Source organism: Ruditapes philippinarum, unplaced genomic scaffold (assembly GCF_026571515.1).
Source record: "Ruditapes philippinarum isolate M1 unplaced genomic scaffold, ASM2657151v2 ctg2250_1_1_1_1, whole genome shotgun sequence".
Lineage (NCBI taxonomy): Eukaryota > Metazoa > Mollusca > Bivalvia > Venerida > Veneridae > Ruditapes > Ruditapes philippinarum.
Window position 1 is genome coordinate 5,655 of NW_026857349.1, and position 72,089 is coordinate 77,743.

At 32.6% G+C, this 72,089-nt stretch overlaps 3 protein-coding genes across 10 annotated transcripts in view; 2 read left to right on the forward strand and 1 right to left on the reverse strand.

The window, feature by feature from the left end:
* Positions 1 to 857: 857 nt before the first annotated feature.
* On the reverse strand, positions 858 to 1,819 carry LOC132749446 (uncharacterized). The gene is made up of 2 exons (XM_060739192.1): positions 1,759 to 1,819; positions 858 to 1,531 (listed from the first exon to the last, which is right to left on the reverse strand). Exons 1-2 carry the CDS (start codon positions 1,817 to 1,819, stop codon positions 858 to 860), a joined length of 735 nt encoding a protein of 244 aa, XP_060595175.1.
* An 11,194-nt stretch (positions 1,820 to 13,013) lies between these two features.
* LOC132749444 (zinc finger protein 665-like) lies at positions 13,014 to 45,125 on the forward strand. Of its 6 annotated transcripts, none has more exons than XM_060739181.1 (4): positions 13,641 to 13,756; positions 29,650 to 29,702; positions 30,533 to 30,698; positions 30,865 to 36,884. In XM_060739181.1, exon 4 carries the CDS (start codon positions 31,137 to 31,139, stop codon positions 32,727 to 32,729), a length of 1,593 nt encoding a protein of 530 aa, XP_060595164.1. In that variant the 5' UTR covers positions 13,641 to 13,756; positions 29,650 to 29,702; positions 30,533 to 30,698; positions 30,865 to 31,136; the 3' UTR covers positions 32,730 to 36,884. The 6 variants fall into 6 exon arrangements, with proteins under 6 accessions (XP_060595170.1, XP_060595169.1, XP_060595164.1 ...); XM_060739182.1 differs by having other exon boundaries at positions 30,883 to 36,884; XM_060739185.1 differs by having other exon boundaries at positions 13,645 to 13,785.
* Positions 45,126 to 62,275: 17,150 nt separating this feature from the next.
* The window catches only part of LOC132749445 (zinc finger protein 271-like), a 35,490-nt gene continuing 25,676 nt past the window's right edge, over positions 62,276 to 72,089 (forward strand). The window contains exons 1-3 of one of the 3 annotated variants that reach the window (XM_060739188.1): positions 62,276 to 62,467; positions 64,524 to 64,673; positions 71,078 to 71,207. The gene's annotated coding sequence lies outside the window, so the exon portion shown is untranslated. Of the gene's footprint in view, positions 62,468 to 62,580; positions 63,190 to 64,523; positions 64,674 to 71,077; positions 71,208 to 72,089 lie in introns of those variants that run through there. The other 2 variants (XM_060739189.1, XM_060739190.1) reach the window with 2 other exon arrangements.

Below are 72,089 nucleotides of genomic sequence, written 5' to 3' on the forward strand. Positions count from 1 at the left end.
ATTTAAAAATAATCTCTGAAAAACTATCAGGTTTATTTACATTATTATTACAAAGTAAAGAAAAACGCAAAGGTGCATGGTCACTCCATTCATTTATAGAATCTATAGTAAAATTGTCCACCAATGAAAAGTTACGTTCATTGGTCAGCAAATAATCAATAACCGATGCGCCTCTAGGAGAAACATAGGTGTATTTACAAGTGTCGCCTGATCTACCGTTAATAATACGTAAACATGAAGATTTACTAAGATCAAGAAGTTTAACACCGTGACTGTTATTTACATTATCAATTGAGGCCCGTAATAGGTTCATATCAGGTGTATAGTCAACATCATCTGTGTATGAATTTAAAAAATCATTAACAATAAAATCATTCTTTTTACCAACCCTACTGTTAAAATCTCCAGTGACAAATACATCACCTTTTTGTTCATATATAAATATATCATTTTCTAAAAGATCAAATAAGTCAGTATTTATAACGTTATATGCAGGAGAGTTTTCAACCCATATATAAGCACCACAAATATAAATATCATTTTGAGTCTTAAAAAAATTATGATCAAGTTTAAGCCATATTATAGTATCGTAATGATTTTTTACTATTTCAATCCCGTTTTTAAACTATCTCTATAATATAAAGCTATACCACCACTAGATCGTTTGGCATTACGGTGTTTTAAATTTTCTATAAAAATTATGTACAATATAATCATTTATTTCAATGTTACTGGTAGAACATGCCCAAGTTTCATATAAAAAACAAACATCACTATTGGAAATAATATTTACAAAAGCATCATTGTCTTTTTTGTCAGCAGATAGTCCATTTACATTCCAAGAAAGAATGTTAAGTTTACCCTCCGCGCAATCCTATTTCTCTGACGGCCTTGCCATTCACATACAACGTGTCGTAGGCGATCCATGCCCTATCCCCTTTGTTCCTATGCTCTTTCATCTTAGGTACCAAGCGTCTCCTCTTCTCTATCACCTCTTTCGGAAATTGTTCAAACATGTTAAACTGTGTTCCCTGTAGCTGCTTCCATTGCCTACGAACGAATTCCCTATCTTTAAATAAAACAAATTTAGCCACAATGTTCCTAGGTTTTCCTCTACTTCTCTCCCCTATCCTATGTACACGTTCGAATTTCATATCTGCCACTAAATCTTGCGCTACTTTAAGTTTATCTACTAAATGGCTTCTTAACAACCTTTCTGTCTTATGCTGGTCTTCATCATCTGCCTCAGTAATGTTAGTAAATATCAAATTGTTTCTCATAGATTGACTAGTCAAATAGATTACCTCATTCTTCAAACTATCCCGCTCTTTCTCAAATTGGATCACTTTGCTCTCTAACTGTGCAACGCTAAAATCTGAGCATTCAACTTTCTCCTCCACACATGAGAGTCTGGCATCAAGCTTCTTATTTCTATCCTCCATTGCATTCCATAACTTTTTTAACTCCCGATCAAATCCATCAACTTTCTTTTCTAACACAGATAAAGAGTCAAGCCTCTTCTCTACGTCACCTATTCTCCCATTAATTTTCTCCAAATAAGCTAGTATATCAGCGTTAGTGGGGCCCTCCTTCGCCGACCGGTGGCTTCGCTTGACATATCCGATCCCGGACACGGTCCACCAAACACACTTCCTACATTGTCACTTGTGCAATATAAAACAGAATTTGTCTCATTTAAGATTTCGCTCAAGGAAATTTCCGACTCCTCTGACGGGCCTCTTGGTTTGAAAATCTTACTGTTTTTCTCTTTTTCACAAATATTTCCACTACTTTGTCTGTTTTTACGTTTATTTCCCATTCAGAATTAATTAGTCCCTCGTATGACACATAATGATCTAGAACGTATCCATAAATATGATATATAAATCCTTTATTTTAGAAATAAATCTCTCGTCACAAAAACACGACCGGCGCCATACATATCACGTGACCATTTGATAGAGCGGAAGTCAGTGCGCGAGCATGCGCTTTGCAATATCACGTTCAGTTAGAAAAAAGGCAGATTAGTCCTCCATTTTCTTGAATCATTTTAAATTGTTTCAGTTTTGATTGATTAGTGAAGATGTGTATTAATCCGTCTTTTCAGATAAGTTTTATTATATGTCTTAACTATAAATAAATATATTTAGTCCTTGGTTCGATTTTCAATGCAAAAAGGCGGACTAGTCCTCCATATTGTCTTACCTTTTTCCACTTGTGATTTGAAAGTTAATGAAAAGGAGGATCAATTAGGTTTTTTTGCAGTATTTTAGACAACTTATATATTCAGAATTTATTTTTATTGTTATTTCAATAGGGTTCATGTACTGGTCATGACCGATCGCCATACGAAGTTTAAAGTTCATAGGCCTAAGCGTTCTTTAGATATTGATCGGAAACCGTTTTAACCTACAAGGTCAATGTGACCTTGACCTTTGTCTCATTGACCCCATAATCAATAGGATTATCTTCTGGTCATGACCAATGACCATACCAAGTTTGAAATTCCTATAGGCCTAAGCGTTCTTTGATATTGATCGGAAACTGTTTTTACCTACAATGTTAATATCATCTTGACCTTTGACCCCTTGACCTCAAATTCTATAAAAGTCATCTACTGGTCATGACCAATCACCATACCAAGTTTGACGTTCCTAAGCCTAATTAAGGGTTCTTTAGTTATCATTCGGAAACCATTTGGTCTAAGGACCGACAGACAGACTAATGCAAAGCAATATACCCCCTCTTCTTTGAAGTGAGGGCATAATAAATACAGAAACAAATCAGTCGCAATAGCTTTACGTCTTGTTAGAATAAAAATTATATATAAAAACAAGAATATCCAAATCCGTGATTTTATCGCTTAATGAAATAATGTGACACGCTGATAATATGTATGGATACAAATCAGTCGCAATTTAGCTTAATATCTGAGTAACGGCATTTATTTGTTAATGTTGTGTTAGAATCAAAATAAAATATGTAAATCGGTGTTTTTTTTATCGCTTGATAAAATCACTGTCGTTCGGATGCGCATCATAATACCACTCAAGCTACGCCCTCGTGATGTATATAATTACTTGCATTCGAACTTCAAACAGTGATTTTATTGAGCGATAAATGATTTCATAAAAACATCTTTTATGTGGAATGCGTGGTAAAACCTGACTTAAGCAGGATCCAATTTGTTTAACTAACCATCCCAAAATGAACACAGAGATCAGGAAATCATTTTGTTAGATCTATTTACTATTACACAATTGAACACAATAACTGCGGGTTTTTTTATTATTGTTTTAGTCGTCATATGGTTTAAACCTTCTCTTTTTATATGTATATAATATTATGTAAAATGTGTGATAAAGCATTTTTTCTACGAAGTCATTTGACCTGGCATATGTAAATACACACTGGCGAGAAAAATCATCAGTGTAGTATATGTGATAAAACATATTTTATAGGAAGTACTTTAAGCAGGCATATGATAATACACACTGGCGAGAAGAGTCATTAATGTAAAATATGTGATAATTTTTTTTCAACGAGGCCATTTGATCAGGCATATGACAACACACGATGGCGACAAAAACGTACGTAGATGTCAATTTTGTGATAAAAGCATTATTTCAGCGATGTCATTTGATCAATCATATGACAATACACAAAGGTGTAAAGAATTATAAATATAAATTACGTGATAAGGCATTTTCTGACCGAAGAAGTATATATATATTATCGCAAGCGTATATCAATGCACACTGGGGAAAATAATCATGGATGTGAAATGTATAATATATCATTTTCGCACCGAAATTCTCAATATTTACATATGAAAATACATACTGGTTTGAATAATCTTAAGTGTGAATTGTGTCATAAAGATTTTACATAACAAGATTATCTTAACATACACATGGCAATTCACATTTATGAAAAATATCGTGAATGTGATGTGTGTGATAAAGCATTTTCTCAACAATATAATCTTATTACACATATGGCAATACACACCTGTGAGAAGGAACATAAGTGTGAATTTTGTCATTAAGTTTTTACCACACAAGGTAATCTTGTTAAACACATAATGGAAACATGGCAATTCATACCGGCGAGAAGAATCATAAATGTGAAGTCTGTGATAAAAAATTTTCTCAACAGACATATGACATTACATGTGAGAAACATAAATGTGAAATTTGTGATCAAGCTGTTATGCTGTTGTTTTTTTTTTTTTTTCATTTGATTCTTTCAAAATACTTTTCGTAAAGTTTCTTGTTTATATGTTATGAAAAGTTTTTCAGATATTGGAATTCAGAAATATGTATGTAAATTATCAATTAGCCAGACCCCTGACATTTTTATTGCAATTTCCGTGCCTGACACATTTATGTTTATTTACGTCACGTGTATGACAAAATGATTATTATCATTAATTTTATCTACGACATTTATTTGAAGTTTTCTTATCTGATTATCTGTTTGACTTAAAGAAAAGAATTAGCTGGTCGCAGACTTTGACATCTGGCCTGTTAATCAGTTTTAATTGAACCATTTTTATTGGTCAAATCTATAATTTCATATTTGATAAAATGTATTTTCATTGGTTAATATTTTCCTGTTTAAGCGTCATTTTTTCATTTGTTAATTATTGAAACCTTTGTTACAATTATTTTTGTATTAATTAAAGTGACAGAACTGTTTGAGAAGGATTCAGACAGTTATACAGTAAACATGTAATGGTTTAAGTTTAAAGTGTTGGTGCCGCAGTTTTCTGCGGTGCAATTTAATGTACATATATTTTTGTTATTTTGACCGGTCAGAACTGTTGGTGTTAATGTGAAAAAAGGGAAACTAAATTAAAAACAGATAAAACGGATTTACTGAGTTTGTGCTTAATTATCATCCAAAGAATAAAAATATGGACATTTATAACTATTACACGTTAATGGAATATTATACTACAGAGAAATTACGGCAAAAAATTATTTGGACACGGAAACCTACCCAAACCTAACCTACCTACCCTCCCCCCTTCAGTACCACCTTAATAAAACCCCGCATCACACATGGTGGGGTAAGGAAGAAACGTCATTCTCATTTAGCAAGCGAGTAATGCCACTTTCTGGTTGACCTAGCAACTACAACCTTAGGTCAGTTGAGGCAGGGAAGAGAGTGGAAGAAGTAGAAGAGACTGTACAAGAAGTAGTCGAGGTAATCCCCCAAACTTTGAGCATACGCCTTGATCAATACAATGGTACGGAAAATATTGACTCTTACAATTACATTAGAAGATTCAGATACTTTTTTGCGGTAACTAGATTAAACTCTGAACAACAATTAGCAACTTTAAGATGGCACCTAGGTGGTGTGGCTCGTCTGTGGTACGAATCCTTGACTGTAGAACCAACCACAATAGATGACCTTATCAAACTTCTAAAGGATAAGTTCCAGACCGATTGCGGTGTCGATATAAACCTGTTTTCAATGAGACAATGTGCAGGAGAAACAGTCGAATTTTTTAGACAGACTTGAAATGGTTACTTATAAGCACAGGGTAGACAGTAAATTACAAGTTCAGATAGCACTTAAAGGAATGGACCCTAACATCGGTACTGCAATAAGTACCCATGCACCAGACTCCTTGACCATGGTGCGAAAGCTGGCGAGACGGGTGTGCAATGTCGCATCCACACCAATGGTAGCACAAGCAAGTACATGTATTCCCATAAAAATAGAAGCGACCGTGGACATCTTGGTGGCTGCAGTACAACAACTGACCGCAACTATGGACAGCAGGAAAGAAGATATACCACAAAGAGAACCTAGGCCAGAAAGATAATCCAAAGAGTGTAGCAGATGTGGATGTATGTGTTACTGTACTCAAACTTGTTAAGCAATGGGCAAAATTGTTACAAATGTGGGGGCCGCAATCACTTTGGGAATAAATGTAGAAGTTCTCGCAAACAAAACTTCAACCAAAATAATTATAGACAAAAACAATTATAGATACGGAATATCGCGTCTGTCTGCCAAATTGATTCTAATAATTCAGTAGATGGACACAAAGATAATATGTAACTAAAAAGGTTCAAACAAATAATCAACCATTAAAAAATAATAGTGCTACTACCAAGAAATCTGATTCAAGTTCTGTTAGAAAATCTTCACGTGAAATTGAATCAAATTCAAATTCTCAGTCTGACAGTGCTGATTTTGACAATCTAGAAGTAATTAAGATTTGAAACCAATATGACAAAAAATACTGTGGTTGTCAGCTCTGATAATGTCAAAAAGACAAATGCTTTATGTGACACTAGTGCAACAATTTCTTGTATAAGCCAATCTTTTTTGATAAGGCATTTGGGCATAAAAAAACCTAAGTTAGAAAATAGTCCCTTGAAAAGTATTTTGGCGATGCGGTACCCGACATTCGGTCAGCGGATTTGTAAAGATAGATCTAAGTTTTGGTTCCATGAAACTTACTTATCATTTTTATGTTATAAAAGACTTACACCACTCTGTTATTTTGGGTATAGATTTTTTAGACTCCCGTGAAGTTCTCATTGACATAAAAACAAAAGATTGTTTTTGTTGAAAAATGTAAAGGTTTGCAGTTTGAGCACTTGTAAAGCCTATGCAAGGACAAGGAAACATACCGTTATTAAACCAAATTCAGAAACTCGAATTCCAGTTAAAATAGCAAGGGTAAAATCTGACCAAGAAATTTTATTTGGACCATTTTCCCCATTACACATCAAAATTTAATTGGAGCAAAATGTTTGGTTAAAGTTTAAAATGGCAAGAGTGTAATTAGAGTAGTAAATCCTACAGACCACCCTGTTCATCTGGATCCAAACAAAATTTTGGCAATTGTATCTGATATGACCGATAATAAGGTTTTCACTTTTGACGATATTGAAGATGCACCATTTCAAGATCTTAGAAATAGTAATATTCAAAAGAGTCAAGAGAAAAAGAAATTTGATTTTAATCTAGATGATTCTAACTTAGATCAGAAACAAAAGAAACAGCTATTAGATTTTCTGCATAGTAATGAAGACATTTTTTCAGAAGGGTTACATGATCTAGGGTGTACACATTTGCAAACTCATAAGATTGACACAGGCAATGCTCCCCCTGTTAAACTACCAGCTTATAGGCAAACCCCTGAAATGCGTAAGAAAACTACAGATAACATAAATGATATGTTACAAGGAGATGTTATAGAAGAAAGCACTTCAAATGGGCACTCTCCTGTAGTCTTAGTTAAAAAGGCCGGGTCCGATGAATATCGCTTTGCAGTTGATTATAGAAGGTTAAAATAATAGGTAAGCCACAGCACTATCCAATGCCAAAACTAACAGATATCTCTGATGCTATTGGATCAACTAAAGCTAATTATTTTACTTCTTTTGACCTAGGTAAAGCATTTTGGCAAGTCCCTCTTCATGAAGAAAGTCGTGAAAAGGCTGCTTTTATTTGTTATGATGGCATATATTCACTTTTAAGAAAAATTAGTTTTGGTCTTCAAGGGGCCCCAGCAACATTTCAATCATCAATGATGAAAGTCTTATCAGGAATTTCCTTGAAATATGTTTTGTGCTATAAAGATGATGTAATCATTTTTTCTACTACCTTTTCGGGGCATTTAAAACATTTGAATGAAGTGTTTTGTCGGTTAAGAAGTGCTGGACTTAAGTGTCCTAAATGTCATTTTGCTCAAAAGAAATTGTATTACTTGGGCCATGTAATAAGTAAGAGTGGGATAGAGGCTGATGTGAGAAAAATTGAAAAGGTTCAAAATTTAACTACCCCACGAAATCAAAAAGAAGTGAAAAGTTTGTTGGGATTAACAAATTATTATAAGAAATTCATCCAGTGTTATAGTTATATTTGTGCACAACTGTATGACTTACTGAAAAAGGAAAAATCATTTGTTTGGGCTGAGGATTGTGAAAAGTTTTAGTAAATCTAAAATCAGCTATCACATCTATCTTTTCCGGACATAGATAAACCTTTTATATTAACCTGTGATGCCTCGACTTCCGGATTAGGATTTATATTGGGTCAAAGAGACGCAAATAACAAAGAAAGAGTCATAGAATATAGTGGTAGATCTTTACATGCTTCTGAGAAAAATTACTCTGTATCAGAACTAGAGTGTTTGGCTATTGTTGCAGGTATTAAGGCTTTTAAACCCTACTTATCAACAGATATACCATTTACAATAGTAACTGATCATAAGGCAATGTCTTGCTTAAAATCCGTGACGGATTCAACAAATGACAGGTTAGCCCGATGGCAATTACTATTACAAGGTTACAGATATAACATTGTGTATAGAAAAGGGGAACTTAATAATACTGATGCTGTATCCAGATTAACTATGGAAGTCCGTTCACAACCAAATTCTAAGAAAATTACCACCAAATTAATTGACAGTCTAAGTTCAAATGAAGGTCAAAAGAATGTTACAATTTCACAAACTTGTAAACAGGATTTTAATTCCTTATTCTTAAAGCAAGATGGTGAGATTTCTGTTACACAATTATCACATACAAAAATTAATAACAGGAGAACAACCCACAATGTACCATCAAATTGTTTAAATACTTCCTGTCAGATCATGTCTGAAACTCCTGAGAGTCAAACACTGGAACATCCAAACCAGTTACTTGAACTGACGATAGAATATGATTATTAAGAAAGTCCCTACATTTCTGTTTTTGAAAATGATAGAGAAATTGGATGTAACCAAAACCAAAAAAACTGACATGGATGAAACGAGTGATCTAAGAGAATTGCAAAAGAATGATCCTGACTATAAACATATTTATAAGTTATAACTACCTTTCAAGCCAAATTCTGCCTGATGTTGACAAACTTGTCAAAATGTTATCAGTTGAAAAGGAACATTATGATATTGTTGATGGGGTACTGTTGCACAATTATGAATCCAGAGGTAAGAATAAAGATATTGATGAAAGAACACTCATTCAAGTAGCATTACCAAAGAAATTAAGGCTAAAAGCAATGCAAGACTTTATAATGATCACAATGGGCATTTTGGAATTAAGAAAGCCTTTGCAGCAATCCAATTAAACTACTTTTGGCCCAAATTTTTTCAAGAAATTACTGATTTTGTCAAGTCTAAAACTTGTCAAAGGGTTAAAAGGAACTCCCATCCTAAGACTTATCCCCTAAATTCACTCCCAGTTACAGGCGTTTTTGAGCGTCTCCATTTAGATATTATAGGGCCTTTGCACAAAACATCTTTGGGCATTTCCTTTAAAGTCCCAGTCCGCATCAGAAATTGCTAGGGTACTACATGATGAAATTTTTGTAGATATGGCGCATCAATTTCTATTGTAACTGATAGGGGTCGTCATTTTCTTTCCAAACTAGCTATTAAATGCTATCAGTGAAATACATCAGGTCCCCCGACACAAAACTGCAAGCTATTCACCTCAAGCAAATGGTTGTGTTGAACGACAGAACGCAACCATTGTTCAGACTTTACGCTCTTAATATGTTGATAAAGATCAAAATAAGTGGAATTTACTGTTGCCTACTGCTCTGATGGCTGTGAGGTCAACACCTTACATAGAAAACTTCAGGCTACAGTCCTTTTAAAATGTTGTATGGAGGTGATATGCGATTTCCCTTTGATACAACACTTATCCCGAGAGAATCTTAAGGTCCCGAAACGAAAGCTCATTAGAACAATTAATAAACAGACTGAAATTAATACATGGCCATGCTAAACATAATACTGAAATTACCCAAAATGACAGTAAAACAAAACATGATGTCAAAGCCAAACCAAGTAAAGCAAAACATGATGTCAAAGCCAAACCATCGAACTTCATGCTAATGGAACAAGTGTTAATGAAAAAGCACAAAAATACCCCGGGATTGTCAGTCAAACTAGAAAATAAATGGATTGGCCCCGATTATATCTTAACAAAAGGTCCCTTTGATTCATATAGAATTGCAGACAGTAAAACTAATAAACTTTACAAATCACCTGTTAATGCAAGACACTTAAAACCATATTATGACGCTAATAATTATAGGCAATTACAAGGACATGGTGATGATGATGTTGTTGATGATAATGTAAATGATGATGATGAAAATAATATTGCTCAAACTCTCAAACAACATCACCAGATCAAGTTAGGGAAAGAGTTATCCAAACTGTGCCAGGTACATCCCAAACTTATGAACAATCAAATAAGGATAATGGCCAAAAGAAAAATAAACAAAAAGAAAGAAACAGTTCAGTATGGTATACTGCAAATAAAATTCTAAAGCAAAGAATAAGAAATCAGAAAAAGGAATTTCTTGTTGAATGAGCTCATGAAAATGATAAACCTACTTGGGAACCTGAAGATTTTGTTAGTGAAGAGCTTAAGAGACTATACTTTGTTAGGCACACTAAAACTGGAAAACGTAGGAAACGTAATTATAGGTATTTCCATTAAAAATTAAAAAAATAAGGGTTCCACCTTAATGGGTATTGAAAGAGTTAAGGTAGGCATTCTCTATGTGCTTTTGTTTGACCTTTATGTTTTGTTCTCAGTTACTTCAATAAGTGTACATATTGTTTAAGAATATTTTCTGTACGAATATGCATTTTGTATCACTTTATATGAACATATAATTCATTTTCTGTTGAAAAGAAAGATGGTTGGAGTGTCATTTCTGGACTTTGGGGGTTTAAACTATGCATTTGCTTATTTAAGACATCATCACTATATATAAGATTTTTGTATGTAAATTTCTGTTAGTGAAATGAGTGTGTGTGAATTATTTCAGGTCTTATCTTTAGTTACTGAATGGGTGTTTGTAGCGCTAATACACATATTTGGTTTCGTTGGTGTCTAAAGTAGTGGTTTGCTTGTGTTTTAGTGTCATTGGTCGGAATGATTCTCTTCATCTGGATCTTATGTACCACCCCGGTTTCTGGTAAGGAGCTGCATAGGTTGAATAATGGCATTGTATTTGAGAAGGGAACCCCGCTACAGCTTGAAGGAGAAATGTGGATCCACACGTTCATGTTAAATTTGAATTACCCAAGGTGATGACTTTAAACAAAACTAAAGGCTGTTTAAGAGAGGGGAATACGTGTTATTTAGTGAGTGACATTGCTTTAGAAATTAATCAAATAAAGCAAGAAACAGAAGTGATAATCAATAACACAATTGATATAATTAATGAATTAATTCCTGAGAGGAATGTGTTTGTAACAAAATGCCGTACAAAAAGAGCATTGTTGCCTTTTATTGGTGATCTATTAAAAATAATATTTGGTACTGCAACATACTAGTATATAAGGATGTAGAAATTTAAGCTTAATGTATAAATGCTTTTAACAAAGTTAGTCGTAGGATTCTTAGTTCTGTTGAACAGAAGGAAAATGATTTGGCTTCATATATTCATACCTCAGATATCAGAATGAATAATATAATACAAGGCCTGCAACAAAATGAAATAGCTATTCAAGTGGCTCAACAAATTTTGCAACGGTCAGTAAATGATCTTGAAAAATCCTTTTCTACCATTTAGTCCTTATTATGCAACAAATTCAAAAATCCCGACAGTTGGAATCTATGTTTGTTAAATTTTGGGTGGTATATATGATTTACTTGAAGGAACACTATCACCTTATTTGATATCACCACATGTAATGGAGAAGACTGTTTTGGATTTTGAAAACATTTTACATATAAATTTTAAAGGATTTCATCTAACATATAATTAAAGACCCGAGAGAGATATATGAAAATGTCAAAAGCATGAATGCTAGGAAAGGATCAAAATGATATATATCTGTTAATTTCCCCCATCTCCCTTTTTTCACAACCATTATTATTACTAGTATTTAAAATAAATCCTTTCCTGTACCTATCAACAGTACTTCTGATCATGCTACACAGTTGTTAGATATGCCAGATTAATGTGTTTCTTCAAATGATATGAAATACAACACTTAAGAAGCTTGATATCTTGGAATGTTCCCATGGAAAATTGACTATTTGTGCATTTCAAAGGGTGCTTTCGCCAATGAATAAAACTTCATGTATAGTAGCACTTTTTCAAGATGATAAGGATAATTGTCAAAAACCTATATGTGACTTTAGATTTTCAGTGAATCAATCACCTTCAACAATATATGCACTTGCTGATGGTTCTATACTTTTATATAATATATATTTTCTTGTATTTAATTGCAAATCTGGTAATAGACATGTGGAAGGCTGTAAATTTTGTGTTCTTATAGTCCCATGTGAAAGTTCAGTTTCTACTGAGAATATATATTTACCAGGCAGACTAACTTCTTGTCACAACAATACTGAAAGTAAATTGTATCCTGTAAATTTAGCTCTGTTTAGTGTTACAAAGTTTTCCCAATGACAGTTCATTAGAAACGATTGGTAGTTCTTCATTGTTTAAAGAGAATTTGTTAATAAATATACCACAATTAAAAATATATAATCAATCTATGTCAAAGATTATCGCAAATGATAAACAAGAAAAGCATTGATGCAAAGCATCAAAGGCGAAACCAAAAAAAAATTGATCAAGGTTTGCACCTATAAATACTTTAAAAAAAGTGTAATTCATAGTAGTGCTTTTACTTGTGTGCTGGAGGATAGGCCCGGTTTAAGTTGAAACTTAAACCAAAAAGAACAGACTATGTTTTGCCAAGATGAAAAGACAATTTATAGTCAATTAACCAATCACTTATAAGACTCATGCCATAAGAGATATTTTTTTTAGATTTATTTTAACAGATACAAGAATACCTGGGTCATCAGCATATAATAAAAGCTTATTGCTTAGGGTTGCAGACACGTCATTGACATATATTAGACATAAAAGAGGACCTAAAATGAACCTCAGGGGGACACAATTATCTCAAACACAGAAAAAACACAGATGAAATAGATATAGATTTAATCAGAGCTTAGACACACACATATATAATATATATCAAATACACTAAAGTGATGTCTGAATAAACAATGAAATATACTATGCAATCAGTCTAAAGGTAAGACAAATCATCAACTTGAACAGATATAATTATGACTAATTTCAGACCAATGAAAATATAGAATTAAATGAACACAGATCAAAAATCGCACATAACAGAAATTAACATAAAATAAAAGTCGAACTGACTTTAAATTAAACATAAATTAAACAAAAATAAGAAAGTCTTACTGACTTTACAAAAACAAGCAATCAAAAATAAAATGGGTTGGGAGGGCGGGGCGAAAAAAGATCTGTATCAACCAAAATGTGTCTAAGAACTGTAAAGACCGCGAAAAGATGACTGAATTTATAACAACGCACGCGTAGGAATACAACTAAATCAGTGACCCGAAAAATACAAACACCTAAAGAATGACCCAACAGATTAACCAATAAAAATTTCTGTATTATATCGGTAATTAATAGATTTTAGATAAATCGAAAATACTCTACATAGGTACTTGGAGCAGTAGTAGATTGAGTACAGCTGCTGTCCATCAACCAAGAATGTCATGTAACTAATGGCAGATGCTCTTGAGGTTCCATGAAGAAGAAGAACTTCGTTATTTTCAATTCCATTCTTTGAGTTCATTTTTCCATCTTAGTGTTGATAACAATTTTTGCTACCAAATGAATGCGGAAGTAATGTTTTAGTTAATAAGTTTTTGGATAGTTTGTAGTTAATCTGTGAAATTATGGTTATTACTTAAAGGTATGTTGAATTAATTGTTGGCTACTGCAGTAAGTAAAATTTACGTATGCTTATTTCCTCCATGAGTGTCACTAAGTCCTATGTGTCCGTATTTTAAGAAAAATTCTACATGTATGCTTTATTTACCAAGAGTCGTGGGCATTTCTAAAAATAGACCAGTGACGTATGATGACGTCACAGGAACAAGCATGGAAATTACAAGAAAATGTTGAACTATTTGTATTTTGCACCGTCATGATCTTTTATGCATCTCTTAAGACTTATTTCCGATTATCTAGCTCATTTTATATAGGTACCATTTTGCATTGACATGCATTTTGCTTTTCCTTGAGTCGTGGCTAACATGTATGTCAACAGTAGTTTAGTGTAAGAAAACATTTGTCAAATCTCAAGTGAACTATTTCAAGTTACCTAACCAATTTATTAAACATCATTAGCTAGCCAAAAGTTCTAGCCGTAGGTGAGTCACGTACGACTAGCCAGGACACGCTGTATTGGCTAGCGGTACGGCACTTTTCAGAATTATATGGTAGTCGAAAGAAAGTATAAGAATACAGTATATATTTTTGTCATCTCAAGACGTCAAGAAAAAATAGTGTTTGGTTGCAGTTAAATAACATCAATTGAAATAGTTTACAAAACGTTGATATTTTTTTTCTTTCATTTAGTTGAATTTTAAAAAAAAAAAAAAAAAAAAAAAAAAAAAAAAAAAAAACCCGAAAATAATTGTTGCTAGGCTCTGATAATTGCGTCAATTACCGACGGTATAGAAGTTTGTCCATCATTAAGGAAAGTTTGTCTTAATTGAGGCTTATTAATTGATTGAGCTTGTATGTTCGATATTTGAAATTATCTATACTGTATTTGAAAATTATTAAATAATTTTTTCTTTTCACCGTTTTTTTCAGTATTCTTTTTATTTGTTTAATTATTTATTCCCCTCCGATCATTATTTATTCGATCCATGTGCTTATTATAATTAACAAAAATGATTTAACAATTCATCTTTCATGCAAATAAAACAACAAATCATAAGCATGAAAATCAAGGACGTTATATAACAACTTATAACATACAACTTTGACACTTTTATCAAAATAAATTATACAACGCTTGTTCGTATTCTTTTTTTTTTTACAAAATGTCGGAACATCTTTATTAAAGTTAACACACTAGGACGAATGCAGAGACTTGATTAAAATCCTTGTTTAAAGGCACAAAATAACATATGCATTTTCGACTTCCATATAATTTTGAAAAGTGCCGTACGGCTAGCCAATACAGTGTGTCCTGGCTAGTCGTACGAGACTCACGTACGGCTAGAACTTTTGGCTAGCCGTACGGGCCGTACGGCTAGCCACTTCCCTGATTAATTTATTCGGTACTTAACAGTCTTCAATAAGATCTATTAGAGTTTGTAATGAAACTAAAATAAAACATCAGGACAACTTTCATTCTGCCTTCAAAATCTTTTATAAATACATTAACAAAATTGTAGCAACAATTGCAAATGATATTTTAATAAAGCAATGTGGTTTTCAAATGTATCCTATACCGTTCATTTTGCTTTATAAACAAACATAAATAGTTGCAAAAAGACGGAGATACAACAAATGATTTCAAAATTTTATTTAAGATGGATAATGGATCGATAATAGATATAATGATGCCGATGACCAAGTGTTAGTTTATATTTCAATTAATAGTTCAGTGAGACTTTCTGTGGGCCAAATTTTGGCACGAAATTAAGTCGCACCTGTTCCAAACACCGGAAACCAGTAGGTTGTTGTTGTTGTTGTCAAAAAATGTAAACAAATCGTACAAATGGCCAAATTATTCGATTATTACAGTATTTACAACTTTTTAACAACAAATTATAAGAAATATATATATAATTAAAATACATTTTTAGCTCGACTATTCGCAGAATAATCGAGCTAATGCAGTCACCCATTTGTCGGCGTCGGCGTCGGCGTCCCTGTGGTTAAGTTTTTGTATGTAAGCTGGTATCTCCATAACTACTGAAGGGAATGGATTGAAACTTCACACACTTGTTCTCTGTGATTATCTAAGATGATTGGCACAAGTCCATAACTCTGAATTGTTTTATTTCATAATTATGCCCTTTTTCGACTTAGAAAATCTTGGTTAAGTTTTTGTATGTAAGCTGGTATCTCCATAACTACTGAAGGGAATGGATTGAAACTTCACACACTTGTTCTCTGTGATTTTCTAAGATGATTGGCACAAGTCCCATAACTCTGATTTGCTTTTTTTCATAATTATGCCCCCTTTTTCGACTTAGAAATTCTTGGTTAAGTTTTTGTATGTAAGCTGGTATCTCCATAACTACTGAAGGGAATGGATTGAAACTTCACACACTTGTTCTCTGTGATTATCTAAGATGATTGGCACAAGTCCCATAACTCTGGTTTGCTTTTTTTCATAATTATGCCCCTTTTTCGACTTAGAAATTCTTAGTTAAGTTTGTGTATGTAAGCTGTTATCTCCATAACTACTGAAGGGAATTGATTGAAACTTCACACACTTGTTCTCTGTGTTTATCTAAGACAATTGGCACAAGTACCATAACTCTGATTTGCTTTTTTACATAATTATGCCTCTTTTTTCGACTTAGTAATTCTTGGTTAAGTTTTTGCGTGTAAGCTGTATCTCCATAACTACTGAAGGGAATGGATTGAAACTTCACACACTTGTTCTCTGTGATTATCTAAGATAATTGGCACAAGTCCCATAACTCTGATTTGCTTTTTTACAATAATTATGCCCCTTTTTGACTTAGAAATTCTTGGTTAAGTTTTTGCATGTAAGCTGGTATCTCCATAACTACTGAAGGTAATGGATTGAAACTTCACACACTTGTTCTCCTCTGATTATCTTAGATGATTGGCACAAGTCCCATAACTCGGATTTGCTTTTTACATAATTATGCCCCTTTTTTCGACTTAGAAATTTTTGGTTAAGTTTTTGCGTGTAAGCTGGTATCTCCAATAACTACTGAAGGGAATGGATTGAAACTTCACACACTTGGTCTCTGTGATTATCTAAGGTGATTGGTACAAGTCCCATAACTCTGAATTGTTTTATTTCATAATTATGCCCCTTTTTCGACTTAGAAAATCTTGGTTAAGTTTTTGTATGTAAGCTTGTATCTCCATAACTACTGAAGGGAATGTATTGAAACTTGAAGAGTTTGTACCTTTTCGGACAATTTTATGTATTCATATAGGTAAGCATTATTATACTCAATGAAACACCCTTGTGACAAATTTTCGAATAGTCGAGCTTTACTGTCCTCCGACAGTTCTTGTTAACCATACAAAAAGTCATCTACGATTTTAACCCACCCACGACTCAAGGAAAACCCACGCCTTAAGGAAAAGCAGCCATATAGGGTAATTCCCAAGGAAGTGGCTGGCCGTACGGGCCCGTACAGCTAGCCAAAAGTTCTAGCCGTACGTGAGTCACGACGACTAGCCAGCTACCTCCAGGGTCAAAGTCACACTTGCTCATTCAAGGTCAACATTGTCTATTTGAGGGTATATCTCGTGTCCAGTCTATACCTTTCTTATCTTGAAGGGATTTTGTAAATACTTGCCATAATTGTTCAAAATAATCAGGAGATGTGTCATGCGCAAAAACCAAGGTCAAGATCACACTTGGAGGTCAAATATTTACATAGTCTGTTACAGGGTATATTTTGTGTCCGGTCCATAACTTTGTCATTTATCAAGGAATTTGAAATAACTTGGCACAAATGTTTGTTATAATAAGAGGATGTGTCATGCGCAAAACCAGACCCCTACCTCCATGGTCAAGGTCGCACTTGCTCATTTAATGTCAACATCGCTATTTGAGGGTATATGTCGTGTCCAGTCCATAACTTTCTTATCTATGAAGGGATTTTGTAAATACTTGCCATAATTGTTCACAATAATCAGACAATGTGCCATGCATAAAAACCAGTCACCTACCTCCAAGGTCAAGGTCACACTTGGAGGTCAAATACTTACATAGTCTGTTACAGGGTATATTTTGTGTCCAGTCCATAACTTTTTCATAGATCAAAGAATTTTGAAAATACTTCGCACAAATAGTCACTATAAAAAGAGGATGTGTCATGCGCAACACCTGCATCCCTACCTCCAAGGTCAAGGTCACACTTAGAGGTCAAAAATTAACATAGTCTGTTATAGTGTATATTTTGTGTCGGATCTAGAACTTCTTCATAGTTCAAGGGATTTTGAAAACTTGGCACAAATAGTCACAATAATAAGACGATATTTCAAGTACAATACCTGCACCCCTACCTCCAACGTCACACTTAAAGGTCAAAGGTTAACAGAGTCTGTTATTTGGTATATTTTGTGTCCCGTCCATTACTTCTTTATAGATTAAGGGATTTTGAAAATACTTGGCACAAATAGTCACAATGATTAAATGATATGTCATGGGTAACATCTGTGTCCCTACCTCAAAGGTCAAGGTCACAGTTAGAGGTCAAAGATTTACTTATTCTGTAATAGGGTATATTTTGTGTCCAATCTATAATTTCATCATAGTTCAAGGGTTTTTAAAAATACTTGGCACAAATAGTCTCAATAATAAGACATTTTATGTCATGCACAACACCTCCTCCCCTACCTCCAAGGTCAAAGCTTAACATGATAGATTTTTAAATTCCCTGTTTCATTTTATTTTTTAATAAATTTATTGGTGCATTTGCAGATCTAGCATTTATCATAATTTTGGACTGAATGTCCTGAGATCCATACCTCAATCTTTTGAAATAGCACAATTTTATGCTTCATATAAAACTTCCCGAGGCGGGGGACGTTCAGGTAACTCTGTTACAAATTCTTGTTATTTTTAAAGTTTGTCCGGGCATATTGCACTGGTTTTGCGGTTAAATGATTTTCGGCCGAGTTATGGCTCTTTGATAAGAAGGTGTTTTTTTCTGTGTGTTGCCAGATATAGGCCTACAAAAGTTTGTCCGAACTATTCCTCATAAACTGCTGGTGCAATTTTATCCAAACTTTACAGGAATGATCAGTACCAAGTCAATTGTGCACTGTCCGTCTGGCTGTCCGCCTGTCACAAAACTTGTCCCAACATGAAATTGGCCATGATGAGGTGACACATGTGATCACTGATGGCTGTTGTTCTTAACAGATTTAAATTGATATGTAACCGCCTGGTGGGGATTCGAACCCCCGACACTCGGAATACCATTCCGCGGCTCTTCCCTCTGAGCAATTCGGTAGCTTATAGAGGTGTAACGATTCATCGATGCATCGATACATCGCGATCAGCCCTGTCTTCGATGTATGCATCGTAATGAATTTATAAATTCCAATATATCAGGATGCAATACATATTTCACCACCTGATGCATCGATATAGCGGCAAAGTATCGCAATACACTAATAGTTATGGTATTATTAAAAATCCTTAAGAATAAAGTAAAAATCCTTAAGTAATAAGTAATATTGTTGAAAGATCAAAACTTGAAAATAAGTTATAATAACAAGTCGAAGAGTTTATTGTTTTGTTATTGTAATAGTTTTATATTACATTCGTATTTATGCTGTGAACAAATGACCAAGTTTTTTATATAGATAAAGTCTGAAGGTCAGTATTGTGATACGTATTGCATCGCAACATAAGAATCGCAATATGCATCGCACATTATCAAAGTATGCAATATATATCGTGAATCGCATCGTTTGGAAATGCAAGTATCGTGATATGCATCGTGACAGAAAAAAATGGCAATGCACAGCCCGAGTAGCTTACACATTGTTTGTGTTAAAATACTGAAAAGTTATAAACCTATTGTGTATTTCTTAGAATTTCCAAGGGTTACTTAGCAATGTGAATTAAATTCTAGCTGGGCTGTATGTCAGTCACAGGGTGAGAAAAAAGTGCAGCCGTCATGGACTCGAACCTGTGAGTTGCGAACCCGTGACCCTCAGAATACCGTACCACGGCTGTACTTATTGAGCTGCCCTGTCGCTTCCACATTGTATGTGCTTAATAGTGAATACCTCTAAATTGTGACAAATACAGTTAAATAGTTAAAGAAAACAGGTAAATAAATTCTAAATTAACACCAATTGAAAATAAAAATCAAAAAACAAAACAAACACACGCATAATTTTTTATTCTTTCGACAAAAATTACAATAACAATATATTACGAGTTTTAAAATTATTTTTTACTAAAAAGGGATGAGACATTTATTGATAGTTTCATTATTTATACATGTATTATAGTGAAAACTTTACTAATTATACTTTGTACTATTTCTATATTTTTGTACGATTAAAAATAGCTAGCCTTTTTTTTTAATAAGAAAATTCTATGGTGGCTAAAATGTACCATGTTGCACAACCTGTAGACAGGATGAGGTAACTATATCAAGCATTTTGACAGAATTATGCCCCTTTTTCGACTTAGAATTTACGTTAAAGTTTTTGTAATACCTCAAATATTTTCAAAGTCCATAGACTTATGGCTTTGTAACTTTGCAAACTTGTTCACCATCATGACACTAACCTGAATAATGCCCCCGCTTTTTCAACTATTGACATCTGGCTTTGAAACAAGTTGAAATTTTATTCTCTAATCTTTGAGAGCATAATAGGACTCTCTTCAAGGCCTATAACTGTAACATGGTTTTAAAGAAAAATTTTGCCCTTTAATTAACTTAGAAAATTTTACATTATCAAGTTTTTTTTTACTATCAAGCACTTGAAGAATAGTCAAGGGTTGCTGTCCTACCGACAGCTCTTAATAGACATGTAATCACTGTGACACAACAGATCGGCTAAGCCACCCTTTACAATATTCCCCTTACTGTCAGCTCATAATCAGGGCATAAATTACTATTAAATTTTTTGTGTGTGGCCTGGGCTTTTAAGGACCTTTATTTTGTTTCAAGACCTGTCTGACAGCCATATTGATGTTGTGTAATTACTTGTGATATTTAATAAATATATGTTTTGTTAAATAATGATACATTGATTAGGTATTCCCTTTGTAATTCTGTGTTTCTATTAAATGTTTATAATGTTCTATTAATACTGCCTGCCTTTTTGGTATGCCGTTCGGTCAGAATATCAATATAATCCAGTTTAATTTATCCATCCGTTAACAAATATTATTATTATGCTCCCCGAAAAATTTCGGGGGAGCATATAGTCGTCGGGTTGTCCGTCCGTCCGTCTGTCCGTCCGTCCGTCAGTCCGTACGTACGTCCCGAATTCGTGTCCGGCCCATAACTTTGTTATTTGAAGTCGGATTTTAAAATTATTTCACAGAAATGATCACCATATTGAGACGACGTGTCGCGGCGCAACATTTGGGTCGCTACCTTGAAGGTCAAGGTCACAGCATGACCTTGCAGCAAAATCGTGTCCGGTCCATAACTTCCTTATTTGAAGTTGGATTTAAAAAAATATTTCACAGAAACGATCACCATATTGAGACGACGTGTCGCGCGCAACATTTGAGTCGCTACCTTGAAGGTCAAAGGTCAACAACATGACCTTGCAGCAAAAATCGTGTCCGGTCCATAACTTCATTATTTGAAGTCAGATTTTAAAAAAATATTTCACAGAAAATGATCACCATATTGAGACGACGTGTCGCGCGCAACATTTGGGTTGCTACCTTGAAGGTCAAGGTCACAGCATGACCTTGCAGCAAAATCGTGTCCGGTCTATAACTTTGTTATTTGAAGTTGGATTTTAAAAATATTTCACAGAAATGATCACCATATTGAGACGACATGTCGCGCGCAACATTTGGGTCGCTACCTTGAAGGTCAAGGTCACAGCATGACCTTGCAGCAAAATCGTGTCCGGTCCATAACTTTGTTATTTGAAGTCGGATTTAAAAAATATTCCACAGAAATGATCACCATATTGAGACGATGTGTCGCGTGCAACATGTGGGTCGCTTCCTTGAAGGTCAAGGTCACAGCATGTCGCTACCTTGAAGGTCAAGGTCACAGCATGACCTTGCAGCAAAATCGTGTCCGGTCTATAACTTTGTTATTTGAAGTTGGATTTTAAAAATATTTCACAGAAATGATCACCATATTGAGACGACATGTCGCGCGCAACATTTGGGTCGCTACCTTGAAGGTCAAGGTCACAGCATGACCTTGCAGCAAAATCGTGTCCGGTCCATAACTTTTGTTATTTGAAGTCGGATTTAAAAAATATTCCACAGAAATGATCACCATATTGAGACGATGTGTCGCGTGCAACATGTGGGTCGCTTCCTTGAAGGTCAAGGTCACAGCATGACCTTGCAGCAAAATCGTGTCCGGCCCATAACTTCCCTATTTGAAGTTTTAGATTTAAAAAGTATTTCACAGAAATGATCATCATATTAAGATGACGTGTCTTGCACAACATTTAAGTCGCTACCTTGAAGGGTCAAGGTCACAGCATGACCTTGCAGCAAAATCTGTCCGGCCCATAACTTCCTTATTTGAAGTCAGATTTTTTAAAACTATTTCACAGAAATGATGACCATATTAAAAATGGCGTGTCATGCGCAACATTTGGCTCGCTACCTTGAAGGTCAAGGTCACAGCATGACCCTTGAAGCAAAATTGTGTCCGGCACATAACTTCATTACTTGAAGTCGGATTTTACAACTATTTCACAGAAATGATCACCACAATGAGACATTGTGTCGCGCGCAACATTAGGGTCGCTACCTTGAAGGTCAAGGTCACGGTATGACCTTGCAGCAAAATCGTGTCCGGCCATAACTTTGTTACTGGAAGTCGGATTTAACAACTATTTCACAGAGATGATCACCATATTGAATCGACGTGTCGCATGCAACATTTAGGTCACTACGTTGAAGGTCAGGGTCACAGCATGACCTTGCAGCAAAATAATGTCAGGCGCATAACTTTGTTATTTGAAATCGGATTTTACAACTATTTCACAAAAATGATCACCATATTTAGACAATGTGTCGTGCACAATATTTGGGTTGTTTTTACACTTTGAACTTTGTCTTTGACATAACTCTGACACAACAAGAGGTATACCTTCCTGTGTCCAAAACCTATTCGGGGAGCATCACCCGGTTCAACCGGCTCTTGTTCTTATTTTATATTAAATTCACCCTAGCTGGATTGCTATGACTTTCAACCAGATCAATCAAATAAAAAGAATACAATGATATAGCAATATTCCTATTTAATGTACAATAAAAAAACAGTTACAATTATTATTTTAGCACTCTTTTAAAATTGTCAATCCTTTATTCCCGGACATAACGTGCGGTGTTTACATGTTAAAAGTTAAATACATCTTAATCATATATGAGGTCTATAATAAGTTCTAATTGCTTTAAGTCATCCCAAAATTACTGTTTTCTGGGAGCATAACTTGAATGAAATATATTAAAAGTGATAAATTGTAGTCATCATTATATATTAGCCTTCTTACCCTATGCAGAATGCGCATGCGCGAAACTCAAAAATTGTAATACTATGGAAAAATCCTAATGTCAAATATAAAAGAATACCGGCGTTAGACTCTCATTTTCTTACAGCAGTTCCTATTTTTATGCCACCACAGCAATTCTGCTTGATTGATCCTTGGTAGAAGGGCTTCCAAAGTTGTTCAAAGAATTTCATTACATGCAGAAATCTGGTTGCCATGGCAACCAAAAGGAATTATAAGATTAAATTTAAAAAATATTCTTTTAAAGACCCAAAAGGCCTAGAGCTAAGATATTTTGCATAAGGCATTGTCTGGTAGACCTCTACCAAGTTTGTTCAAATTATAGCCTTGGGGTCAAAATCGGCTCTGCCCCGGGGTCATTGATTTTCACTTTATGTACATATAGTAAAAACTTAAAATATCTTCTTGTAAAGACACAAAATGCCTAGAGCTTAGATGTTTTGCATAAGGCATTGTCTGGAGATCTCTACCCAGATTGTTCAATTTATAGCCCTGGGGTCAAAATCGGCCTGCCTTGGGGGTCATTGGTTTTCCTTATATGAGCCGCGTCATGACAAAACCAACATAATGGGTTTGCGACCAGCATGGATCCAGGCCAGCCTGTGCATCCACGCAGTCTGATCAGGACCGATGCTGTTCGCTATCAGTTTCTGTACTTGTTATAGAGTTGTAAGCGAATATCAGTGATCCTGATCAGACTGCGCAGATGCGCAGGCTGATATGGATCCATGCTGGTTGCAAACCCATTATGTTTGTTTTATCATGACGCGGCTCATAATACATATTATGTATTATTATATAGTAAAAACTAAAAGTAAAATCTCTAGCAATTGACAAATGCTAGAGGTTAGATATTGTGCATGAAACATTGTGTAATGAACCTCTAGCAAGATTGTTCAAGTTATAGCCCTGGGGTCAGAATTGCCCCCGCCCCGGGGTCATTGATTTTCAATATATACATACAGTAAAAAATCAAAAAATCTTATTGTCTCAAGGTACATTAGTCTTAGAGTTTTAATATTTGTTAAATGATATCATCAATAGGCACTTTAGCAAAGTTGTTCAAATTTTGCCTCTTAAGTGTCAAAATCAGCCCCGCCCTGGGGGCCATAGGTTTTCCTTATATGTATATAGTAAAAACTTAAAAAATCACTTTCTCTAAATTTACAAAGGCTAGAGTTTAGATGTTTTGTATGAAACTTGTGAAGTGAACCTCTAGTAAGATTGTACAAACTATAGCCCTTTTGGTCAAAATTGGCCCCCTCCAGGGTGGTCATTTATTTCCCTATGTATGTATAGTAAAAAAAAAAAAAATTTCTTCGTCTGAAGGTACAAGGCTAAGAGGCTTTGATATTTGGTTATAATATCACTTTACTGGGTCCTCTACTTAAGTTGTTTGTATTATGCCCCTTAGTGTTAAAAATTTGCTCTGCCCCAGAGGTTGAAGTTTTTTTCCATATATTTATAAAGTAAAAACTTGAAACCTTCTTCTCTGCATTGCCAAAGGCTAGAGGTAAAATATGTGACATGAGATTTTGCGAAGTGAACCTCTACCAAGATAATGTTCAAATTATAGCCTTGGGTCAAAATTGGGTCCGCCCCGGGGGTCATTGATTTTCATTATGTACATATAGTAAAAAAAATAAAAAATATTTTTGTCTGAAGTTACAAGGCAAAGGGCTTTGATGTTTGCTATATAATATCATCTATAAGTCCTCTACCAAAGGTTCAAAATTTTCCCCTGGTATCAAATTGGCTCTGCCCAGGGGTGGTGATTCTCATTATATACACATAGTAAAAACAGAAAATTAACAAATGTTTTCTGAATGGGAGAACTTAGCTACAGGAACTCTGATCTTTTATTGGATTAACAATTGATGTAACCACTTAACTAGATAGGTCAGGGATCTATGCATAATGACAATCTTCAATTGTAAAGATACAAAAAAAGCTGTTCCTACACTACTATTTAGTGTTTTATTAATGTGATGGCATAGTGTTTTTCTCAAATGCAATTTTGTTCGGTAAGCGATGGTTGCCAAATTTTTAATAGTCTGTTTATATACATTGTAATTGTACTATTGATTTAATTCTAAATGTAATAGGTGTTGAATAAGATTTTCATTTATTTTAAATAGGTCTCTTGAAGTTCTTAAATAGAATGGTCTTATCCATGTTTTATGTAAATATTTGTTTGCTGTATATGTATAAAAAAATTGTATGTATACACTTTAATGAGACAGAAAAAAGCATGAAAAAATAGATATTCTAAGATTAATATTTTTTGCAAATTAAAGATATTCTATGCTCAAATTTTTTTTTAAAAATATTAATGATTGCCACACAGTCTCTTTGTATGTATAAAATAAACATGTTTGGAATTCATTTAAGGTAGATATATGATATGTTTTGAAGTCAGTACACACTATATGTAGTCACCATATGCATATATAGTGTCATTAAAAAAATGCCAGTTTTTTTAAGAAAAGACCAATTTTACTTGACCCGTAATAGGGAATAGTCAGCTTCCCATACATAGTTTATTCATTATTTTATTCAAATTAAATATATTCAATAACTAAAGAATTTCTTGGATTTTAATGCATTTCTAAGATAAAAAATATTTTACCAAAAGATGAGCATAGTATATCTTTATCATTATCCTGGCAATTATCTGAGTTGATTTGATCTTTCAACCAGAGATATTAACACAATATCAACTTTTTCTGTACGAAATCTTCTGTGGTCATAGTATTATTTTTACAATAGCAGGGCTGGGAATCAAAACTGCGTCGTATCCTACAAAATGTAAACAAACGCCGCCATCTTGGAGCGAAAAATGTATGTTTTTGTATATAACTCTTTTTGTTTGAAATGACTGAAAACCAGATATATGTATTAACACGCTACACTATTTTCCGCTTCATTCGGTATATGCATCTTGCACAACTATTTTGTAAAACAAAAGTTATAGCGAACTTGCAACTCGAAGCGGGGCAGAATTTTTATGAAAATGTGTGGATACGACGCAGTTCATATTGCTTTATCTATCGTTTTTTCATCAAATCAATTATATACTCGTTTTCAGAGTTCACCATAAACTTCAAAACATAATTTTGCATCATTTACTAAACTTTCATTAAAAAGAGATGTTTATTTTGTAAGAAAATAATGATTTTTACGAAATGATACGACGCAGTTGAAAATAAAATATGATACGACGCAGTTGTATTTTCAGTGCAGGCTGCATATTGGTTAATGATATACTATGCTCAAATTTGATATCAGAAAATTTTGACAATTGCTACACAGTCTCTATGTAATATGAAAAAAAACATGTTTTGACTTCTTACAAAGTTAGTTTGTCATATTTAAAACTCTACACACATAGGTCGTCACAATATAAATATATAGTGTCGTTAAAAAAACTGGCAGTTTAAATTATGTGCTAGGTACTCGGCTTTTCCTTTTGTTTTCTTATTTAAGACATATTTCCCCTTCAAGTGATATATAATTTATTTGTTTTTATATATAACTCTCACGACAATAACTGCAGTGCACAAATTTTTTGGACAACCCTCGTATGCTAATAATGTCCAACAACATTTCTTGTTTACAACTTAAGTCAAAAGCAGAGGTCACTCATTGGTTCCATAAAAATGGAAATGTAATACAATTCTATTAAGGCTGCATTTTTTGGTCGCATTGTAGTTCCTATCATAAGCATCTACAAATTCCGAAAAGTTGTATCAAATGCAATATACATTGAAACACATGATCGCACACCAATATAACAACGTGTTCCAGTGATGCCTTAGCATGCTTCTAAAATTGTTCCCGTGAGTTCGAAATGGTAGTGATTACTATTTTTGATACAAAATTCCTTATTCCAGTGTAACCTCTCCAGGACCCTGTATTAATCAGGAATGACTTTAAAAAAAAGAAAAAGAGAAAGAATTTCAAATATTGAAAAGGTCTCTCGCTATCGGGAGAGAGCTATGCGCAAATTGCATGCCTACCTTTGTTATTTGTAATTAGCAATAATTTCCGTCAATTCCGTTATTATTTATGTCTTTTACGTGCCGATTTTATTGTATTATTGATTTCATTTTCTTAATAATCGGTGAGAATAGATGGGCTTTATTATTTGAAACTGAACTTTAATTTTTTTAAATTGTATTATAAATGGTTAAGCTACAATATATTTTTGCGAGTAGGTTATGTGTTCCGTTTTCAGCGCCGCGGAACTTTACCGCTAATTTTGTCGTATTGCATTTCTTTACCGCCGATGAGGAAAGGTCTACGGAATGTATTTTCTATATTTGCACTTTAGTATCATTCTTTTCCATTAAAAAACTTTAAAATTACATATGATACAACTACAAATTATTTTGTAAAGAAGGTGTCCGTTTTGAAAAGGTATTTTACGCTGTGCACCGATAAATTTGATACAGGTATGGGCAGACATGATCTTTCAACAGTATTGAAGAAGTTTTCACAATATTGAACAGAAAAGTTAGGTCAGATTATTGCATCGAATTTTCAACAGACTAGTACAGACCTTCATACTAAAGTGTGATTTTTATTTTGATAATGAATTGCCTGAAAACTTAAACAAAAGTTTTCAGAAAATGACTTCACAGAGGATTACCCCCTGTTTACAATGAAAATTTCTCTGCTAGTCTTACCGAAATAAGAAATTTAAATGTTATTCTCTTTATAATGAATTCAAATACAAAAAAAAAATGTATTTATAATCTTAAAACTTCACGCCAGAAGTTAATAAAAAGCTGCTTAATAGTACAGCTGATGTTAACAAATTTTGTTGAAAAAAAAAAAAAAAAAAAAAAAAAAAAAAATCAGACAGGTGTGTTCCACCGAGGCCGAGCTGTTTATGTTTACTGAATTCAAATCACTTGAACTGAACTGCTATGAATTCGAAAACCTCCAGGGAGTTTTTATTCTTTCGTGTGGAAAACCTATCAAGCTAGTTTCAAAATGTCGATGGTTCACTGCAGGTGCAACATTTTGCCTGAAATAATGCTTAAAATCGCACCTGAGGTCCTCTCCCCTAGTAAAGCTAATGTGTAGAGTGAAAGTTTGAAAACAAACCACAAAAAACAGTCATTATCCAGATCATGCAGAACCACAGTTAACTTAGAGCTTAGCTAGCCAAAATGAATTCAAGTCAATAGATTTCTACATTTGTTTTTGCGAAAAAAAAAATCGGGATAATATTGAACATACAGGAAAATATAAGAACTTATTTCAGATATTATGATCAACTAGGTAACATGTTCATGTTTAACTGAAAAGTAGCTTCTGCAATGTAAACTTTCAAATGAAATGTTATACTAGTATTGGACATGACACAATGTATTCTAAATAATCAAAAGCAACAGAACATTGCTTTACACCGCAAATGATCTGTGTTTTTTTATCTAGCGCAAGTAATTATTCCATAAAATAGAAATATATTGCCAAAATTATCCCTGTTGAAAAGACTGTAAAAAATACAACTGCGTCGTATCATATTTTATTTTCAACTGCGTCGTATCATTTCGTAAAAATCATTATTTTCTTACAAAATAAACATATCTTTTTAATGAAATTTTAGTAAATGATGCAAAATTATATTTCGAAGTTTATGGTCAACTCTGAAACAAATATATAATTGATTTAAAGGAAAAAAACAATAGATAAAGCAATATGAACTGCGTCGTATCCACACATTTTCATAAAAATTCTGCCCCGCTTCGAGTTGCAAGTTCGCTATAACTTTTGTTTTACAAAATAGTTGTGCAAGCAACATATACCGAACGAAGCGGAAAATGGTGTAGCGTGTTAATACATATATCTGGTTTTCAGTCATTTCCAACAAAAAGAGTTATAAACAAAAACATACGTTTTTCGTTCCAAGATGGCGGCGTTTGTTTACATTTTGTAGGATACGACGCAGTTTTGATTCCCAGCCCTGAATAGGTTTATCTCTTAGATTTGGTTTGCTAAATTGATAATCATGGTCATGCAACTACATAGTTAGGTGAAGAAGCATGCGCTTGTTTTGGTTGAGTCTATTTTTCTCTTTAGGGGGTTGAGTTGTCATACACAAATTTACAATTTATATGCATTTATTTTTTTTCAATGATTGTTATTATCTAAAATGCTTCTGGGATTGTTGTTTTATCAATTCATTTGTAAATAAGATTGTTATATGTCTATTAACGGAATCATTTTAATGAACACGAAATAAGTTCACACCTACATGTGTATTGGTAACGTGATGGTTTAAACCAATGAAAACACGTCAATATTATTATATTATGTAGCCAGCAAACTTTGAATTGCAAGTAATTTTTCATATCTTTTCGGCAGGATAAACTGTCCGAGGATTCGTATCGTAAAATGGCTGCCATTTACAGTATCAAGTGCGTATACCTTTTTCATATTTAATTGTAATAAATATTTACAAACTGTGTCTTTCGGGTTTTTTTTATATCAATATATAACCAATAATGATGTAAATATGAATAAATAATCATATCTCAAATCTTTGACTATGATTTACAATGAAATTGTACCTTAAGTGTATTAAAAAAGTTTTTAATTTCCTGTAATTTTATTTTGTGATTATGCTTCAAAGCAGTCAATTGACCGTGAATTTTCTTTTCATATTTTGATTTCCTTGAAATCATTTTTCTCATCTGAAGGCATGCAACTTTAATATGGTGATACATTAATTACATTCCATGAAAATGTTTAAAGATATAAAATATCCCATGTCATGTTTGTTCATTTTACATTACACCTTTAATTCAGCAAACATAAATTCTTCACAAAAACGTAGTATGCAATCGTACCTATATTACATACGAATGTATGTAATATTTTTCTTGTTTACAGTATGCTTCCTGGTGTCAATAAAATACTGTAATTGTTCTCATTATCACTTGACTTAATTGAACCGGAGGCAATAATTAGACTTCCTAAATTTACATTTTCATTTTAATAATAGAAGATTGATTTTTAAAGAAACTGGATAAAAGAACAAACTAATATTTTGTACACATCATTATCATTTCAACAGTCTTGACATTGCTTTCGTATTTACATGCCAAAACGTGAAATACATTTTATGGGTATATCAACCACGTCATTAAGTCATTTCAGCTTAACGTTATAATACTCTTTTAAATGAGTCAATTAACTGTCAAAATTGTAAACTTTAATGTAATATTTGTTAAAATTTTTATTTTAGATTTTCTCTTACATTGGTCGGATAATGGAAGATATGATATTCGGATTGATTCACTTGAACATCAATGACCACAAACGAGACTAACGTTAAAGATTTATGAAGCCACATCAAATTATATGGGCAGCTGTATAATAGCATGTTTTATGCTTTCTCAAAAGCACTAAGGGTATGTGTTAAACCTTTCTATAATGTTACAGCCGCTTGTAAATATAGATTTTTGAGAAAATTTTATGATACTGAGTGTCTGCAAAAGTTTAATGTAAAAAAAAACTTATTTAAATAGATGAAATATTCGAAGGAAATATATGTAGTCTATTATTACTTTAATTCAGGCTCTTTTCTCTATCAAGGAAGTACAAGCTGAGACAAGCTGGAAAGTAATATAAACACATTGTGGGAAACTGTCAAAAAGTTGTGGTTGAACAGAAATAAGACGCTCAGCTGATGCAAAATAACACATAGATGTGATGTTTTGAAAAAAACATTTATTCAACGAAGTTCTCTGAACACACATATGGCAAAACACACTGGCGAGAAAAATCATATATGTGGAATGTTTGATGAAGCATTTTCTCTACGAAGTTAATTGAACAAACACTTGACAATGCACACTGGAGAGAAGAAACATAAATGTTTAGTATGTGATAAAGTGTTTTCTCAACAATGTAATTTGAAAGTGCATATGACAATACACACTGGCGAGAAGAACCATGAATGCAAAGTGTGTTATAAAGCATTTTCTGTACGAAGTCGTTTGGTCAGGCATATGACAATACACACTGGTGAAAAAAATCATATTTGTCTAATGTGTGATAAAGCATTTTCTCAACAAAGATATTTGAACCAGCACTTGACAATACACACTGGCGAGAAGAATCATCAATGTAAAGTGTGTTATAAAGCATTTTCTCAACAAAGTACTTTGAACACGCATATGAAAATACATATTGGCGAGAAGAATCATAAATGTGAAGTGTGTGATAAAGCATTTTCTCTACGAAGTTATTTGGACAGTCATATGATAATACACTCTGGCGAGAAAAATCATATATGTAAAATATGTGATAAAGCATTTACTCAACGAAGTGCTTTGAACACACATATGACAATACACATTGGCGAGAAGAATCATAAATGTGAAGTGTGTGATAAAGCATTTTCTAAACAAAGTAATTTGAACAAACATATGAAAATACACTCTGACGAGAAAAATCATATTTGTACAATATGTGATAAAGCATTTTCTCAACATAGTTATTTGAACAGGCATATGAAAATACACACTGGCGAGAAGAATCATCAATGTACACTGTGTGATAAAGCATTTTCTGTACGAAGTACTTTGAACAGTCATATGACAATACACACTGGTGAGAAGAATCATATATGTAAAATGTGTGATAAAGCATTTTCTTTACGAAGTAGTTTGATCACACATATGACAAAACACATTGGTGAGAAAAATCATGTATGTAAAATGTGTGATAAAGCATTTTTTCTGCGGAGTCAATTGATCAGGCATATGAATTTAAATCAGCATATGACAATACACACTGGCGAGAAGAATCATATATGTAAAATGTGTAATAAAGCATTTTCTCAACGAGGCAATTTGACCAAGCATATGAAAATACACACTGGCGAGAAGAATCATCAATGTAAAGTGTGTGATAAAGCATTCTCTCAACGAAGTACTTTGAGCAGTCATATGACAATACACACTGGTGAGAAGAATCATGTATGTGAAGTGTGTAATACGGCATTTTCTTTACGAAGTATTTTGATCAAACATATGACAATACACACTGATGAGAAAAATCATAAATGTAAAATGTGTGATCAAGCATTTCGTCTACAAAGTCATTTGATCAGGCATATGAATTTAAATCAGCATATGACAATACACACTGGTGAGAAGAATCATATATGTGAAGTGTGTGATAAAGCATTTTCTCAACGAAGTAGTTTGAACCGGCATATGACAATACACACTGGTGAGAAGAATCATAGATGTGAAGTGTGTGACAAAACATTTTCTCAACGAAGTAGTTTGAACCAGCATATGACAATACACACTGGTGAGAAGAATCATAAATGTAAAGTGTGTGATAAAGCATTTTCTCAACGAGTAACACTGAAGACACATTTAAAAATACATACTAAATACAAGGAAAAAATAGATAAAGGACATTTGTGATTATTTATTTTCTAATTACTGTTATCTTTTCTCACATACATGTATATGGCAAAACATGCTGGCGAGAGTAACACAATTGTGAAATGTGTGATATAGCGTTTTGTACTTGAGGTAGTTTCATCACACATACATGTATGGCAAAATGCTGGTAAAAGAAAACCTTATTGTGGTTTGTGCAATTCAGCGTTTCTCATCGAGGTTCTTTGAACAAACAAAATAATTGATATAACAGATTTATATTGATCTGACAGATCAAAACATAAATATGAATTGAATGAAAATTTATTTTATGAAGAAGTACAATGTAGTTTAATTACTCATTATGTTAATACACACTATAGAGAAGAAATATGGATGCTAATTTGAGATATTTATATATAAAATGACCTTCAAACACATATTACAAGCCACAGAAAGAGAAATGTACATTATTCGTAAGTCATCATTCATACTTATGCGACCACTTAAATAATTATGTGAAATATTAGATCAACTATCAGTCGACAAAAGTACTCAAAATACAAATGTCAATTTTTACTCGCGGGAAGGAACATAGATTCGGTGTTTGAAGAAATTGTGGCATTGAATGATGTTATATTATCAGACATATATGATAACTCACTAACTACTGAAGGGAATGGATTGAAACTTCACACATTTGTTCTCTGTGATTATCTAAGATGATTGGCATAAGTCCTATCACTCTGATTTGCTTTTTTACATAATTATTCACTGGCAATAACGATGAAGTCGAATTCGCGATAACAAATTTATGTAAATTTGACCATCAGACACATAGAGGCCAAAGATTAACAGAGTCTGTTATTTGGTATATTTTGTGTCCCGTCCATAACTTCTTTATAGATCAAGGGATTTTTAAAATACTTTGCACAAATAGTTACAATAATAAGATGATATGTTATGCACAACACCTGCACCACTACCTCCAAGGTCAAAGTCACACTTAGAGGGACAAAGCTTAACATGATAGATTTTTAAATTCCGTGTTTCATTTTATTTCTGTTGCATTTGCAGATCTAGCATTGATCATAATTTTGGGCTGAAAGTCCTGAGTTCCATACCCTAATCTTTTGAAATAGCACAATTTTATGCTTCATATAAAACTTCCCCGAGGCGGGGGACGTTGGTAACTCTGTTACAAATTCTTATTTAATTTGTTTCGATATTTGTCTATTTTATCTCAAAACAGGGTTGTTTCTTTGCAAATCAGCAAAATTTTACATTATCTTTATGTACCATTCAATTTTAGCAAAATGCGATCAATATTAGTTATATAAAACAAAGAAAATAAAATCAGGATCACTTGATCCTGATCCTGATCTTTTCTTTGTGAACACGGGGCCTGGTTCCCAACATCTATTGATTCCAATATCATATCTAGTTTGGTTCCCAGCATCTATTGATTCCAATATTATATTAAGTCTGGTTTCCAGCATATATTGTTAGCATATACATGTTTTTATTTCTTTTTTAATAATCGAGCTAATGCAGTCACCCATTTGTCTGCGTCGGTGCAGGCGTCCCTGTGGTCAAGTTTTGCATGTAAGCTGGTATCTCCATAGCTACTGACGGGAATGGATTGAAACTTCACACACTTGTTCTCTGTGATTATCTAACATGATTGACACAAGTCCCATAACTCTGATTTGCTTTTTTACATAATTATGCCCCATTTTCGACTTAGAAATGTTTGGTTAAGTTTTTGCGGGTAAGCTGGTATCTCCATAACTACTGAAGGGAATGGATTGAAACTTCACACGCTTGTTCTCTGTGATTATCTTAGATGATTGGCACAAGTCCGATAACTCTGATTTGCTTTTTTACATAATTATGCCCCTTTTTCGACTTACAAATTCTTGGTAAAGTTTTTGCGTGTAAGCTGGTATCTCCATAACTACTGAAGGGAATGGATTGAAACTTCACACATTTGTTTTCTGTGATTATCTAAGATGATTGGCACAAGTCCTATCACTCTGATTTGTTTTTTTACATAATTTTGCCCCCTTTTCGACTTAGAAATTCTTGGTTAAGTTTTTGCGTGTAAGCTGGTATCTCCATAACTACTGATAGGAATGGTTTGAAACTTCACACACTTGTTCTCTGTGATTATCTTAGATGATTGGCACAAGTCCGATAACTCTGATTTGCTTTTTTACATAATTATGCCCCTTTTTAGCTCACCTGAGCATGCTCAGGGTGAGCTTTTAGGATCGATAATTGTCTGTCGTCCGTCCGTCGTCTGTTCACATTTAGTTGTTAACACTCTAGCGGTCGCATTTTTGCCTCAATCATCATCAAACTTGGTCAGGATGCTTATCTAGATGTTAGCTCGGATGAGTTCGAACATGGGTCATCTCGGATGAGAAACTAGGTCACAAGAGCTAAAAATAGAAAAACCTTGTTAACACTCTAGACGTCACATTTTTGCATCAATCATCATCAAACTTGGTCAGGATGCTTATCTAGTTGATAGCTCGGACGAGTTTGAACATGGGTCATCTCGGATGAAAAAGTTAGATCTAGAAAAAGTAGGTCACCAGAGCTAAAAATAGAAAAACCTTGTTAACACTCTAGCGGTGACATTTTTGCATCAATCATCATCAAACTTGGTCAATATGTTTGTCTAGTTGATAGCTCGGATGAGTTTGAACATGGGTCATCTCGGATGAAAAAGTAGGTCACTGGAGCTAAAAATAGAAAAACCTTGTTAACACTCTAGCGGTCACATTTTTGCATCACTCATCATCAAACTTGGTCAGGATGCTTATCAAGTTGATAGCTCAGATGAGTTCGAACATGGGTCATCTCGAATGAAAAAGTAGGTCACCAGAACTAAAAATAGAAAAACCTTGTTAACACTCTAGCGGTCACATTTTTGCATCAATCATCATCAAACTTGATCAAGATGCTTGTCTGGGTGATAGCTCGGATGAGTTCGAACATGGGTCATATCGATAACTAGGTCACAGGAGCTAAAAATAGAAAAACCTTGTTAACACTCTAGTGGTCACAATTTTGACTCAATTGTCATCAAACTTGGTCAGGAAACTTGTCTAGGTCATTGCTGGGAACAAATCGAACATGGGACATCTCGGATGAAGAACTAGGTCACAGGAGCTAAAAATAGAAAAATCTTGTTAACACTCTAGTGGCTACTGTTGTGATCCAAATATTCTGTTAATTGGTCTGAAAGTTTGTTTTGATGATTTCTAAGTCAAGATCGAACATGGGTCATCTTGGATGAAAAACTAGGTCACACCGCCCAAATATGGAAAAACCTTGTTAACATTCTAGTGGTCACATTTTCTACTCAATTATCATCAAACTTGGTCAGGATGCTTGTCTATGTAATTCCTTGGATGAGTTCGAAATCGCATGTGAAACTAGGTCACCGGAGCTAAAAATAGAAAAATCTTGTTAACACTCTAGTTGCTTCTGTTTTGATCCAAGTATCCTGGAAATTGGTCTGAAAGTTTGTTTTGATGATTTCTAGGTCAAGTTTGAATATGTGTCACCTGGGTAAAAAAACTAGGTCGCACTGCTCAAATATGGATAATCCTTGTTAACACTGTAGTGGTCACATTTTTGACTCACCTGTCATGAGATTTGGTCAAAAGGCTTGTCTTGGTAATTGTTTGGATGAGTTTGATAAGTCAGGTGAGCGATCTAGGGCCATCATGGCCCTCTTGTTTGACTTAGAAATTCTTGGTTAAGTTTTTGCTAGTAAGCTGATATCTCCATAACTACTGAAGGGAATGGATTGAAATTTCACACACTTGTTCTCTGTGATTATCTTAGATGATTGGCACAAGTCCCATAACTCTGATTTGCTTTATTGCATAATTATGCCCCTTTTTCGACTTAAAAATTCTAGGTAAATTTTTGCTTGTTTTTACTACTGAAGGGTTTGTACCTTTTCGGACAATTTTATGTATTCATATAGGTAAGCATTATTATACTCAATAAAACACCCTTGTGACAACTTTTCGAATAGTCGTGCCGACAGTTCTTGTTTGTAATGGACTATATTATCTTATAATGGTTGCTATTCATACATTGTATGTACATTTTGTTTTCATGTTTTTTTTGTTGTTTTTTTTCATTAAAATAACTTTCTGTTATAGTTCACAAGTATCTTTTCTTTGTTTGTTCCTTTGTTTGCAAAGATAAACTTTAGCAATATTTAATGTTCCGTATACATTAACTGCAAATAACATTCCTTAAAAAATAAATGAATGAATGAATGAAACATAAAATATGAATAACTGAATAATAATATAGAAACAAGAATGAATGAATGAATGAATGAATGTATAAGGAAGAACAATAGAAAGAAAGAAAGAAAGAAAGAAAGTAGAAAAAAAGAAATAAAGAAAGAGAAAAGCAAGAAAGAAAGAAAGAAAGAAGAAAGAAAGAAAGAAGAAAAAAGAAAGAAATAAAGAAAGAGAAAAGAAAAGAAAGAAAGAATTAAAGAAAAGAAAGAAAGAAAGAAAAGAAAATTGAAAGAAAGAAAGAAAGTTTAATGAATTACCATTTTACTATACAAATGTATTTTATTTTTTCATTATATTTCAGTTTATTAATAGTTCTTCGGAAGAAAAAAAATAACTGCATTTTATTTCATTTCCAACATATTTAAAATGGGGCTCAATATTGCACCAAAAGTTATCAACTAAATGCAAGTATAAATGACTGACAGAACAGGACATTTTTCGCAGCATCTTTTAAATTTAGGAATACACAATTTCTGTACTAGAGTATTTTGAACGGTGGCATAAAAGTGACATTTGCATTTTATTTTTTATACCTTTTTTTTGTTTTTCGTACATATATTTTAGTTTTTGTTTTTGTTTGTTGTACATTTTTTTTTAGTTTAGAATACATACTTTTTTTAATTTTGCATACATATTCTCTTTTAGTTTTGCATACATAATTATGTTACTTTAGTTTTTTGTACATATCTTATTTTTTTGTACATATTTTTACATGACGGCATTTGCAAAGTAGAGGTTTGGATAATTATGCCATTTGAAAAAAACATTTTTTTAACACTTCGCCGCCTGTAAATTACAGTACCCCATTTGCAAATTCCATTTGCAAGTACCAACATTTTCATTTTGGAGGTATCAAAAAAATAACAACACCTCTAGTATATAAATAATCCGCGGTAACCCAAAGAAAGGTTAAGCATATTGTCTCGTTGTGGTTCACATTTTACACAAGGTGCCTGAAAATCCTTTATGGAGATAAGGAGCGGACATGAAACCCAAGTCTTAATCCTTTGACCTGCAGGGCGAAGATTAATTTTACCAGTGGTCGGCTTGGTTTAAAGTAAATGCCCCCCACCGCTATCCTCAGGGGGGCGGGGGCGGGGTGTTGAGTGGTGCATATTCATGATAATAACTGATCACCAATCAACAATCCTTTCCAAATAGACTCTAATATAAAAGTATATAATAATAAAAAACAATAATTATATAAAATACATATAATTTAAAAAATGGGCCGAAAAGGGTCTGCTGAAACCAGACTTGCCCGGCCGAAAACGACTGGTCCGATTCCAAAAATTGGCCGAAATGTGACCAAACCACTGTGCTAGTTTTATACTCAACTATTGGCTGTTATGAGATGTGAAGGCTGTTTTGATTGGCTAAAATATGTACGAAAAACAAAAATAAAATATGTACGAAAAACTAAAATAAAATATGTATGCAATATTAAAAAAAGTATGTATGCAAAACTAAAAAAATATGTATGCAAAACTAAAAAAATGCAAATGTCACTTTTATGCCACCGTAATTTTGTTATATGAACACAATTTTTAGATATTTCAAGTGGTAAAATTAATGAAACTTTTATCACTCAAACATCATCAAAGTATTTACCGTCATCTTCACTTGAACTCCACCTCTAATATTTCAATGTTGCAGATCGAAAATAAGTCATTACTCAGTATTTAAGCAGAACTCAGACGACATCTTTAGACCTCTGGAACCCAAAGTGCGTTGATCTGTAGCATATTAACGCACTTTGGGGTCAATTTCTCGATTTTGACCCCAAAGTGCGTTGGACCCCAAAGTGCGGTGCGAAGTTTAACGGACCCCAAAGTGCGGTGTTACACTGCCGTTACTGATATTAAGCTAAATTGCCACTGATTTGTTTCCATACTTTTTTCAGCGCGTCGCATTATTTCATCAAGCGATAAAATCACCGATTTGGATATATATTATTTTTATTCTTACAAGACATTAAGGCTATTGCGACTGATTTGTTTCCGTATCTATTTTCAGCGCGTTGCATTTTAGTGGTTTCGTCATAATTTAGCACACACTTTCAGTCCTTAATTAAGGCTCCCACGTTTACAATTTTTATTTGTTTGGGTCATCAGACCAAACAATTAATGGTAGAGAAATTTCAGACTCTGATGCTGTTAATTGCAAATGCCGAAAGTAGGTTACTTTTTTGAAGCGGTTACTTCCTTTTATATGTACACTAACGCCGAAAAATTCAGGGGAGATCACTGCGTGAAGATTGTTAAATGACAGGCGCATTAATTTTCAAGCAAAATAGTTCCCGAAAGGTCGAAGATTTCTTATATTGTTTTGTTCTTTATAGATAAACATGCCTATAGTAAGCTCCATGATTATTTACATCTGTGTTAAACAACCGGTTTAGCGTCGAAATAATAAGAGTTACAAGCCCTAATATAGAATAATATGGTTTTCTTCAGGTCATTCACATAACTTCACCGTGGCCGAGGGGCTTGCACGCTCGCTTAGGAATTAAGAGGTCTGTAGTTCAAATCCCAGTTAAGGCAACTCATTCTTTTTAATTGTTTATGTCAAATAAACATTGAATTGAATATCAGTGTTGTAATTAATCTTATAGCCAATTTACTACAGTTAAAACAATGGAAAGCACTGGTGGCACTGTACAAAACAAATTGGTTTATAATCTCACAACCTTTACCTTTCTGACATGAGGCCCAAACAAATTCAGCGCCTTCTGTGCTTTGATTTGTAAACGTTTACACGATTGCTAAGAACCGAAACGGTGGTACTTATAATTATGTGCTATGTTTCACCGTGTATTTAAGTCGCCAAATGATGACTTACTATCTATTTTTAACGGAAGTACAAATAATTATGTTCAGAACTCATCAGGATTGAGTCGGCACACATTTTCAGCATTGTATCATCATTTAGCTCTTGAAAGATCAAAGGAAAATCAACCATACCAAAATTGTATTATGTCACGAGCGATTATTGCACGGTAATGCTGTGTGGATGGTTGTAAATACTTATTATTCGTAATTTAATTCGGATTAAACCATTTACAATTGATAGAATTCATGATAACAGGCAATGATTAAGACATTTTGTAAGACAATAATGGTCATATTTCGATTGAACGGTAAACTTATTCGTGAACGTTTACGACTGAAAATCGAAACGAATCCGTTTAAACGTGTAACCGTAGGGGCCTTAGTCCTTATATTCAATAAGTTGAAGTGTTGGTCGTGTTAGAATGTACAATACGCCGTATTTATAGAATTAAGGTTACATATATCTATTATATAAAGTTAATGTATTTTTAAAAACAATAAAACTGCAATAAATCAGCACAAAATAATTAAAACATGCTTTAAATTATATATGGCGCAACTCTTATTTTGCTTTATTTCGTGAAATATCTAGATCAAAATTAGAATATTAATATGCAACAACTTAAGTCTCAGTATGCCAATGTTTAAAATAAATTTATGAATTGCAACACCGTGTTTGACATTGATTTTCCCTATATACATATAGTAAAAACTTATAAAATCTTCTTTCAAAGAACCCAAAGAGCTAGAGCCAAGATATTTAGCATGAAACATCTTCTAATGAGTGTCTATCAATTTTTTTCAAATAAAAGCCCTGGGGTCAAAATTGGCCCGCCCGAAGGGGTCATTGAATTTCTTTATATGTGTAAAGCAAAAACTTTAAAGAAAAAATCTTCTTTGAAAAAAACCCAAATAGCTAGAGTTTTGATACTAAGCATGAAACATCTTCTAGTGAGTGTCTACAAAGTTTGTTCAAATAAAAGCCCTTGGGTCAAAATTGGCCCCGCTCCGGGGGTCATTGATTTTATTTATGTGTATAGCAAAAACTTTAAAAAATCTTTGAAAAAAACCCAAATAGCTAGAGTTAAGATATTGAACATGAAACATCTTCCAGTAACTGTCTTCAAAGTTTGTTCAAATAAAAGCCAAATTGGCCCTGCCCCAGGGGACATTGATTTTCCTTATATGTGAATAGCAAAAACTTAAAAATTGAAAATAAAAACAAATAGCTAGAGTTTAGATATTAAGCATGAAACATCTTCTAGTGAGTGTCTTCAAAGTTTGTTCAAATTAAAGCTCTGGGGTCAAAACTGACCCCGCCCTATGTTCGTCATTGCTTTTAACTATATGTGTATAGTTAAAACTTAAAAAAAATCTTCTTTTTTTAAACTCAACCAGATTGACCTTAGACGTTTAGCATGAAACATCTTCTAATTGGTGTCTACCAAGTTTGTTCAAATAAAAGCCCTGGGGTTTAAACTGGACCCGCTCTGGGGGCCTATATACAGATGAGCGATTTAAGGGCCACCATGGTCCTCTTGTTTTTATAATGTAATGCTATGTATAATGATGTACTGAGTTCAAGACAAATTAAAATCATTTTCTGTACTGTAACTTTATTAAAGGGATAGAACACAACGTTCTACAGACGCTACATGAAACATAGAATATTTAACATACAAAAGGCTAAATGCACATATTCAAACACTTATAGCTATGTATATTTGTACAATATAAATAAAAAGGTCGGAAATCGTATGTTCGTTTGCTATATGCTTTACAATGATCTATTTCTAGTACATGGTGGTATCACTGTCGGAATATCGAAACAAATGTACAATGTCTATAGATTATAGAGTATTTAACATTTAGTTGTATAATACGGATTTATATTTTTTTGGACTTATGATAAAATATTGAGAAATATTGATGAAATAAATGTCAAAATTTATTTTTTCGCTGCAGTGAAACATAATTTCTGTATTTTCACCGGTGTCTTGCCGAACTACGTTCACCTTAAGTCAGCCAGTACACAAAATTAGAATGGAATTCTTCCTATTAATAAGGTTTAAAAAGAATAAACGGAAAATTCAACTTTTTCCAATTAATACAGGATTTATTTTCGTCTTGTGGTATAAAAATTATCATATTTCACTAAATATTTATTTTCATACCACTCAGTGAAAATAAATCTTGTATTTATAGAAGAAATTTGAATATCCTCTATATATTATTTCATCGTATGATTTGATGTAGCTTTAATTGCAAAAACCAAAGTATAATGTTTTTATTTAACAAAAATATATATATATAAATAAGTACCGTGGTTAAAGAGTATGCTTCTATAAAATACGATATTGAAAATATAGCGATATTTGCACTTTATCATTTTGATTAATTATATGCAAATTCAAGCTATTTTGTCCTCTATTCTATGCAATGTACAATTTCAATTAAACTTAGAGGGAACAGTCGATCGGTTTACTAATTAAAAAATTATGACACGTTGCTCATTATGATTATCATATGATATGGCTTTATCGATTCCTCGCCAATATATCCCTTTACAATTATTTTGATACAATTTATATATAATATAGTGAATAATGAGTGTAATTGAATAACGAAATAATACTAAGATAAGTATTTTTCAGCCAATTACATGTCATTATCAAGGTTATTATCTAATCTTATCTGAGATAATTATAATGAATTGTGATTTCAAACGCCAATCTATTGAAAGCGTACTTCCGGATATTGATACAATGCCATAATTGTTTTTATTGTCACCTAATTTTATTCAACCGAGGGTAATTTTCGGACTTCGTAATTAACCTTATATCATTCTACCAGAAATTCGATATTTAAAGAAACTTCATTAAAGCTGGACATCTACATTTCCCATGTTATTACTAAGGCGTTTACCAAATACAGACAAAAACGGTTTGATTTACTTTTTTTTCATTATTGTTACGATTCGTCAGTTATTTAGTCAAACATTTATTTAATGGATAAAATAATATTTTATTATTATTCTATTTTGTGATAGAGATAAATTTGTAAGAAATGTTGTTAGATCTCGAACTGTACGTAATGTAAGCATAATTATGTAGAAGAAAAATCCGAACGAACAGAAACATCTTACACTGAGTGTCGGTACAGACTTTGGTATTTTGTATCATGGTTACTGATTAAAGCAAAAGCCAGGTTATGACGACTTCCCGCCATAAGATAGACAAATCTTTTGGTTTGTTGCAACAATCAGTGTTTTGTCATTCTTCTTGTATGTTACATATATAAGTCATTTTTCAGAACGGAACATTTCTATTTAGGTATTTTTCTAATAAGAGTAGCTTTTGATCTAAGAACGCAATTCAATAATAAAAAGCGTCATTTTAAAGCGCTTGTTTGAGATTTTATTGTTAGTTTAGTACCTGTAAAACACTTGAAAATTCTGACAAATGTGCAACACTCAATTATCTTTATCTGCGCAATATTAGGCCAAACAATTTTGCCGCATAATATACTACTCTTACACCTGCAACTTTTGCAGACTAAACTATCTATCCCGGGGGAAATTGTTTAACGTGTGTACCCAGAGAGCCTGATATTCCCGTCTGTGATGACAAACAGTACTTATTTCATTTTCCTGGATTCAACATAATGTAATAAAGCAAAACAATGACGCGTTTATTTGTTCGTTACATTTTTATACATGTACAAATGCATGAAATTACAACTTCGTTCTAATCGCAGCAATGACGTAATCTCAAGAACTTAGTTAATTCTTAATGACGTCACTCCATTTTATTGAATGTTTCCAAACTTAATTAAGCTAAATGTTTAGTTTTCGTTATTTTCTTTCGAATGATGATTTAGAACGTAATTGACACTAGTTATGAATAGAGATTAATTAATTTATCTTATTAGACATTAGATGTATTATAAACCTCAAATTTGATATCTTATTTCCAGCAGAAAAATACAAGCTGTCAAGATGAACAATCAAGAACAAATTTGTGAGAAATTATTATCTCAAGGAAATAGAGTAGAAAGAAACATGACGACCAACCAATGTAAAAAGACTTGTGAATGTGAACTATGTAAATCTATTGGCACTCATATGACAAAACATACCACAGGCAAACAATATGTATGTGGAATTTGCGAAAAAAAGTTTTCACAAAGAAATCAACTTAAAATACACATGGCAATGCATACAGGTGAGAATAGATGTGAAATATGTGATAAATCGTTTGCCAACAAGTTTGTCCTTAAACGACATATGGCAATTCACACTGGTGAAAAAAATCATGAATGTGAAACATGCCATCAGGCATTTTCACAGAGCATTCAACTTTTAAAACATTTGACAATTCACAATGGTGAGAGTAAATTCAGTTGTGGAACATGTGAAAAATCATGTGCCGACAAGTATGCTTTAAAACGACACATGAAAACTCACACTGAAAAGAAGAAACATAAATGTGAGTTATGCGGTAAAGCATTTTCTGAGAGAAGTTCCCTGAAAATTCATCTTGCAATACACACTGGAGAGAAAAATTATGAATGTGGACTTTGTGGTAAAAAGTTTATACAAAATTTTCAACTTAAAATACATATGAAAGTTCACACTGGTGAGACGGATTTTAGATGTGATATTTGTGATAAAACGTTTTCTTACCAATGTAATCTTAAAAGACATATTACGAGTCACACTGGTGTGAAGAATCATAAGTGTGAGGTATGTGATAAAGCATTTTCTAGGCGAAGTAATCTTATCAGACATATGGCAATACACACTGGTGAGAAGAAACATAAATGTGAGGTGTGTTATAAATATTTTGCATCACAAAGTAATCTTATCACACACATGATAATACATACTGGCGAGAAGAAACATAAATGTGAGGTATGTGATAAAGCATTTTCTCAACGAGGTAGTCTTACCAGACATATGGCACTACACAGTAGTGAAAAGAAATAGAAGTGTGAATTATGTGATAGATATTTTACATCACAAATTAAACTGATCACACACATGATAATACATACTGACGAGAAGAAACATAGATGAGATGATGAAGCATTTTCTCAACGGGGTCATCTTATCAGACATATGACAATACACACTAAAGTTAAAAAAAAAGAAAAAAAAGAAAAACATAAATGTGAAATTTGTGATACATCATTTTCTAATCGAATTATGAAATCACATTTGAAAGAAATAACATACTTGCATTGCAAGGAAAATAAATAAATAAAGGACATCTGTGATAATGTATTTTCCTATTGCAGGACTCTTATCTCACATATATGGCAAAACGTGCTGGCGAGAGAAACACAAAAAATATGAAATGTGTTATATATTCTACTCGACTAAGTCTTATCAGACATGAGGCAAAAAATTCCTACCAAAAGAAAACGTAATTGTGATTTGTGCAATTAAGCTTATCTCATCGAGGTTCTTTGTGTTTAAAGTGAGACTGCTTAAGTTACATCATATGTTCATTACTTTATATCGCGTTGAACGGCTGTGATGTAATCTTACTTACGTTATTTTTTTCTTATGAACTTGTCGTCAATAACATTTTGCATTACTCGGCTAATGTTTAGTGTCATATTTATGTTCTTTAGGCTCTTTTCTCCCGTATATCCATTATCCAGTCAAAGAAAGAATGGAATGGAATGCAATGAAAGATAGAATTAAAGAAAGAAAGAAAGAAAGAAAGAAAGAAAGAAAGAAAGAAAGAAAGGCAGACAGACAGACAGTTGAATGAATAACCATTTTGATATTTACTTTTTGTTAATCCATTCATGAACATAATTTGGTAAAGAACCCTTATTCCTTAATTGTTTGTCTTGATTTTACAACGGTCTAAGAAATTTCAGAAACATGTGCCTGAAAGTTAGCATGCAAAGTATCATTACAAATTATTAACGACTAGTTTTTTTAACTTGTTGTATCGTTTCATTGCATGGCATTGAATATGGAATAAAGAAATGTAGTTTAGGAATTGTTCACGTGTTAATTGAGAATAAATTTCGAGAAATCAATTACAATAGAGTTACTAATTTAGTAAATGAAGTAAAGTTAAACTCTATGATGAACCTAGCTACTATTTTTGTTACAGTATAATCAAGAAGTGAATAAAGGAAAAAACAGGCCTTAACAAGGTGGACTGATTCATATGCAACATAAATTGTACATGTAACAAATTCTAGTTAAATTGAAAAAACTAACTCACCTTGACTTTATGCATAGTTTTAACATTCAGGTTTTGCTTGCATCGCTATTTTTAAAGGGAGTTAATGACTAAAGTAATTTGCATGACATTTCTAAAAAATAAGAATAAAACCCTCGTACTGCTGATTTATCCAATATCATATCTATACAAGTTAAATGTTGATGCTGAACATCAAAGACGTCGTCAAATGATGCGAACCGTCACAGCTAATGTACAAATCAGAATTGAAAATCGTTCTATATTACAGCTGAACATCCAGAGCACTAAATAATTTTTCTCCATGTTCTTGGTATGTGTGTGTGAAATTCTGAAAATGTTTTGTCTGTTGCAACAAAGATTGAAAACGTCTGGTCGGAGCAAAATAAATTGGATAACAAGTGAAATGAAAATCATTCGTAAAATTAAAATAAATTCATGACAATGACAATTGCTATACGGACAAATGCATATCTACTAGACGGCGCCTGCACCCGCCATCTAATGAAGTCTGTTTTTCAGCATATATTGGTTCCAATATCATATCTTGTCTGGTTCCATATTCTAATGTAAAACATATACATGGTGTTGTAATGGTCTGTACTTGATGACTACCATTCAAATATTTGTATGAGCATTTTTTTGTCATTTTAATTTTCATTTTCATTCATCCGCTTACATCAACTTAAATAAAAAAAAGTTTAAAAAAGAACGAATAATTAAATAAAAGAAGAAAGAAAGAATTAAAGAAAGAAAGAAAGAAAGAAAGAAAGAAAGAAAGAAAGGAAAGAAAGAAAGAAAGAAAGAAAGAAAAAAAAAGAAAGAAAAAAGAAAATAAGGATGCTTCCGATTCCAGATTTTTTGGGCCCCCATCAGTGCTTTCAGCACTTTGATTATTGCTGTGTGTATTGATTACACATAGTTATTTCCCTTTGATAAATGATCGTCATTAACCCTGCCAAAAAATCATTGTGTTACAATTTGTTTCAATAGAATAGTTCAGGTAAAAAGGTTTAATTTATATATTTAGTGGTGAAATAGTACTTTATATGTATATGATCCTTGTTTAAATAATGTTGCTATGTATGGTAAAACTATTTCTCAACATCAACTATTTTCCGCGCCATCACTTATCTATAGATCTAGTCCAAGTTAAAAAATTAAGATTATTTTTCCTGTACTGTTTAAAGTTTAAACCTTATCACAATCTTTTATAATTAAAAAAAAGTTAAAAGAGATTAGGTAATTTAGCAACACATCGTTTTTACAGGCGCCGTTTACACGAAATAAAGAATTTACATTTAAAATACAAAAAGGCTAAAAATTGCTTTTCATATTTCCAACAACTCCTATAGCTAAATACCTTTACTAAGAAATCAAGCCCTACTTTCAAAGGTCGGAAATTAGTATACCACTTATGGAGGCTATTTCCCTTTGTTTTTATTGACCTTTTCGGGAAAAACCTAGCCGCTAAACTCTGTTTTCCGGTACCGTTACGGAAAATTAAAAGCTGTCGGGAATTACATTCAAATGAACTACATAAACACTATTACATGATAAATTTCTATTTTATATCAATATTCTGCCGTTTAAGGTGAAAAGTCTAAGACTTGATGTGTTTGAAAAATAAGTCATACCCCCCTTTAGGTGAATTACCCAAAAGCTATGTACAGAATAGGTGAATTACCAAAACTATGTACAGTACCTGAAAATGGCATTTAGCTAGGTCTTCGAATTCGTGAATAATTTGCTTTACATTGATCTATTTCCAGTATGTGGTGGTTACATTGTCGGAATAACATTTCAAGTGGCCAAAACAAATGTACAATATCTAGATTATAGATTATTTAACATTTAGCTGTATAATACAGATTTTTATTTTTTTTTATACCCCAAAAAACAAAGTTTGGGGGTATATTAGGAGTCACCCGGTGGTTTCGGTCGGGCGGGTCGGGTCGGGTCCCAGAAACGTTCCCGTTGCATTTTCCTTGGGGTCCACACATAACTTAAAGACTAACTGGTTGGGGAATTCATATAAACTACATACAATGGTCAAGCAAATTTGAGAGGAAGTGCAAGTGCATTTAAGAACCATTAAACTCTATCTTGACTAATAACAGAAGGGGGTTATTTTTTTTTTGCCCTTTGTTACTTTTCCTTTCCGGGGCATTAAACTTGAAAACAAGCTGGTTGAATTCAAAACAACTTTAATACAAATTGTCCCAAACCACAATAAGGGGGGAAGTGCAGTGCACAAAACCATTAACTTATCTAACGTAATTACAGAGGTTTAATTGCCCTTTGTTTGCTTTTCCTTTTTTTTTTTTTTTTTTTTTTTTTTTTTTTTTTTTCTTTTTTAGTTGGGGACTTTTAACGTTGTCCCAACTAGTGTACTTTACAAACCCGAAATTTTCCAACCATAACAGGGTAACGCCACATACAGTGACGTTTCATCACCATTCTTATATGCTATATTGTATTCTACATTTTGCAGGTATGTTGAATTTCATAGTGTTCATCCGACCATGACTGACGCAAAACCGCCGCGAGTAAAAAAAATAGTGCTCTGTATTTCTGAAAACTTTGATTTATTGCGAATAGAAGAGAGATAAGAAATTTTTTTTTTAGAAAATCATTTGTAATTGAGCTTGCATAACGGTATTAGAAATGTAGCAGATATAATTTAAAAGGTTGATTAATTCTATGAATGGAATGTTAATTTGGTACATATTGAGGCGAAAGTCGCGGACAAAAACCAACATAATGGGTTTGCCACCAGCATGAATCAAAATTCAGGATCCATCCTGTTTTCGCTTACCAACTCTACTTTCAAGTAGGGGAAACTGATAGCGAACAACATGGATTGCAGGCTAGTCTGAAAATCCATGTGGTCGCACACGGACTATTTGGTTTTGTCGTGACACGGCTCATGAATTCGACAACTTCCGGTTTACTATATGACCTACTTGACAAGCATATTGACCTGTATAGCCCATAAGGTAAGTTTTAAAGCAAATATGTTATTATTGATGAATAATAATAGTAAGTTTATTTTTTTGATGTCAGTTTCGTTCCGAGGACTAAAACTTTCGTTAAATTAATAATTTCGAAGTAATTTGGGGTGGGAGATCTCAAGTCTTTCGTCCCCAAGACTTTCGACCCTACTGTAGCCTAGTCTCAAATTTTTTGGACTAACTGACAGATGTTACAAATTGATTTTACCACAGATTGTCTGCCTTTACAGGGAAAAGTGGCATATACAAACCTACAATTTTGTTGGTCTTGTCAGGGCCGTAACGTGTAAAATTTTGAATATATTTAATCGCGCCGGCCTCATAACTTTTTTTTACCTCGACACCGTTACAGTATAAAACTTCTGTGTATGGTGTACATGCAGAGCCCATATTTAAAACTCGAAACAAATGCAAAATTTGAATTGCTTTTTTTACTGGTTTGCCTTGGTTAAATATTTTTAGGGTTTTTAACCCTGTTTTATATGATGTGTATTAACAAACTTAAAAATGTAAAAAAAAAGCTTGTTTGTTGGCAATTGTTTGACGTTAAATTTTACTTTAATTCGGACAGAAAGGTCTTCCAAACTATGATACAAAATTGAGTAATATTTATTCATAATACAAGATCATATTTGAAAAAAACTTGCTTAGCAATATTGTCAAGAAACTGTTATTCATTATTAAATAAGCAAGTATTGTTTGGCAATATTGACCTGAGATTCATTAAAATTTTCGGGGATGCTTGTTAGTTTACGTAATTATTAAAATTAATGTTAAGATTTTTTATTGAAAGTATAATTATATATCATTTAATTACTGCTCGATGGCCTAGTGGTAAGTATGACCAAGTTGTACCCTAGGGTAGGCGCAAGTTCAAAATTCTTACAATGGACACAGCCTATTTTGTGTTTTCATATATTGATTTCATAATTTTGACAAATTTTTTTTTTGCCATGTGTACGACAATATTCCGTTCGTTTACATCGATATAGTTAACGTTTAAATTTAATTGCCTTTCAGGCGATAAATATTCAACATGAAGATAATTTAGATTGAGAAGATTATACTTTCTCTATGTAGATCAATCTAATTACGATCCGTAATCCAGGGATATTCTCCCTACAGGAAACCTGTGGCGGACGAAAATCGACGGACTATAACGAAATCAAACGATTTCCACTTAAATCGCAACTACTCGGCCCTTTCCGCCAGTCTTCGGATAAGGACTGTCAGTTATTAAAGATAATAGCCGAGGCAGTTCCGAATGATTACCACTAGCATTACATTTATTTTTGTAATCTTTAACCTAAAACTTAACGTCAGCAGGACAGAAACCCTTTACCAAGAAAATCAATTAAAAATGTGTAAAATATGAGTATCTAGACCTTTCTAATGATATAAAATATGAAACTGATTAACTTAAAAAAAAACTTTTGTAATTATTCATACAAAAATTACTATGATTTTCACTTTATCAGCTGCCTTACAACCGCGCAAAAATTACCGCTTTTCAGCAATTTGTTACTTAATTAATAGATTTTATAACAATAACATACAACGTGTAGTCACGTGATTCTTACAAAAAAGAATAGGGATAAACTCCTTGTTAATTATTAAATACATAGAGGATATTTGTTTGTTTGCATGTAAGATTGAAATATAATTTTACTTGAGTGAACACCAGATGCATATATTTTCACGAGTGGCGTAGCCAGGGAGTGAAAATACAATAGCTGGTGTTTTCACGAATGAAATATATTTCAATCTTATATGTAAAAACAAAATAAATTTTTCTTTTTATTTCATGCTTTTAAGTGATTTTCAGTATTTTTTTTACTGATTTTGCCGCGTAAACGTCCTGCATTTTTCTTGTGGACGTCATCGCATCATGGATGTCACATCATCAATTTTGTAATATTAAGTTTCTGTTAAATTTCTATAATTTTGTTACATTTTTTTTTTTTTTAACCATGATGTATTGATGATTATCGACTTTCTTTTCCTTAAGTCACAAATTTACGTATGACGGCATTTATTTCTGCCTGTTATTCAGTTTAGTTATGATTTTCTTTTCATCCGCATTCAGATATAGTCCGGCTACAGTGAAATTTAGTTTTTATAAATTTCACTAGTGGTTTATCAGAAAATAACCATTGAAAATATTTACAATAAAACACTGGAAAGCATGAAATAAAATAATAAAATCGAATAGGTCTCATTAGATATAAATAACCAAAAATTATTTGAAAGTATATTCATTTCAAATATAATGCCGATTTATTTGTCATTAAAAATAGCCAAACCGCGTGACACTTAGAAAAAAAAGTAAAAGAAATCAAGTAAGTTTAGTGACTTGGGTCCATAAGGGATACTATTCTTAAATTCATTTATTAAAAAATGGCACCAGTTGGGCCTTTTTTAAGATGTCCAATATTTTGTACAGAAACAGAACAGAACATATACTTTATTTAGAAATGACACAAGATTACCAATTATTACAAGTATAAATGTAATAACATGTGAACCCAAAGTCCAGTAGACAAAATTATCAAATCAAATTTGGGTATGGAACAAATGACCAGTAATATTATGTAATGCAAAATAATTCTTGAAGGTATTTTTATATGGGTATTTGCAGTAAATAAGTTTTATCAAACTGTAAAAGCATAAAGAAAACAGGTATAGAGAAAATTGCACGGAAATTTCATTTTTTTCTTAATGAATGTGTTTATACATAATACAGCCCGCGCGGTTTTATTGGATAACGAAAATCATGATTTGCGTCGCATTGCTATTTAATTAATGATAAAAACACAAACAAAACTATAGAAGCCATGGGACTGTCTGTACGTCATTGAGGAAAAAAAAAACAAACAAAATAAAAACAAAAACCAAAAAAACTTACACTTCCTCTTTTTCTTTTGAAAAATGTTCAATCAAGTGTTTTGACGGAAAAATATGATAATTTTTTTAAAAGTAGTTTCCGGACGTACATGAAAGAAGAGCTTTAAATTTGACAATATTAGGCCTTTGATAGAATCTTTTTGGGATAAAGCTTTGACCTTTTTTCACTGAAAAAGGGGCACTCTAGTAAATAATGCATCTCGTCACCAAGACTATTAGTATGGCATAACCGGCACATGCGCTGTTCATAAGGCGGAATAAATGACTGAGTCCAAAACGGCCTATTTTAATGGGGAAAAACCCATGGTTTTTCCGGGTGCAAAAAAAATAGGGACCCAATTTTTAATTTAACTTGGTTTGGGAAAGAAGAATTTTTCAAGGTTTAAAAGAATCTTTTTAAAAAAAGCTGAAAATTCTGCCCTTTAAGGGAAATTTCTTTAAATTTTTAGGGGCCTTCCCCGTTTAAACGGATTTTATAAGCGTTACTTTTATCAGTTTTTGGGCGTTATAGCCCCCGTAATTAGTTTGGGGGTTTCCAAAAAATACGAATTTTCCCCGTATTATTAAAATTAAATTTTTTAACCCAAAAATTTAAACCCCCCCTAAATTAGATCAGGGGCTTATCATGTTTAAATATGCACATTTTGTGATATTTTTGACTCAAATTTTTTAGGAAACGTATTCCAGAATTTAAAATTCGAGATTTTTAGTAAAATCTTTTGGGGAACTCCCACTCCCGCCCTTTAAAAATGTATGGGGGGTTTTTTCTTTTTTATTTTTAGTTATTTTTGGGGTAGGAAAATTAACATGAATTGGTTTAATTTAAAGGGCTAAAATTTTTTAGAAACCCCAAATTTTAAATTCCGTAAGTTTAAGGGTAGGGAATAGTTTGGTTTAAAGCTTTAAACTGGGGATTTAATAGGAAGGTTTTTTTTTTAAAGGGTTTTTTTATCCTTTTTTTATATAATTTGGGACCCCGGGTTTAATTTTTCCCGAGTGACAAAAATTTTTTCCCGGCCCAAAACAAAAAAATAAACCTTTAAAAAGAAAATATAAACCTTTAAAAAATTTTTTTAAATTTTTTCACACCTTTAAACACGGTTAATTTTGAAAAAAAATAAATTTCTTTTTTTATTATTTCCAAAAAAAAATTACTTTAGTCTTAGATAAAATTTATATTTGAGGTTTTTCCCATGTTTTGGGCAGATTTGTAAAAATCAATCTTAGGCCATAACTGAAAATGAGTGTTCGTTTTCACCCAAGGGATAACTTATATCGGAATAAGTTAAAGACAAGGGAATCTTTAAAATCGACCGGCAGTCTCTTCATTTTGAAAATCAATTTAATTATACCGTTAAAATTGGGTCCTTTCCGAGAAAACGTTTCCCAGATCGTTTAAATAAAAAAAATAGGGAGATAAATTTTTTCCCCTTGAACTACCCCCCAGAAAGCCTCCCGGAAAAATGCTTGAATGTTTTGGTCGTTTACTTGTACACAAGACTTTTAATGTCTGAAGTACATTACTTTTAAGCGTTTAAAAAATTTTAAACCAAATTTACACCGGGAACAAAAAAGTTTCCTCCCCAAAGGGACCCAACACGCCATAACGAATCAAAGGGGCCGAAAGAAAAAATCAATTTTAAAAGAACAAAATAACTTTTTTCCCTTTTTAGAGCGTAATTTTTCTATGAGAAAATGGAAGGGTGAAAATTATGATCATTTGGTATGAGTATTTTGCTCTAAAACCAAGCCCTTATTTTCCTGTAAATAATTATTGTCAGATAAAAATTTGGTTATTCTTTCGTTTAGGGACAGGCTGTAAAAATCCTGTCCTAAGGCAACTTAGAATTGTAATGGGGGTTGTAGTTTTTCCCGGATCAACAGGAGAGCCCTTACTTTATTTATATTTCATTTCAAATTGAGAAACGTTTTTTTATATGCTGAATTTTAAAGATTACTAAAACCCATATAATGTGGTCTTTAATTTTCAATAATCGGGGATATGGCTTTATTCTCAGTTTTTTAGGCCTTCTCCTACCATAGGTAATGATATTAAAACTGTTACAAATATAGTCGCCGGTTTCTACCGGCGACTAATAAAAAGGTCGGAAATCGTATGTTCGTTTGCTATATGCTTTACACTGATCTATTTCTAGTACATGGTGGTATCACTGTCGGAATATCGAAACAAATGTACAATGTCTATAGATTATAGAGTATTAAACCATTTAGTTGTATAATTTACGGGATTTATAAATTTTTGGACTTTTATGATAAAATATTGGAGAAAATATTTGATGAAATAACATGCTTAATCTTTATTTTTTCCATGTATTTTCACTGTCAAAGTTTTTTGTTTCGGCTGCAGTGAAACATTGAATTTTCTGTTTTTTTCAACCCGGTGTTCTTGCCGAAACTACGTTCACCTTAAAGGTCAGCCACTACACAAAATTAGAATGGGAATTCTTCTATTAAATTTAGGTTTAAAAAGGGAATAAACGGAAATTCAACTTTTTTCCAATTAATACAGGGATTTAAATTTTCGTCTTGTGGTATAAAATTTTTCATATTTCCAACTAAATTTTATATTTATTTCATTACCACTCGATCAGTGAAAATAAAAATTTGTAATTTATAGAAAAAATTTGAATATCCTCTATTATATTATTTTCATCGATGATTTGAGTAAGCTTTTAATTTGCAAAAACCAAGTAATAATGTTTTTAATTTAACAAAATATATTAAATAAATAAGTACCCGTGGGGTTTAAAAAGGGTAATTGGTTCATAGAATACGATATTGAAAATCATAGCGATATTTTTCCACTTTATCTTTTGATTTTTACATTATATCAAAATTCAAGGTATTTTTGTCCTCTATTTATTTTTCAATTCAATTTTCAATTAAACTTAGAGGAACCAGTCGAATTCGGTTTACTAATTTAAAATCATTATGACCACGTTGCTTCATTATTGATTTATCAATTGTATGGCCCTTTATCGTTTTCCTCGGGGCCAATAAATCCCTTTACAAAATTATTTTGATCAATTTTATATTATAATTATAAGTGATAATGAGGTGTAATTTGAATAACGAAATAATTTTCTAAGGGTAAGTAAAATTTTTGCAATTTTCAATTTCATTTTTTTAATTTTTACTAAACTTATCTAGATAAATTTTAATAAAATTTTGAAAATTTAAAAACCCCAAACTTTGAAAGCGTACCTTTCCCGGGTATTGGGTTTCCCAAAGCCCATAAAATTTTTTTTTATTGTCAAATTAATTTTTTTCAAAGAGGGTTAAATTTCCGGGGCTTCCAAAATTAAAACCCTTTTATATTCTACCAGAAATTTTATATTTAAAGAAACTTTTATTTAAAACTGGAAATCTACATTTCCCCTGTTTTACTAAGGGGGTTTACCCCAAATTTCAGACAAAAAACGGTTTGATTTTTTTTTTTTTTTTTTAACCCGAATTCGTCAGTTTATTTAGTCAAATTTTTTAATGGATTAAAAATTTTAAATTTATTATTTTTTTTTTTTGTTGATAGGAGATAAATTTTTAAAGGGAAAATGTTGTTAATATCGGGAATGTACCGTAAATTGTAAGCATATATTATGTAGAAAAAAAATCCGAACGAACAGAAAATTCTTACCCTGGTGGTCTTACAGGAACTTTGGTATTTTTTTCATGGTTACTGATTAAAGCAAAAGGGCCAGGTTATGACGACTTCCCGCCATAAGATAGGACAAAATCTTTTGGGTTTGTTGCAACATCAATTTGTTTTGTTTCCTTCTTCTTGTATGTTAAATATTTATTCCATTTTTCAGAAACGGAAATTTCCTTATTTAGTGTTTCTTTCTAAGGAGTAGCTTTTGATTCTAAGGGAACAAATTTCAATAATAAAAAAGGGGGTCATTTTAAAAGCGCTTTTTTGGATTTTATTGAGTTTAGTACCTGTAAAACCCTTGACATTCTGAACAAATGGCAACACTCAATTATCTTTATCTGCCCGCAATATTAGGCCCAAACCCAATTTTGCCGCATAATTATTACTATCTTACAACCTGAACTTTTGCAGGGACTCAAAACTAATCTTCCCGGGGGAAAAATTGTTTAAACGTTGTTTTACCCAAGAAGCCTGATATTTTCCCGTCTTGGATGACAAAACAGTACTTTTCATTTTTCCTGGTTCAACATAATTGTAATTAAAGCAAAACAATGACGCGTTTTTTTTCGTTTACATTTTAACATGTTACAAATGCATGAAATTACAACTTCGTTCTAATCGCAGCAATGACGTAATCTCAAGAACTTAGTTAATTCTTAAAATGCATCATGGCATCATTTCTAAACATGGAATAAGAACATTCAACTTACATGTAGAATAAGTGGCGTGCTTTAATGGGTTTTTTTATGAATAAATTGCGAAACTATGAAGACGTCAGTCCACTTTTTGAAAAGTTTCCTAATTAAAACTAAATTTAAGGGGTTTTTATTTTTTTTTCGGGAAAATTTATTGAGAACGTAAATTTACACAAAATTTTTTAAAAGAGATTAATTAATTTTTTCTTATTTGGAAAATTAGATGTTTTTATAAAAAACAAAGTTGATTTTCTTATTTCCAGGGAGAAAAAACAAGCGTCAAGTAACAATCAAAACAAATTTTTTTGAGAAATTTTTAAACCAAGGAATAGAGTAGAAAGAAAACCCCAAAACGACCAAAACCCAATTTTAAAAAAACTTGGGGAATGTGAAAAAAATGTTAAAACTAAAATTTGGGACTCATATGAAAAAAAACCCCCCCAAGGCAAAAAAAATAAAATTTTATGTGGAAATTTGGGGAAAAAAAAGTTTTCACAAAAATAAAACAACTTTAAAAAACAAAATGGCAATGGGATTTCAGGGGAGAATAGGGTTGGGGAAATATTTTGATAAATTTGTTTTCCAACCAAAATTTTTCTTTTTAAAGACTATGGGAAAATTCACCACTGGTTTAAAAAAAACATTTAAAGTGGAAAAAAATGCCTCAGGCATTTTTAACCCCCAGGGATGCAAAATTTTAAAAAATTTGCCCAATTTCCCCAATAGGGAGTTTAAATTTTAAGTGTGGAACATGTGAAAAAAACATGTCCAAAAAGTATGCTTTAAAACACACCTGAAAATTTTACACGATAAGAAAAAATAAATGTTTAGTTTTGCGGGGAAAGGGGATTTTTTTGAGAGAAAATTCCCTGAAATTATCTTGCAAAACCCCACTTTGGGGAGGAAAAAATGGAAAGTTTGGGTTTTTTGGTAAACAGGGTTTTACAAAATTTTAACTTTTAAAATCATATGGGAAAGTTCACACTGGGATGAGGAAGGGATTTTGATTGATATTGTTAATAAAAAGTTTTCTTACCAAATGTAGTCTTAAAACAATATTTACGGAGTCCACTGGTGTGAAGGGAATCATTAAGTGTGAAAGTATTGTGATTTAAAGCATTTTCTAGGGCGAAGTTCATCTTTCAACATATGGCAAACCACACTGGGTGGAAGAAACATTAAGTGGAATTGTGTTATAAATATTTCCCCAAATCACAAAGTAATTCTTATCACACACATTGAAAATAATTACTGCGAGAAGGAAAACATTAAAATGTTTGAGGTTGTGATAAAGCATTTTCTCACGAAGTTTAATCTTTATCACACACATACAATTCATTACCGGTGTGAAGGATCCCATTTAAGTGTGAAGTTATGGAATTTTAAAAGCATTTTTCTAGGCGATAAAACTTACCACAATATGGCAATACACCCAACTGGTGATAAGAAATTAAAGTGTGAATTGTGTTTGATTTTTACATTTACAAAGTAAAATGATCCCCACAATTTATAAAAAACTACTGAAAAGAAAAAACATAAATGGAGAAATAGCATTTTCTCAAAGAAGGGCACTTTCAAAAAAAATAAATAACCCCTTTAAAGGGAAAAAAAAAGAAAAAAAAAAAAAAACATAAATGTGAAATTTTTTTGATACCCTTTTATTTTTTAATCGGAAAATTTTGAAGACCCCGTATTTTTTTTTAAAAAAAATTATTTTCCCCTTGCATTGGGGAAAGGGAAAAAAATAAATAAAGGGCATCCCGTGATAAAAGAATTTTTCCCATTCAGTTAATTATATTTAAACTTTTTTTCCCCCATATATGGCAAAACGTGCTGGCGAGAGAAACGTACACAATAATTGTGAAATGTGTTATATATTCTAATCGACTAAGTCTTATCAGACATGAGGCAAAAAAATTCTGCTAAAAGAAACGTAATTGTGATTTGTGCAATTAAGCTTATCTCATTTCGAGGTTCTTTGAGTATTATAAAAGTGAGACCGCTTAATAATTTACCTAAAATTTAAAATACTTTATTTCGCGTTGAATCGGCTGATGTAATCTTACTTACGTTATTCTTTTCTTATGAACTTGTCGTCAATTTAACATTTTGCATTACTCGGCTAATGTTTAGTATCATATTTATGTTCTTTAGGCTCTTTTTTCCCGTATATCCATTATCCAGTCAAAGAAAGAATGGAATGGAATAACAATGAAAAGATTAGAATAAAGAAAGAAAGAATGAAAGAAAGTTGAATGAATAAACCCATTTTGATTATTTACTTTTTTGGGTTAATTCCATTCATGAAACATAATTTGGTCAAGCCCCTTCTTCCTTAATTGTTTGTCTTTGATTTTTACAACGGTCTAAGAAAATTTTCAGAAACAATGTGCCTGAAAGTTAAGCAATGCAAAGGTATAATCAACAAATTATTAACGACTAGTTTTTTTTAACTTTGTATCGTTTCTTTTGTCATTGGCATTGAATATATCCCGGGCAAACAAAAGACGTTGTACCAAACGTTTGTAACTGCGGTTAAGACCCTTGACGTTGGGTAACGTTGGCCCAGAAGGTTGGATTTGAAAACCCTTTTTTAGACGTCGGAAACCGACGGTCTAATACAAACTTCATTAAAAATGACCTTTAAATCCCAACCTTTTTCCTGACCATAAATCCACCTTTTTCTGAACCAATATTTGACCATAAACCAAAAACCCTTTTTTGACCATTTTTTGGTCATAATCCAACCTTTTCTTTCTGACCATAATCCAACCTTGTCGGACCAAATTTTCTGACCTTCAAAACTTTTTTGGAATATGATCTTTTTTTCATTTTAAGGCTCTTTAATAGGGTAAACAAATAAACATTCTTACAATTTTAGCAATTTATTTTCAACACAGAATCAAATGTACAAAATAAAAAATGTGGTACTATAACTAATGCAACATTTACATAATATTTTTTGAAACTATTAAACTTGACAGTATGTATTATAATAACTTAAATGTTTAAGATAAACAAAATCCTTCATATAAATTAACACTTAAACATCCATGCATGTTTTTTTTCTTATATCACCAAGGCTTATTCCCGATTTATCTTACTGATTGTTTATTTGTCTTTGTAATTTATAACTGAATCTAGATCTGAATGTTAAATGAAACAATATTCTGAATATTTTGATATAACTATAAACAAGCAATGTTCATTTATCTTAATCAGCATTCTTCTTTTGTCCTCCTCCACTATGGCGATCTGGAGCATACTTTAAGCATATCATAATCTGAATATTTACCGTCTCCAACCTGACATCTCATCACACTATCTGAAATTTAAAAAATCAAATAATCAGTTACAATTGCAAGAAATGAATCACTTTTATATATTACAATTAAATGAAATTCTTACAAAACTCTCCAACTAATTAAACAAAAAGAGGCTTATTATTTTTTTTTAATTTAGTTTTAACCATATAGTTTCGTGTACCTATATATCTATTTGATAAAAATGGCTTCGTTAATTTCATTATAAAATCAAGGGTAATAAGATCACTGTATTTCCAATAATATTTTGAAATATACCTGTCACAAACTCTTGGTAGGTTTTCATTTTTCTTTTCCTCTTAATATTTTCATCTTCCTCCTTTGAACTTTTGACAGATGTTGAATTATCATAGATTGAATTAAGCTTATCTCATCGAGGTTCTTTGAGTTTAAAGTGAGACCGCTTAAGTTACCTCATATGTTCATTACTTTATATCGCGTTGAACGGCTGATGTAATCTTACTTACGTTATTCTTTTCTTATGAACTTGTCGTCAATAACATTTTGCATTACTCGGCTAATGTTTAGTGTCATATTTATGTTCTTTAGGCTCTTTTCTCCCGTATATCCATTATCCAGTCAAAGAAAGAATGGAATGGAATGCAATGAAAGATAGAATTAAAGAAAGAAAGAAAGAAAGAAAGAAAGACAGACAGACAGTTGAATGAATAACCATTTTGATATTTACTTTTTGTTAATCCATTCATGAACATAATTTGGTAAAGAACCTTATTCCTTAATTGTTTGTCTTGATTTTACAACGGTCTAAGAAATTTCAGAAACATGTGCCTGAAAGTTAGCATGCAAAGTATCATTACAAATTATTAACGACTAGTTTTTTAACTTGTTGTATCGTTTCATTGCATGGCATTGAATATGGAATAAAGAAATGTAGTTTAGGAATTGTTCACGTGTTAATTGAGAATAAATTCGAGAAATCAATTACAATAGAGTTACTAATTTAGTAAATGAAGTAAAGTTAAACTCTATGATGAACCTAGCTACTATTTTTGTTACAGTATAATCAAGAAGTGAATAAAGGAAAAACAGGCCTTAACAAGGTGGACTGATTCATATGCAACATAAATTGTACATGTAACAAATTCTAGTTAAATTGAAAAAACTAACTCACCTTGACTTTATGCATAGTTTTAACATTCAGGTTTTGCTTGCATCGCTATTTGAAAGGGAGTTAATGACTAAAGTAATTTGCATGACATTTCTAAAAAATAAGAATAAAACCCTCGTACTGCTGAATTATCCAATATCATATCTATACAAGTTAAATGTTGATGCTGAACATCAAAGACGTCGTCAAATGATGCGAACCGTCACAGCTAATGTACAAATCAGAATTGAAAATCGTTCTATATTACAGCTGAACATCCAGAGCACTAAATAATTTTTTTCTCCATGTTCTTGGTATGTGTGTGAAATTCTGAAATGTTTGTCTGTTGCAACAAAGATTGAAACGTCTGGTCGAAGCAAAATGAATTGGATAACAAGTGAAATGGAAATCATTGGTAAAATTAAAATAAATTCATGACAATGTGTGCCGAGAATATGGCAATTTAAATATTGGTTCGAACTGCATAATGATCGAGTGATTTTAAGGACGAACTGTCTGTTATTTTACAAATAGCGAAAATATGTCTGTAATATCAAATAATAGTTATGAATAAATTGATATATATAATCAAATATTTGTTACGTATTGTGGTCTTATTTATAAAAGTCTAAAAAAACTACTTGAATAAATAAAAGATTGCATATTCGCCTAGAATCTAGGTATGATAAAAATAATCTCCGATACGTATTTTAGTGATACCTTTGGTTCTCTGCCCGTCATTAGACTATAGACGGGTCTGTGCTGAACTAAGGGTTAAAGGAGAACCGCCTTTCTGATAGTAAAGCTCTGTGACATGTTGTACATCAGAAAAGCTATTTTTATAAGAAAATTTGAAAACAATGTGATTTTGATAAAAAAAAAAATGCACAAAATCAAGTCTAAATGTTTCCCCATTGCTATACGGACAAATGCATATCTACTAGACGGCGCGTGCACGCGCCCTCGAATGAAGTCTTGTTCCTAGCATATATTTGTTCCAATATCATATCTAGTCTGGTTCCCATATCTCAATGTAAACATATACATGTGTTTGTAATGGTCTGTACTAGATGAATACCATTCAAATATTGTATGAGTAGTTTTTTGTCATTTTAATATTCTTTTTCATTCATCCGCTTAGTGTTTTTAAACTATTTTTTCTTTATCATCTTGTTTCACTATTAACATTTTAACCATGACTAGAATACATTCTCAGTCTCACCTTATAAGCATGTCAATGTTTGGACTTTTCTTGTTTAGCTTTTCTTTTCACCTTTTCCTAACAATCCGACGTGCACTTATTAAATTCCTGCCTTTAACACTCGTAAGAGGGCTTGGCAGTATCAGAGACATAGATAATGTTATCTATGTCTCTGGATAGATCTACATCAACTGAATAAAAAAGTTTAAAAAAGAACGAATAATTAAATAAAAGAAGAAAGAAAGAAAGAAAAGAAAGAAAAGAAAGAAAGAAAGAAAAAAGAAAGAAAGAAAGAAAAAAGAAAATAAGGATGCTTCCGATTCCAGATTTTTTGGGCCCCCATCAGTGCTTTCAGCACTTTGATTATTGCTGTGTGTATTGATTACACATAGTTATTTCCCTTTGATAAATGATCGTCATTAACCCTGCCAAAAAATCATTGTGTTACAATTTGTTTCAATAGAATAGTTCAGGTAAAAAGGTTTAATTTATATATTTAGTGGTGAAATAGTACTTTATATGTATATGATCATTGTTTAAATAATGTAATGCTATGTGTAATTATGTACTAGATCTATCAAGTTAAAATTAAGATTATTTTCTGTACTGTTTAAAGTTTACTTTATCACAATCTTTTATAATTAAAAAGTAAAAGAGATAGAATTTAGCAACACATCGTTTTACAGCCGCTACACGAAATAGAGAATACATTACATACAAAAGGCTAAATGCACATATTCCAACACTCCTAGCTAAATACTTTTACTAAGAATCAAGCCTACTTTCAAGGTCGGAAATAGTATACATATGTAGGCTATGTCTTTGTTTGTTATTGACCTTTTCGAAAACCTAGCTAAACTCTGTTTTCCGGTACGTTACGGATTAAGCTGTCGGGAATTACATCAAATGAACTACATAACACTATTACATGATATTTCTATTTTTATATCAATATTCTGCCGTTTAAGGTGAAAAGTCTAAGACTTGATGTGTTTGAAAATAAGTCATACCCCCTTTAGGTGAATTACCCAAAGCTATGTACAGAATAGGTGAATTACCCAAAACTATGTACAGAAAGTACCTGAAAATGGCATTTAGCTAGGTCTTCGAATTCGTGAATATATGCTTTACATTGATCTATTTCCAGTATGTGGTGGTTACATTGTCGGAATAACATCAAGTGGCCAAAACAAATGTACAATATCTAGATTATAGATTATTTAACATTTAGCTGTATAATACAGATTTATATTTTTTTTTACTTGTGATAAAATATTGAGAAGCATTGATGAAATAAAATGCTTATTTTTTTAAGCCCGAAAGAATTTTGGGCATATATTATGTTATACCCCCTGGCGTCTGTCTGTCTGTCCGAGCTAACATATGGATACTTATGTGGCTAGAGGGACAATAGGTAACAGTAAATTCTCTTTGATCCTATTCATTCCGTAATGCTTTTATTTGGCTATTTTTTTGTGTGACTAAAAAGAACAATAGAGAGAACAATAGAGAAGCCACATTATTACTCTCGTGTTAGAAGATCTGTATGTCCGTCCGTTAGAAATTTGGTTTCTGGAGCATAGTTAAAGTTACATTCGGCCCACAATATTCAATCTTCATAGGATGATTGTCCATATTGGGTAGAAGACCTCTATTGATTTTGGGGTCACAAGGTCAAAGGTCAAGGTCACTTACCTTAAATGACAAATATAATCACCATTATATAAGGTAAAACTTCTGTTAAGTGATATTGAAAATACAGCAAAAAATGTGCTTTACCATCTTTTATCAATTATTAATAATATGCAAATTCAATTAATATGTCCCCCTGTGAAGAAGATAATGCAAGAATTGAGTACATTATTTTGAAAGAGAAAGAAGAAAATCTAAAGTACAAAATTGATATTCCGGGTCTAATAGTTTGCAAAGAGAATCCTTTTTTAGCAGCCTCCAGGGATGGTGTAGTGGTTGGATCCAAAGGTCCTGAAGGTCTCATTGAAATTAAGACTTTATTACAGAACAAAAAAGCAATGATCAAAGAATCTGCAGAAAATGATAAAGCCCTTTGCTTGTCAGTGCAAAATGGCATAATTCAACTGAAAAAAAAATCATAAATATTTTTACCAAATACAAAGTCAGATGAATATTATGAATTACAAATGGTGTGATCTAATAATTCAAAGAGTAAATCCACATGATATGTTTATTCAACGCATAAACTGTGATACAGAATTATGGAGAGAAGTAATGATTCTGAAATTAAAAGCTTTTTATTTCACACACATGTTACCTGAATTAGCAGTTGCAAGATTTAGTACTCTATCTGGAATAAGAAAACATGAATTACCATGGATATGTTCCAAATAAATGTGCTACTCATTTCTTATGCTAGTATTTTTTTTTCAAAATATTTATATGTGCTTACATATATATCATCCTATGTAATAATTTTCTATGTATAAAACTAAATTGATTATATTTATTGAAATCTGTATCTGTTTCCTAATCTATCAATTTTATATTTTACAGTTTTCTGATACATCATGCAAGAGATCGGAAAACAGTACTCTAAGAGAAGTTCAGTTGATAAATTGGACCAAATAGACGCGAATACTCAGATTAGGACAGACACAGATATTTATATTGTATTGCTTTCATGCCAACACAATCAAGTAAAAGGTGATTTATTTTATTGTTTATAACTATATATAAGTAAGATTTTCAAAGACTTAGGTTATATAACAAATATCACCAAGGTGTACTCTTCTAAGAGCAGTCAATTTGTCCAGGAAATACCACTAAGGAAAAAACATGAAAAGTGGTGTTTAAAGTCAGGTGGTCTTAATAAACAGGTAATTTTGTTTGTTATATCATGGAAAGGGACAATTGAAACGTGTTTTTAAGTACATTTGGTATCTAGCATTAGATTGCACTGAATACATGTATAAATAAGTATTTTCAATGATGTTTAGAATTTTCAATGAACCCTTAATTGAATTTTAGAATTTTTGAATGTAGCTGTTTTGTTAATTTAAGTACATGTACTTCCCTACTGTGTACTATAAAACAAATGCTAAATAAATATTGGGCAGTGCATGCAATCCTTTCATATCATGATGATTATAAACTCATATTATTGCCTTTATAGACTATAACCACTTGTAAGGTGTTCTCAAAGTAACTTTTGTTAACTATTTTTAGCTCGACCACAATGTTTTAAAAGAATATGTGAGCTAATGTAGTCGCCCCAGTGTCGGTGTCCATGTCAGCGTTGGCGTCTGCTTTGGTTAAAGTTTTTTGTAAAGTCAAATATCTCAATTACTGCTTGAGATTATCATACTTATTTATAGTAACAATGTACATTTTATTGACAAGTTGGATAACTCCTCCTACAATATTTACATAATTATGCCCCTTTTAACTTAGAAATATTGGTATAAGTTTTTTGTAAAGTCAAATATCTCAGTTATTGCTTGAGATATTCAATTGAAATTTACAATACCTTTAAGGCTTTTTATAGTAACAATTTACATCAGTTTGCAAAGTTGCATAACTCTGCCTGCAATATTTGCAGAATTATTTGCCCCTTTGAAACTTATAAATTTTGGTTAAAGGTTTTCAAAGATATTTATTTTAAACTTTACACATGTACTAAGGGTCATAATTGAAGGTCATATCTCAAGATTCACTACTCTGCCATGTATTTTGACTGAATTGTGCTCCCTTTTGTACTAAAAAATCTCCTTTTCTTGGTCATGCAAGTTTTGCATATCTCTGAAACTATTAAAGATACAAACTTGAAACTTCATATTTATATTTGTGGTCATGAAAAATGATCACTGAACAGCATTCATATCTGTGTCATGTATAAAGGCTGATTTATCTCCCCCTTTTTAGCTCACCTGTCACAAAGTGACAGGGTGAGCTTTTGTGATCGCTTTTCGTCCGGCGTCCGTCCGTCCGTCGTCCGTAAACTTTTACTTTAAATGACATCTCCTCATAAACCACTAGGCCAATTTCATCCAAACTTCACAGGAATGTTCCTTTGGTGGTCACCTTTAAAAATTGTTCAAAGAATTTAAATCCATGCAGAACTCTGGTTGCCATGGCAACCGAAAGAAAAAACTTAAAATATCTTCTTTTAAAAAACCCAAAGAGCTAGAGCTTAGATATTTGGCATGAAACATCATCTAGTCAGTGTCTACCAAGTTTGTTCAAATAAAAGCCCTGGGGTCAAAATTTGCCCCGCCCCAGGGGGTCATTGATTTTTCCTATATGCATATAGTAAAACCTTAAAAAATCTTCTTTTAAAGAACCCAAAGAGCTAGAGCTAAGATATTTAGCATGAAACATCCTCTAATGGGTGTCTACCAAGTTTGTTCAAATAAAAGCCCTGGGGTCAAAATTGGCCCCGCCCCAGGGGGTCATTGATTTTCCCTATATGCATATAGTAAAACCTTAAAAAATCTTCTTTTAAAGAACCCAAAGAGCTAGAGCTAAGATATTAAGCATGAAACATCCTCTAATGGGTGTCTACCAAGTTTGTTCAAATAAAAGCCCTGGGGTCAAAATTGGCCCCGCCCCAGGGGGTCATTGATTTACCCTATATGCATATAGTAAAACCTTAAAAATCTTCTTTTAAAAAACCCAAAGAGGTAGAGCTTAGATATTTGGCATGAAACATCTTCTAGTCAGTGTCTACCAAGTTTGTTCAAATAAAAGCCCTGGGGTCAAAATTGGCCCCGCCCCAGGGGGTCATTGATTTTCCCAATATGCATAATATAGTAAAGCCTTAAAAAATCTTCTTTTAAAGAACCCAAAGAGCTAGAGCTAAGATATTTAGCATAAAACATCCTCTAATGGGTGTCTACCAAGTTTGTTCAAATAAAAGCCCTGGGGTCAAAATTAACCCCGCCCCAGGGGGTCATTGATTTACCCTATATGCATATAGTAAAACCTTAAAAAATCTTCTTTTAAAAAACCCAAAGAGGTAGAGCTTAGATATTTGGCATGAAACATCTTCTAGTCAGTGTCTTCAAAGTTTGTTCAAATAAAAGCCCTGGGGTCAAAATTGGCCCCGCCCCAGGGGGTCATTGATTTTTCCTATATGCATATAGTAAAACCTTAAAAAATCTTCTGTTAAAGAACCCAAAGAGCTAGAGCTAAGATATTTAGCATGAAACATCCTCTAATGGGTGTCTACAAAGTTTGTGCAAATAAAAGCCCTGGGGTCAAAATTGGCCCCGCCCCAGGGGGTCATTGATTTACCCTATATGCATATAGTAAAACCTTAAAAAATCTTCTTTTAAAAAACCCAAAGAGGTAGAGCTTAAATATTTGGCATGAAACATCTTCTAGTCAGTGTCTACCAAGTTTGTTCAAATAAAAGCCCTGGGGTCAAAATTGGCCCCGCCCCAGGGGGTCATTGATTTTCCTTATATGCATATAGTAAAACCTTAAAAAATCTTCTTTTAAAGAACCCAAAGAGCTAGAGCTAAGATATTTAGGATGAAACATCCTCTAATGGGTCTCTACCAAGTTTGTTCAAATAAAAGCACTGGGGTCAAATTTGGCCCCGCCCCAGGGGTCATTGATTTACCCTATATGCATATAGTAAAACCTTAAAAAATCTTCTTTTAAAAAACCCAAAGAGCTAGAGCTTAGCTATTAAGCATGAAACCTCTTCTAGTGGGTGTCTAACAAGTTTGTTCAAATAAAAGCCCTGGGGTCAAAATTGGCCCCACCCCAGGGCGTCATTGTTTTTCCTTTTATGTATATAGTTAAAACATAAAAAATCTTCTTTTAAAAAATCTTAAAAGCTAGAGCTAAGATATTTAGCATGAAACATCTTCTAATGGGTGTCTACCAATTTTTGTTAAATTAAGGGCCCTGGGGTTAAAAAATTGGCCTGGCCCCGGGATCATTGATTTTCCTTTTATGTATATAATAGAAACTGAAAAAATGTTCTGTTGAAAAACCCAAAGAGATAGAGTTTAGATATTAAGCATGAATTATCTTCTAGTGAGTGTTTACCAAGTTTGTTCAAATAAAAGCCCTGGCGACAAAATTGGCCCGCACAGAGGGTGTGGGTCATTGTTTTTCACTATATGTGTTTAGTAAAAACTTAAAGATTTTCTTAGAGCTAGAGCTTAGATATTTATCATGAAACATCTTCAAATGGGGATCTACCAAGTTTGTTCAAATAAAAGCCCCTGGGTTAAAATTAGCCCCGCCCGGGGGGCCTATATACAGGTGAGCGATTTCAGGGCCATCATGGCCCTCTTGTTTACTTACATGTAGTCTCCTGGTTTATGTTTACATGTAAGTTTTACATATCTCATTAACTATCAGAGATTTTGATTTGAAACTTCACATATGCATGAAGGGTCAAAATTGTATGTCACTGACCAAGTTCCATAACTCTATCTTGTACTTAGGCTGATTTATCTTCCCTTTTCTACTTGGTTAAAGTTTACATGCAAGTTTTACATATCTCAATATATATTAAAGATATTTATTATGCATTTAGGGTCATAATTGTAAGTCACTGACCAAGATCAATAATTAGGCTATTTTTCTTCCCTTCTTGTAAGCTTTTATCTCGATATCTACTGAAGTGTCTGTGCCTTTTTTGGGAAAATTTAATGCATTCATGATAATAAGGCAGTGATTTCTTGATAAAACATCTTAATAACAAGCTTTTGTACCTTTTTGGTCAATTTTATGTATTCATAGGTAAGCATTATTATACTCAATAAAACACTCTTGTGACAACTTTTTCGAATAGTCAAGCCTTACTGTCCTCCGACAGTTCTTGTAAAAGAATACTTTTGCATACCATTAAAATAAATGAGCAAACACGTGTGGCACTTAGATTATAAACTCATGATTTACCCTATAACGCTGAGTACACTTAGTTTAGAGATACAAATTAAATTAAATTCCATTGTACAGCGTACATCTCACGGAACTTACCGAACATCTACCGAAGATTAATATACTGTGTGCATCGACCGTGTAATCAGTATGTAATTGACAGGTTAATAAAACCAAACAATACCATATAGAAATTTTGTGAACGCAACTCCTCTTAAATCGGATGGCAGATTTTGCTTAAACTTCCAGGGATGAACAATCTTAATGTGTAGATGGAAGTAAAGGAAGGAATTTTTGCTGCTACCAAATTTAACAGAATTATGGCCCTTTGTTGATTTTTTCACTATATACCATATATATGTTGTCAGTGGGGGCACCAGTGTCCTTTGAACACAGTTCTAGTTTTATTTAAGAATTGTATTTATACCCCCAAAAACAAAGTTTGGGGGGGGTATATAGGAGTCACCCGGTGGTCGGTGGGTGGGGCGGTCGGTCGGTCCAGACGTCCGTTGCATTTTCCTTGTCCGGAGCATAACTTGAGGACTAATGGTTGGAATTCAATATAACTACATACAATGGTCAAGCACATAGAGAGGAAGTGCAGTGCACAAGAACCATAACTTTATCTTTACTAATTACAGAGTTATTGCCCTTTGTTACTTTTCCATGTCCGGGGCATAACTTGAAAACAACTGGTTGGAATTCAAAACAACTTCATACAATTGTCAAACACAATAAGGGGAAGTGCAGTGCACAAGAACCATATCTCTATCCAAGGTAATTACAGAGTTATTGCCCTTTGTTACTTTTCCATTGATTTTTTGACAATGTCCGGACCATAACTTGAAGACTTATGGTTGGAATTCAATATAACTATATACAATGGTCAAGCACATTGAGTGGAAGTGCAGTACATAAGAAACATAACTCTATCTTTACTAATTATAGAGTTATTGCCCATTGTTACTTTTCCTTGTTTGGGGCATTACTTGAAAACTACTGGTTGGAATTCAAAACAACTTCATACAATTGTCAAACACTATGAGGGGAAGTGCAGTGCACAAGAACCATAACTCTATCTAAAGTAGTTACAGAGTTATTGCCCTTTGTTACTTTTCCATTGCTTTTTTTTGTCCGGACCATAGCTTGAAGACTAATAGTTTGAATTCAATATAAATACATACAATGGTCAAGCACATTGAGAGGAAGTGCAGTGCATAAGAACCATAACTCTATCTTGACTAATTACAGAGTAATTTCCCTTTGTTACCTTTCCTTGTTCAGAGCATAACTTGAAAACTACTGGTTGGAATTCAATACAACTTCATACAGTTGTCAAGGACATTAAAAGGAAGTGCAGTGCACAAGAGCCATAACTCCATTTTGACAAAATACAGAGTTACTGCCCTTTGATACTTTTCCTTGTCAGGAGCATAACTTAAAACGTACTGGTTGGAATTCAAAATAACTCCATACAATGGTCAAGCACAATAAGAGGAAGTGCAGTGCATAAGAACTATAACTCTATCTTCAGTATTTATAGAGTTATTGCCCTTTGTTCCTTTTCTTTGTCTTTCTGGACTTATTACAGAGTAATTCAATTAAACTTCATCAATGGCCAACCACATTGAAAGGAAATGCAACATATAAGAACCACAACTATCTTTAATTGCCCACAACCATAACTCTTATATTTCAATTCTTTTACAAGGTATTCTGTTACTTTTAACATCCTCATTTCCGAAGCAGTCTTGTGGGGGTATTAATCACATTTAGTGATAGTTCTAGTTAAGAATTATTTAAATAACATTTTGCATAATATCATAATATAATAATTTGCTTACAATCATTTTTAATATTAAAATGATATTACAACAGCTGTTGAATGCAATGGATACTATAATAATGTCCACTTTCTGAATTAATGGCTTTTATGTTTAATTAATTGTGCAAGAAAGTCATGTTTTAATTTATTATAATGACAAATTTTCAAGTATGTATATTATCCTGTTTACCTTAAGGATAATTGCAGTAAGTTTTTTTTAACAGTAAAACATGTCCATAATACATGTAATAGTACACCATTCTTAACCTTGGACTACTAAGTACTTTTGTATACATGCTACAAATGTATGTAAACATAGATAATGCTGTGTTTACTGGCCTTATTGGAATATAAATTTTCACTTAATAAATATTTTTTTCAGGTAATGGAGATTCATTGTCACTAAAATAGATGTCACTTTTAAAGTTTTCATATACATATCACATATTCATCATTGGAAGGAACTTTTTTTATTTTGACATACAAGTTTCATGTGCTGCAAATTGAATCAGGTAAGGCTTTTGTCTTTATTTTAATTTTCTTTTTCTTTTTAGGCAATGTAACAGCTTCTTTATAGGTAAAGCACCAATACCTTACCAGTTTTTTTTTACAAATGTACCTCAGAATACTTAAATTGAAAGTTTTAATTTTTGTGCTAATTTTTACAACTAAACAATATGGCTGCCATTTGCAATTTTTGAGCTTCCATATTAACATTATTATTTTACCAGATATTCGGTATATAAAGCAACTTCATTAAGGCTAAACAGAGTAGAGTTTGCTTGCCCATATGGTCTTTTTTTCGGTGGCCAGGGTAAACAAACACAAACACACACACGCCGGACACAGTATAACGTGTATCTCAGTTGTCACATATTCGTATACCAAATACAGTAAAAAACAGTTAAATTTAATTTTTTCTTCCTCTTATTATTTTTTTTCATTATATTTTTATTATAATTTATTTATCTATTAATTTATTTTGCAATATTATCACGTTTGGCAGTTATTCAAATATAAAATTGTATGCTATAATCTTCTGCTTAGGGACAGAGATTAATTCAAATAACATAAACACATGCATACATAATAAAACAGTAATATCAGGGCTGCAGATAGCATGCGTATTTGCGTTAGTACCCAATTAAAATGTCAAAAAACGCAATAGAAATAATAACTAAGGGTAAAATGATTAAATTAATTCTTATTTATGCAAACTACATTTGAACTGGTGCGTAATGACGTAAATTATACTTATCGCAGATGGTAGATCATGCTGTTTCAAACTGTTTTAACCTTTAAATTATATCAGGCAGCTTTGAAATCTCCTAGGCCAATAAACCATCAAGCATAGTAGTAAGTAGCATTTTTATTACCATACAAAACCTACAAAA

Excerpts from the sequence above, each read along its gene's own strand:
- LOC132749446 (XM_060739192.1), bottom strand. The coding sequence starts at position 1,819 with ATGGGAAATAAACGTAAAAACAGACAAAGTAGTGGAAATATTTGTGAA. Across the intron at positions 1,532-1,758 it reads TTGTGAAAAAGAGAAAAACA|GTGACGTAGAGAAGAGGCTT; the intron begins GTAAGATTTTCA and ends ATGGGAGAATAG.
- LOC132749444 (XM_060739186.1), top strand. The coding sequence starts at position 31,137 with ATGCACACTGGAGAGAAGAAACATAAATGTTTAGTATGTGATAAAGTG.